Source organism: Protopterus annectens, chromosome 17.part0 (assembly GCF_019279795.1).
Source record: "Protopterus annectens isolate FY-2018-M chromosome 17.part0, PAN1.0, whole genome shotgun sequence".
Classification (NCBI taxonomy): domain Eukaryota; kingdom Metazoa; phylum Chordata; order Ceratodontiformes; family Protopteridae; genus Protopterus; species Protopterus annectens.
In genome coordinates, this window is record NC_056751.1 from 775,050,648 (window position 1) to 775,122,736 (window position 72,089).

Consider the following 72,089-nt stretch of genomic DNA (forward strand, 5'->3'; position numbering starts at 1 on the left):
CAGTCCAATGATCTGATCTAACCTGGGAAGGGAATACTATGGGAGTGGTGCAGCGGTCACCCATGTTGGTGACAACCAAGTCCAGAATGTTATCTTCCCTTGTTGGGGATGAGACAAGCTGGTCTAGTGTGTTAGAACTGGTGAAGTTGAGGAATCATTGAGACAGTGCATTAGTGCCAGTGTGTTAGAACTGGTGAAGTTGAGGAATCATTGAGACAGTGCATTAGTGCCAGTGTGTTAGAACTGGTGAAGTTGAGGAATCATTGAGACAGTGCATTAGTGCCAGTGTGTTAGAACTGGTGAAGTTGAGGAATCATTGAGACAGTGCATTAGTGCCAGTGTGTTAGAACTGGTGAAGTTGAGGAATCATTGAGACAGTGCATTAGTGCCAGTGTGTTAGAACTGGTGAAGTTGAGGAATCATTGAGACAGTGCATTAGTGCCAGTGTGTTAGAACTGGTGAAGTTGAGGAATCATTGAGACAGTGCATTAGTGCCAGTGTGTTAGAACTGGTGAAGTTGAGGAATCATTGAGACAGTGCATTAGTGCCAGTGTGTTAGAACTGGTGAAGTTGAGGAATCATTGAGACAGTGCATTAGTGCCAGTGTGTTAGAACTGGTGAAGTTGAGGAATCATTGAGACAGTGCATTAGTGCCAGTGTGTTAGAACTGGTGAAGTTGAGGAATCATTGAGACAGTGCATTAGTGCCAGTGTGTTAGAACTGGTGAAGTTGAGGAATCATTGAGACAGTGCATTAGTGCCAGTGTGTTAGAACTGGTGAAGTTGAGGAATCATTGAGACAGTGCATTAGTGCCAGTGTGTTAGAACTGGTGAAGTTGAGGAATCATTGAGACAGTGCATTAGTGCCAGTGTGTTAGAACTGGTGAAGTTGAGGAATCATTGAGACAGTGCATTAGTGCCAGTGTGTTAGAACTGGTGAAGTTGAGGAATCATTGAGACAGTGCATTAGTGCCAGTGTGTTAGAACTGGTGAAGTTGAGGAATCATTGAGACAGTGCATTAGTGCCAGTGTGTTAGAACTGGTGAAGTTGAGGAATCATTGAGACAGTGCATTAGTGCCAGTGTGTTAGAACTGGTGAAGTTGAGGAATCATTGAGACAGTGCATTAGTGCCAGTGTGTTAGAACTGGTGAAGTTGAGGAATCATTGAGACAGTGCATTAGTGCCAGTGTGTTAGAACTGGTGAAGTTGAGGAATCATTGAGACAGTGCATTAGTGCCAGTGTGTTAGAACTGGTGAAGTTGAGGAATCATTGAGACAGTGCATTAGTGCCAGTGTGTTAGAACTGGTGAAGTTGAGGAATCATTGAGACAGTGCATTAGTGCCAGTGTGTTAGAACTGGTGAAGTTGAGGAATCATTGAGACAGTGCATTAGTGCCAGTGTGTTAGAACTGGTGAAGTTGAGGAATCATTGAGACAGTGCATTAGTGCCAGTGTGTTAGAACTGGTGAAGTTGAGGAATCATTGAGACAGTGCATTAGTGCCAGTGTGTTAGAACTGGTGAAGTTGAGGAATCATTGAGACAGTGCATTAGTGCCAGTGTGTTAGAACTGGTGAAGTTGAGGAATCATTGAGACAGTGCATTAGTGCCAGTGTGTTAGAACTGGTGAAGTTGAGGAATCATTGAGACAGTGCATTAGTGCCAGTGTGTTAGAACTGGTGAAGTTGAGGAATCATTGAGACAGTGCATTAGTGCCAGTGTGTTAGAACTGGTGAAGTTGAGGAATCATTGAGACAGTGCATTAGTGCCAGTGTGTTAGAACTGGTGAAGTTGAGGAATCATTGAGACAGTGCATTAGTGCCAGTGTGTTAGAACTGGTGAAGTTGAGGAATCATTGAGACAGTGCATTAGTGCCAGTGTGTTAGAACTGGTGAAGTTGAGGAATCATTGAGACAGTGCATTAGTGCCAGTGTGTTAGAACTGGTGAAGTTGAGGAATCATTGAGACAGTGCATTAGTGCCAGTGTGTTAGAACTGGTGAAGTTGAGGAATCATTGAGACAGTGCATTAGTGCCAGTGTGTTAGAACTGGTGAAGTTGAGGAATCATTGAGACAGTGCATTAGTGCCAGTGTGTTAGAACTGGTGAAGTTGAGGAATCATTGAGACAGTGCATTAGTGCCAGTGTGTTAGAACTGGTGAAGTTGAGGAATCATTGAGACAGTGCATTAGTGCCAGTGTGTTAGAACTGGTGAAGTTGAGGAATCATTGAGACAGTGCATTAGTGCCAGTGTGTTAGAACTGGTGAAGTTGAGGAATCATTGAGACAGTGCATTAGTGCCAGTGTGTTAGAACTGGTGAAGTTGAGGAATCATTGAGACAGTGCATTAGTGCCAGTGTGTTAGAACTGGTGAAGTTGAGGAATCATTGAGACAGTGCATTAGTGCCAGTGTGTTAGAACTGGTGAAGTTGAGGAATCATTGAGACAGTGCATTAGTGCCAGTGTGTTAGAACTGGTGAAGTTGAGGAATCATTGAGACAGTGCATTAGTGCCAGTGTGTTAGAACTGGTGAAGTTGAGGAATCATTGAGACAGTGCATTAGTGCCAGTGTGTTAGAACTGGTGAAGTTGAGGAATCATTGAGACAGTGCATTAGTGCCAGTGTGTTAGAACTGGTGAAGTTGAGGAATCATTGAGACAGTGCATTAGTGCCAGTGTGTTAGAACTGGTGAAGTTGAGGAATCATTGAGACAGTGCATTAGTGCCAGTGTGTTAGAACTGGTGAAGTTGAGGAATCATTGAGACAGTGCATTAGTGCCAGTGTGTTAGAACTGGTGAAGTTGAGGAATCATTGAGACAGTGCATTAGTGCCAGTGTGTTAGAACTGGTGAAGTTGAGGAATCATTGAGACAGTGCATTAGTGCCAGTGTGTTAGAACTGGTGAAGTTGAGGAATCATTGAGACAGTGCATTAGTGCCAGTGTGTTAGAACTGGTGAAGTTGAGGAATCATTGAGACAGTGCATTAGTGCCAGTGTGTTAGAACTGGTGAAGTTGAGGAATCATTGAGACAGTGCATTAGTGCCAGTGTGTTAGAACTGGTGAAGTTGAGGAATCATTGAGACAGTGCATTAGTGCCAGTGTGTTAGAACTGGTGAAGTTGAGGAATCATTGAGACAGTGCATTAGTGCCAGTGTGTTAGAACTGGTGAAGTTGAGGAATCATTGAGACAGTGCATTAGTGCCAGTGTGTTAGAACTGGTGAAGTTGAGGAATCATTGAGACAGTGCATTAGTGCCAGTGTGTTAGAACTGGTGAAGTTGAGGAATCATTGAGACAGTGCATTAGTGCCAGTGTGTTAGAACTGGTGAAGTTGAGGAATCATTGAGACAGTGCATTAGTGCCAGTGTGTTAGAACTGGTGAAGTTGAGGAATCATTGAGACAGTGCATTAGTGCCAGTGTGTTAGAACTGGTGAAGTTGAGGAATCATTGAGACAGTGCATTAGTGCCAGTGTGTTAGAACTGGTGAAGTTGAGGAATCATTGAGACAGTGCATTAGTGCCAGTGTGTTAGAACTGGTGAAGTTGAGGAATCATTGAGACAGTGCATTAGTGCCAGTGTGTTAGAACTGGTGAAGTTGAGGAATCATTGAGACAGTGCATTAGTGCCAGTGTGTTAGAACTGGTGAAGTTGAGGAATCATTGAGACAGTGCATTAGTGCCAGTGTGTTAGAACTGGTGAAGTTGAGGAATCATTGAGACAGTGCATTAGTGCCAGTGTGTTAGAACTGGTGAAGTTGAGGAATCATTGAGACAGTGCATTAGTGCCAGTGTGTTAGAACTGGTGAAGTTGAGGAATCATTGAGACAGTGCATTAGTGCCAGTGTGTTAGAACTGGTGAAGTTGAGGAATCATTGAGACAGTGCATTAGTGCCAGTGTGTTAGAACTGGTGAAGTTGAGGAATCATTGAGACAGTGCATTAGTGCCAGTGTGTTAGAACTGGTGAAGTTGAGGAATCATTGAGACAGTGCATTAGTGCCAGTGTGTTAGAACTGGTGAAGTTGAGGAATCATTGAGACAGTGCATTAGTGCCAGTGTGTTAGAACTGGTGAAGTTGAGGAATCATTGAGACAGTGCATTAGTGCCAGTGTGTTAGAACTGGTGAAGTTGAGGAATCATTGAGACAGTGCATTAGTGCCAGTGTGTTAGAACTGGTGAAGTTGAGGAATCATTGAGACAGTGCATTAGTGCCAGTGTGTTAGAACTGGTGAAGTTGAGGAATCATTGAGACAGTGCATTAGTGCCAGTGTGTTAGAACTGGTGAAGTTGAGGAATCATTGAGACAGTGCATTAGTGCCAGTGTGTTAGAACTGGTGAAGTTGAGGAATCATTGAGACAGTGCATTAGTGCCAGTGTGTTAGAACTGGTGAAGTTGAGGAATCATTGAGACAGTGCATTAGTGCCAGTGTGTTAGAACTGGTGAAGTTGAGGAATCATTGAGACAGTGCATTAGTGCCAGTGTGTTAGAACTGGTGAAGTTGAGGAATCATTGAGACAGTGCATTAGTGCCAGTGTGTTAGAACTGGTGAAGTTGAGGAATCATTGAGACAGTGCATTAGTGCCAGTGTGTTAGAACTGGTGAAGTTGAGGAATCATTGAGACAGTGCATTAGTGCCAGTGTGTTAGAACTGGTGAAGTTGAGGAATCATTGAGACAGTGCATTAGTGCCAGTGTGTTAGAACTGGTGAAGTTGAGGAATCATTGAGACAGTGCATTAGTGCCAGTGTGTTAGAACTGGTGAAGTTGAGGAATCATTGAGACAGTGCATTAGTGCCAGTGTGTTAGAACTGGTGAAGTTGAGGAATCATTGAGACAGTGCATTAGTGCCAGTGTGTTAGAACTGGTGAAGTTGAGGAATCATTGAGACAGTGCATTAGTGCCAGTGTGTTAGAACTGGTGAAGTTGAGGAATCATTGAGACAGTGCATTAGTGCCAGTGTGTTAGAACTGGTGAAGTTGAGGAATCATTGAGACAGTGCATTAGTGCCAGTGTGTTAGAACTGGTGAAGTTGAGGAATCATTGAGACAGTGCATTAGTGCCAGTGTGTTAGAACTGGTGAAGTTGAGGAATCATTGAGACAGTGCATTAGTGCCAGTGTGTTAGAACTGGTGAAGTTGAGGAATCATTGAGACAGTGCATTAGTGCCAGTGTGTTAGAACTGGTGAAGTTGAGGAATCATTGAGACAGTGCATTAGTGCCAGTGTGTTAGAACTGGTGAAGTTGAGGAATCATTGAGACAGTGCATTAGTGCCAGTGTGTTAGAACTGGTGAAGTTGAGGAATCATTGAGACAGTGCATTAGTGCCAGTGTGTTAGAACTGGTGAAGTTGAGGAATCATTGAGACAGTGCATTAGTGCCAGTGTGTTAGAACTGGTGAAGTTGAGGAATCATTGAGACAGTGCATTAGTGCCAGTGTGTTAGAACTGGTGAAGTTGAGGAATCATTGAGACAGTGCATTAGTGCCAGTGTGTTAGAACTGGTGAAGTTGAGGAATCATTGAGACAGTGCATTAGTGCCAGTGTGTTAGAACTGGTGAAGTTGAGGAATCATTGAGACAGTGCATTAGTGCCAGTGTGTTAGAACTGGTGAAGTTGAGGAATCATTGAGACAGTGCATTAGTGCCAGTGTGTTAGAACTGGTGAAGTTGAGGAATCATTGAGACAGTGCATTAGTGCCAGTGTGTTAGAACTGGTGAAGTTGAGGAATCATTGAGACAGTGCATTAGTGCCAGTGTGTTAGAACTGGTGAAGTTGAGGAATCATTGAGACAGTGCATTAGTGCCAGTGTGTTAGAACTGGTGAAGTTGAGGAATCATTGAGACAGTGCATTAGTGCCAGTGTGTTAGAACTGGTGAAGTTGAGGAATCATTGTGACAGTGCATTAGTGCCAGTGTGTTAGAACTGGTGAAGTTGAGGAATCATTGAGACAGTGCATTAGTGCCAGTGTGTTAGAACTGGTGAAGTTGAGGAATCATTGTGACAGTGCATTAGTGCCAGTGTGTTAGAACTGGTGAAGTTGAGGAATCATTGAGACAGTGCATTAGTGCCAGTGTGTTAGAACTGGTGAAGTTGAGGAATCATTGAGACAGTGCATTAGTGCCAGTGTGTTAGAACTGGTGAAGTTGAGGAATCCTTGAGACAGTGCATTAGTGCCAGTGTGTTAGAACTGGTGAAGTTGAGGAATCCTTGAGACAGTGCATTAGTGCAAGAACAGTTCACTCAGTCTGTAGTGATGTAGTTGAAGTCACCAAGGATCAGAGTGTTAGGGCGTATCTTGATGGAGTCTAGTAAATTCAGGTAAGAGGAGTGGGTGTCCTGAGTCATGGGGGGTCTCTATAGCTAGCTATAACTTGGATGGGTGTCTTGCCAACTGTCAGTTGTACCTGGAGTAGTTCCTGTGCATCATGTTGGCAAACCAGTCTGGAGGTGTGCCTGTCCTTGATGAAGATAGAGACTCCACCACCCTTAGTCTTCCCAACCTCATTTTGTGGTCAGAATGTGTGGAATGTAGGTACAGCCTGGTAAGGCAGGGGTGTTCTCCACAGCCCTGAATCAAGTTTCTGTAACTGCACAGATATCAGCATCTTCCAGTATAATGCGGGCTTCCAGTGAGTCCATTTTCAGGTTTAGGATCCTAGCATTAAGCAGCATGACCTTCAATTTGCTTTTTGACAGATCTTTTATGTTGGAAGGTTTGTCTTTGGGACATTGCCTAAAAAAGGCACAATTGCAAGGCAAGAGCCTTGGCCAGGACCTGGAAACCCAGTGGTGATAGGTGAAGGCCATCTCTGCAAAGCATCAAAGCATGTTGACCATGTCAGCCCAGGCAGACAGATACTGGATCCCCTTGGAATGACACCAGAAACTAAGCCAGTTGTTAAAGTCAATTATTTTTTGTTGATATTGTGGTATCATTCTTGGTGAAGGTAGGATGCTGCTTATGGCTAGGGCCATACCTGCCTGTAACACATTCTCTGAGAGTTCAGCCATATCTCTCTTCATATAGTCCAGGGAGGTACGACTTAAGTCATTTGCAACAACATGTACAATGACAGAGTTGTACTTGTAACTGTTGTCCAGAGACTTAAGTGCGTACTTGATGTGGCAGATTCTGGCACTAGACAGACAACTGACCGTGACCTTCTCCTTGTTGAGTCTGGTGGGGGGACATCTGTGTGTCTCACAACTGAGTCACCAATGACTAGTGTGTTTGGTTTATTGTTATGTCTTGTGGGCTGTGATGGTTTATTGTTTTGCCTTATGGGCTGTGTTTGTGAGACACTGATGTGTTGTCTGCTGTGTGTGATGTGTTTGGAGTTGTGTGTGGAATGTTTGTGAATGTGTTTTGGTGGTCTCTACTAGTTAGATACATTTTTATTGAGGACCTCTGCATAGATAGGTGTGTGTTGTGCTTGGCTATGTGATGTGAGTTATGTTGTGTTTGTGCTGGCAATCTCTTCTTTGTCAGGATTACTGACTGTGGTGCAAGAGAACTTGGACTCCAGGTTACTGATATACATGCATTTCTCGCAGGTGGAAGAATTATTTGCTAGGAGAAGAGGGTTGTCAGTAAAACATGAGGCAGTTGCTACACTGTCTCAGTATGCCCTTGTTGATCAGACTGGCAGGAGAAAGTGATGGGAATTGTCCAGACATCGTGCTCCGAATGCTTGGGCAGACTTATGGAGAGAAGGTTTTGTTAAGAGTTTGTACTCAAGAGTGTAGACCACACGAACCTTCTTAAATGTAAAGTAGCTGTCCTGAAGCACAAGTGCTAAGACCAAAGCTTTAAATGCTACGATAACAGATACATTTAATTAGGGTGCTAACAAGCAGCATTAAATGCAGCAGAATAAAAGCACTTGAACACTTAAGTGCACACAGCAAAAGCAGATGAATAAAGTGTACATTTTTTAAGTGGAGAGGGAGGAAACAGAAGTATTCAAAGTCAAAGAAGCAAGGGGTTAGTCCTGCCCAAATAATCTCACTGCAGTATGTTGAGTGATCAAATGAGATTGGACTGGGAGCAGTGACCAAGATCGGATTTACAGCAGGGGTGGGCAAATCCAAAGCCACCAAGTTTAAGACTACAAGAACACTTGGGAGGGAGGGCAGGAAAAAAAACTGCAAAAAAAAAAAAACATTGCAAATGACAAAGGACAGAAACAATAGAGCAAATATATAAATAATAAAGCAAATATATAAATACAGCACAGTTCAAACTGAGTTGCAAAAAGTGTACTTATTAGTTTGGAATATCAGATGGGAAAAGATTCCAACTCTGCTCACATTCAGGAAAATTTAGCTCTCTGCTATATGAACTCTGCAGAAATTCACAGAAATGCAGTTTGTAATGGAAGTACAACACAGAAAATACACCTCAGGCAATGACTAACAGCTAAGACGGGCTGACTCAACAACCCCCACCTGAAACTAACTTCTGAGCTGCCCTGAGAAACAAAGTCAGTCTCCTGCTTTCTGGATATGTGCTTGAACAACCATATCCTGTTTTCGCTGTCCTTTTCTACAATTGAAGCAACTCTGACTTCTGCTCTTATGTCCTCATTTGCTTGTCCATCCCACAGTGTGCATCCTGCCACCCTTTTCAGGCACTTCATCTCCATCACCTCTAGTTTCCTCAATTGCACTGCCTTTACTGCCCAAGTTTCTGCGCCATACAGTACTGCTCACACCACTGTTTTGTACACTTTACTTTTCAGCTTCATTGGCATTCTTCTATCATATACTACAGCCCCACTGATTCTAGCTTTGATCTACTCATTCAGACTTCCCTTCTCGTCAATCGCCCCTCCTAGTTACTTGAAGCTGTTAAGCTGTTCCTCTGTTTTCCTTTTTATCTCAACTCTCAGTTTCTTCTTGATTGTACTATTTACTGCCATTAAAACTGTCTTATTTGTACTCAGTTTCATCCCATATGCCTTCAGTTGTGCATTCCATTCCCCTATCTTTTGCTAAAATCCTTGCTGAGAGTCTGCGTGTAATGCCACACCATCTGCATACAGCAGCCTTGTTGTTCTGTCCCCTCTGACCTATTTGCTATTGTAAATCAATCACCAGCATGAACAGTAGTTGACCGCGAGCTGAACCCTGATGTACACCCACTACCACTGGGAACCCCTCTATGAGACCAAACACTGTTCATACCCGAGTCACTGGGTCCTTGTACATAGCCTGCACTAATTCTACCAATGTTTCTGGGACTTCAAACCACCACAGGACTTCCCATATCAGCTATGTTGGGACCTTGTCATATGCTTTCTCTTAGTCTAGGAATGTCCAGTTGGACTGTTTTCTTTCACTAGCTTTTTCTCAACTATTTTAAGCCGACATAGTAGAACTGGCCATCAACAAACTCTATGATTAAAAGAAAAAGCTCCCGGTCATCATCACATCATCATTATAAAAGAGATTTAAAATTGGTAAGTGAGTCTCCCAAACTTACCATTAGTAAATGTAAGGCCAGCTGTTTACTTAGGATTGCAGCTAATTCAAAAGGCAACATTAAGGTCTTCTTCAGTCATTTTAAACAGCTTAAAGATAACCTATAATTTTGTACTAAACTTATCTTCAATGGTCCCTCCTTCTCCAACTCAACAGCATTGTTAATATTCTTTTAGGACAAATTCCCTTCCAGCTTTCCTCATCCTCCTCGCTATCCCTCCTTTCTTCCTTGTGCCTCTCCTCCTGAGTTCAATTCCAACAAAGTTCTTTTCACACTCTCAGAATTAAAAGCACTACTTCCCTAAAGTTATGATAATATTGGATTCCTGCTGACAGGTGTAAAGTTATACTTAGCAAAACCAACTCTCTTAGCTCTTCAATCAGAGTCTCTTCACTAGTTATGTCCTAAAGGAGTGAAGAATGCCAGTTGTACTGCCCCTGCATAAAGGTGATTCCTCCACTGACCCTAGGAATTACAGGTCTATAAGTCTTACTAGTATTTTTGAAAGTCTATGGAATTTATTATAGTTGAATTAATAAAAAATGATATAGGTGACCTTATATCCCTGGATACACACTAGTTCATGTTTGCAAAAGGCAGGTCATGCTTCCTGAACCTGGTTGAGTTCTTTGAAAGGATTACTGAGGCCATAGATAAGAGCACACAGCCTACACTGCTTATCTGGTTCTTGCTAAGGCCTTTGATGCTATTCCCCATGCTGGGATTATGGACCAACATCTTAGTAATTGACTTCCTGACAGAACCCATACAGTTAGGCTCATGAAGTATTTGTTGTAGACAGGAAAATGGCACCAACTGCTTGTCGTACAGATAACATTCTACTTAGGTTTGACACAGTCATTATGGATTTCAGCACGTGTTGATAACAGGCTTTCCTTTGACCACCGTATCTCTATGGTAGTTAAGAAATTTGTCCACCCACAGCTAAGTCTTCATGATATCTCTTCAAGGAAATAAGAAGTTATGGTCCAGCTTTATTCATCCCTTATTAGGCCCATCATGTTCCTCCAGCATGTACCATAACAAGCACCTCAACTAGTTTGGTAGACCTCAACAATTACTCAACAAAAAGAGCTCAGGTCTCAGTACACTTAGCTATTCGGATAGACTGAAAGCTCTGTCCCTCAGCTCAGTGCCATTCATACTGCTAAAGAATGACCTCTGTTTTGCTTGCTGTGCAATGAATGACCTAGCACTCTTCATGGTCTCTTTTGGTCATAAGCTTAGTAAGAACCCATGAACCTGTGTAAGTTATATTATATCTGACCCTAAAAGAACTATGAAAACATGATTGATAACATGGGGAATAGTGTGTATTGATGCAACAAATATATCTGCAAAGGAGACTCCTCTCAGAGCAGTTCTGACATCATACCTGACCAAAATGTGGTGGAGAGATACAGTGTGGACAAAGTATGAGGCATCCATAAAGATACCATATGATAATGTGAATGGTGTGTGTCTGCTGTCACTCTGAAATACAGATTTCAGTGCTGCTGTGTATACTTGTCAAGGCTTCTTACATTTTCTTACAATTATCACTTAATAAGTGCAGCAGTCACTTACATTTATAAGTACAACAGTCACCTACATTTATAACTACAACAGTCAACTACATTTATAACTACAACAGTCAACTATATTTGTAAGTACAACAGTCACCTTCTTTTATAAGTACAACAGTCACCTACATTTATAACTGCAACCATCACCTACATTTGTAAGTAAAACAGTCACCTATATTTATAAGTGCAATCATCACCTACATTTATATGTGCAACCTACACTAACACTTCTGCAGCAGTTACCTCCATTTATAAGTGCAACAGTTACCCACCTTTACAAGTGCAACCTTCACTTACATTTATAAGTGCATCAGTCACCCACATTTACACGTGCAACCATAACCTATATTTATAACAGTCACCTACTTTTATAAGTTCAACAGGGACTGTCAGTCTTTCCCAAGAGTATGTGCATGTGTGAAAATTAGACTTTTAAAAGTGAGTGTGTCAGATACCAAAAACCGGGACACAGTGTTCAGCAATGGTTAGTGTGGAGACTCATTTGGAGACCTGGAGTGAAATATATAGTCCAGTCGCAGGTTTTGGAACCTGATCTTGGTGTACTCTTAGGGGAACTTATGTATTTCTATGCTTGCTTTTAGTGACACTCCCTGACCAGAGACATTGGTGAGGATTAAGACTACTTAGTTACTCTCCTGGGGTAAAGAGGGCTCATCACAAGCAGTCGCCTACATTTATAAGTACAACAGTCACCCACATTTATAAGTGCAACCATCACCTACCTTTGTAAATGGAACAGTCACCTAAATTTTTAAGTGCAGCAATCCCATATGTACAACAGTGACCTACATTTATAAGTATAGCAGTGAACTACATTTATAAGTGCAAACATCACCTAAATTTATAAGTGCAGCCATCACCTACATTTGTAAGTAAAACAATCACCTATATTTATAAGTGCAATCATCACCTACATTTATATGTGCAACCTACACCAACACTTATAACTGCAGCAGTTACTGACATTTATAACATTTATAAGTGCATCAGTCACCCACATTTACAAGTGCAACCATAACCTATATTTATAACAATCACCTACATTTATAAGTGCAGCAGTCACCTACATTTATAAGTCCAACAGTTAACTGAAATACGTATTTGCTAAATACATATTCATCAAACTCTAAACATTGAAATTCATTTCAGTGAACCTCAGACTTTTTCCCCAGGGTTAGGAAGCACTTGGCCATCACCACAACTTTGCCCTTTTCCTCACTGTAGTATGATCTTGGAGTTGCTATATATAGTTAGGGGTGTGAGGGGGGCACAGTCCCTCACATTGGGTTGTGTGTGGGGTGAAGCTCCCCTACTTAGATGGGGTTGATTTAGTGCGGTGTGTGTTCCGGAGTGCTAGTAAGTGAGTGGTTCTTAACCCTGGGAAAAAGTCCAAGGTTCATTGAAATTAATTTAAATGTTTAGAGTTCAAATAATATGTATTTCAATTAAGTGATATAGACCCATACAGCAGCCACCTACATTTATAAGTGCAACAATCACCAATGTTGAAAAGGGCAACTATCACCTACATTTATAAGCACAGCAGCCAACTACATTTATAAGTGCAACCATCACATAGATTTGTAAGTGCAACAGTCACCTACATTTATGTGTAACTGTCACCTACATTTATGTCTGTCACCTACATTTCTAAATGCAACAGTCACCCACATTTATAAGTGCAGCCTTCACCTACATTTATAACTGCATCAGTCACTTACATTTATCAGTGCAACAGTCACCTACATTTAAGTACAACATTCAGCTACATTTATAAGTGCAACTGTCACCAGCATTTATAAGTACAACAGTCATCTACATTTAGAAGTGCAAAAGTCATCCACATTTATAAGTGCAGCAGTCACCTACATTTTTAAGTGTACCAGTCGCGTACATTTATAAGTGCAACAGACACCCACATTTACAAGTGCAACCTTCACCTACATTTATAAGTGCAGCAGTGTGATATTATATATTATCTGTGCTAGCATGACTGCCTGACGTTTTGTAAATAATTGTAAATTACCCCGTGTCACATATGCCAGCATGACTAGCTATAATTTTGTAAATACATTTATGTCTTTTGATTATTTCTTTTAAAACATTGTTATTGATTTTCATGAAATAAAATAATACAAGAAATATTATATATATAAATATGCGCAATATATGTCTTAAAAACATCATAACATGGAACGATAACTATTTGCAATGTCCATAACAGATATAATGTCATTGTTGTGATTAAATTTTATCTAGTAGTTTTTCAAGCTTCAACCAAGTTAATTTCTTATCTGTTATCTCAGTAGTTCTTTCTGAAACAGTTTGCAACTCCCTACTACATACAAGTTTAGCTAATAGTAAAAAAACAGATTTTTTTTACATTTCCAATTTGACGTAATGATTTTTCTTACATTTGCATGCAAGGACCAAAGAAGGTGCACCTGTATTTTGGGGATATGTGTTGGTATCGGTGCATTGAACAGTAATAATGAGTCAGATTCTTCACACTTGTCTGACCACAATGCTTTTATGAAATTTTTGAACTCTATCCGGAATGGAGTTACTATTTTACATGTAAGAAACATGTGTACCCAATCTGCACAAAGTATTTCCTCACATGTCCAACATTTATTAAGATTATTTTTTTATATCAAGTCCATGTTATGTGGGGTAATAAAGCTCCTATGGATGTATTTCCAAGTGAAGATTTTCCAAGAAAGGGATGACATTGTGCTACTAATTGATTTAAGTACTAATTCTTTATCACTATGTGAAAGAATGGATTTGTTTATTCTCTCTGTGAAATTTCATAAGGAGTCCTCTGGGATTTGCATATTGGTTCTTAAAGATTTATATATACTTGACAATGATAGAATATTATTAATGTGCAAAGTGTTTATTTCACAAAGAAGAGAAAGAATTTTAGGTAAAGTGCTGTGCTGGTGATATGACATATTTTGAATTCATTAACTATGTATTCTCTAAATATTTGTTTGTTCAACCAGTAGTGCTTTATGTTATACCTGGCCATAACAGAATATGGCTCGTGGATATTATTATTGCAGAGAGACTGCTGCCAGAAAACTAAGCCAGTTTCTTCCATTACTTTTATTTTAGATATGTTGAAAGAGTCCAGAGATGTCTTCATGTATGCTATGGGAAATATTAAAAATATTAAGCTTTTTGTCATACAATTTTTATTATCCTTTTAAAATGTTCTAATATATAATTAGTGAAAAGATATTTTTTTTTTTATTCTTATTGGTATTGTAGAAATGTTCTTTAACAACAAGGAAGATTTTTTTATTTTCTGAGAACATATTATTGTCAATATTTGTGTCAATGTCAGATAATAAGATACATTACTTACATGGAGATTTTTCCAATTAGAACTATATTTGGAGTGTAACCATTAGCTCATCACATTAAGTATGGTCGAATCCGTAAAAAGTTCTAAATTTGGGAATGCTATTCCTCCATCTTTCCAGCTTCTGTAGTGCCAAGCATGGCTGATTTCTAGCTGTTGAGGAAACCATATGAAATTTATTAACATAGAATTTAGTTGTTTCATTAACTTTTTGGATGGGGAGGCCATTAAAGTTTGGAAGTAGAACAACATTTTGGGTAGTATGATCATTTTTATTAATGACAGTCTTTCTTCTATTGTGAAATGCATTTTATTCCATCTATTTAAAAATTCCTTAACTGTGGATAATAGGTATTTGTAATTTGTTTTTAAAGTATTATTCCAGTTTGACTTTATGTATATTCTTAAGTACTTAATTGTGTCATTTGCTCAGTTAAAATTGTTGTGTTTTCTTAGCAAAGTGTTTATTTTTTATGTATTAATAACGTTTCTGTTTTGGTATGAGTAAAGCTTAGGCCTGAAACCTCTTCAAAAACCTGCAGGGATTTTGTTATATGATCTATAGAGGAATTTATATTTCTAAGTGTAAGCATGACATCGTCAGCAAAAAGTTGTATTTTAGAAATGTAGCTTGGACTAACACAAAATCCCTTTATATTAGAATTTGCTCTTATGAAGTTTTCTAGAGGTTCTATTGATAGGGCAAATAATAAGGGGGAGAGTGCGCAGCCTTGTTTAGTGCCTTTTAGGATGTTGAGCGGACCTGATAAAGTGCCAGTTTTGATGTATGATATTGAGTTAACATATAATCTGTTAATTATATCGATAAAGTCAGGGGAGAAGTTATATACTTCTAATACTTTAAATAAACAGGACCAATTTATAAAGTCAGAAGCCTTGTTTAAGTCTAGGCTAATAATTGATAGTTCTTTTTTTTTCCTGTTAGCATGATCTACTAAGGAAAGGAGCCTGATAACATTGTCTTGTACTCTTCTATTTAGGATGAAGCCTGTTTGATCAGCACCTTTTATGTTAGGCATCAGTTGATTTAATCTGTTAGCTAATATCGATGTAAAAAAATTATAGTCCACATTTAATAGTGAAATGGGACGATACGAAGTTATTACTTTGGGGTCTTTGTCCTGTTTTAGGATAGGGGAAATCATGGCATATTTCCAGGAAGGGAAGGAGCTTGTCTTTTTTCTGAATTTCTCAAAAGCTTGTAAAAGTATCTTTAATGTATCATCTGTGAGTACTTTATAAATTTCTCCTATTAATCCATCTAATCCTGGGGCTTTATTGTTCTTAAGGCTTTGAATCCTCTCTTTTAGTTCACTTAATGTTACTGGTTTGAGAAGCCTGGTGTTCTGTTCTATTGAGAGTTTGTTGCCTATGTTCTCATTTAAGAAGTTATCTTTTGGGACGTTGTTATTAGTATTTGGATTTGTGTTATTTATTATTTTGTGATGTTTTCTGAAAGTCTCAAGAATATCTTCTAACTCTGTTACAATTACAGTTTTATTTTTAGTTTCATCGACAATTTCCCTTATATGTTTAACATTTAAGTTTTTTGATTTCACAGTTAATCTATTCATGTTTTTTGGGTTTACAGAGTAAGACTGTAATTTGATTCTTTCTAAATTTATTGCCACTTTGTGATTAAGAATTTCCATGTAATCAAGGTTTAATTGTTTCAGTTCTGTATTTGTGTTTATGTCTTTATTATTTAGATTTCTTTTTAGTTCATCAATTTTTGATTGTATTCTCAATAGCGTACTATCCCATTCCTTTAATTTGTTTAGGTACCAGGTTTTGATTTTTCCAAAAATGTAAGATTTCAGCGTATCTCAAACAATAACCTTAGAAGTACTATCGTTGTCATTTATGTCTAGAAATATTTTGATTTCTTTCAGTAACCATTCCTTAAACCTGGTTATTTTAACAATGTATGCTGGTTATTCTTTGCCAGTATATACTAGATGACTAGATTTCATGTGGATTTTAAAGAAAATAGCGTTGTGGTCAAACACTGGGCAGGAGCTAATGAAAACTTCCTGAATGTTTGAGAATAAATAATCTGTAACCAGTACCTTATCGATGGTAGTTTGTGTACTGAATCTGTATGAGTAATGTGTGTATTTTAGGGATTTGGGTTCTATTTTTTCATAAATATCTCTTATATTTGAATTATTGATGAAGTTGTTCAATCTTTTAGCAGGTGCAGATATCTTAAACTTATCGCATTTAGTAGTGTCACTTCTGGAGAGAATACAGTTAAAATCACCTGCATATATTATTTCTCCCTTAGATTTGATTGCAAGTAAGTCAAGATATTTATTCGCTGTTGCTGCACCGACACTGGTTATCCAATAAGTATTGGCTAACGTGATTACTTTTTTTATTTATTTCTAGAATAATTAAGCAGAACATGTCATTTTTGTCTGAATACAAGTCGAGTATTTTAGGTACTGGTAATGTTTTCCTCCACAATATCATGGTGCCTCTTCTTTTGGTCCGAAATTGAGATTCTGCAAGTATAGAGTAGCCATTAAAAGTCATCCTATTCAAATCTTCTTCTATTATATGAGTTTCTTGCAAGAATGCAATATCTACTTTCTTAGTTTTCAAATATTTGGTTAAGCTTCCTCTCTTTATAGGATTGTTGAGTCCATTTACATTTAAGGACAAACATTTATATGAAAACATTCCTATAGATTGTGTTAGATAGTAAAGATTTTGTTATGAACATAACATGAACACTGAGTATAAGTGTAAAACATTTAAAACTATTTATAAGTCTAAACATGGAATATTTAATTGCTGGTTTAATGAGAAATTCCTCAAAACCACCTTCGTCCATCCTAAGAACAGTAATCTACGTCCATTCTGTGCTACTGCCATTACAATAACTGCATAGAATGTAATAAGAAGTGAGAAAAATAAAAGGTCACGCCTTAGAATTGTTACTGATTTGAGTAGTGAAATATCAAAGTGTATGAAATTAAAGTTAATACGTAATTTGTGATAATTATGTATATTAAAAGTACTTATCTTTGTACAACCAAATCAGAGAGTAATTTTAAAACAAAAGACCTAGTGTATTGTTACTGGAGTAGGAAAATAGTAATGCCTTTAGGTAGCTTATGTTTAGCTATGAGTCTAAAAGGTTTTCCAGATAGATTTAATAAAAACATGGAACTATCAACAATTTTAAGTAAAAGCTATTAAGATTTAAACTAGAGAGCACAATAGCTATCTAAAAACTAGTAAGTAACTCTCTCTGTAAATTAATAAGAACAGGTATTGCAAGTCCTGGCAATAACAAATGAAGAAGTTACTAATATCTGACTTCTGTACATATTATGCTAGGGACAACTATAAACATGTACATGTATAAATGGCACAGACAACACAGTAATATGAAGCAGTTGAACAGCAAATGCTATAGATACACAGACAAAGTAGGTTTGAATACCTCAGATATAATGCAAACATAATGTAACGGGTTGCAAAATTGCTGTCAGCAATAAAAAATGTCTCAATACATGTGCAAGGGTGATCACAACAAAATGGAAAGAGTTCACATATCTAGGTACATATTTTAAGAGTGGTTGTATGTTAGTCATATAGAGCTATACCTATGTATATCTAGATAGAACAATGCATATGAACTACAAGTGTATACCAAAGTTCATGATTCCTGACCTGTGCATATGTATCTTAGAATAAGCTATATTCAAAAAGGTTAGTTATTAAAGCTAGATAACAAAACAGGTATCTCAAAACTGGTAAGTAACTCTCTCTGTAAATTTATCTGAGCTGGTACTTTTTTCCAGATTGTAGTTAAATAAGAACCTTGGTCTTTTAAAAGCATATGTACTTATAGGTCTATCAGATCCAAGAAAAACTTTGACCCAACTAAATTTCAACTTGAACTCAAATCATGTAACTGGACACAACTAAATTTCCTTCCCCTTGATGAGGCAGTGTCATCATTTAACAATTCATTCCTTACTATACTTGACTCACATGCCCTAAACAATCAAATTAAATTAAAACTCAGCACCCACCTAACAACAACACAAAAACCAAAACAAAACTAGAGACAAAGCGTGGGATAAATGGCGCACTACTAAACTACCCCAGATGAAATCAACATTATCAAACAAACAAGGAAATGAGACTCACTTCTATAAACACTATACCGACTCACCCACTCTCTTTTAACTCAGCCAGTGTCCCATCCTTTTTATCAGATCCTTTTGAAAAAAAAAGAGCCAACCACCCTTTAACTGAGGCCTCCCTCAATTTGGAAAATATCCTATCTTATCCCACTCACAAGAGGGGTTCATCCACAGAACTATCTTGCCAAAATTATGGAAAAGTGCATGCACAACCAACTAATGCTCTATCTAACCCCAAAAAAACTACTCACAGACTCTCAACATGGAGATTCCCATCATCATACAACCACCACTGCCCTCTCTCTCTTTTTTAAAACATTAATCTCTTCATAAATGACATCCAAACAGTCATCCTGAAGCCACCTGCATTCAATATGCAGATGAACCATCTCCTGATCTTAAATCCAAACAAAACCAAGTTACTCTTCTTCTTACCCCCAATAGATCTCCGACTGAAAACTTCACTAATAAATCCAATAATGGGACCATCATCTCCCAGACACCATACAAAAGCTGTGGGGTAAACATTGACAATGAAAATCAAATTTGATATACATAACTTGGGACCCTATAGAATTTAAAGCCTTCTTACTACCCTGCCCAGGGCACGCACAGCCGTTCACCTCTCTCTCTCCCTACTATGCCCTCTGTCTCTCTCCTCTCCTCAAATGGGTCTTCTGGCTCTCTGGCCAAAATCTCATCCTGCTATAATCACATTGCCAGGTTAGATTTACAGGCTACACTACAGACACCACTGTACCTGAAACTTGGATGGATCAAACAACTAAATCTGTCAACCTAGGTGGTGGGCTGTTGCCAACCACACACCAAAAATAAAATAATAATAAAATAAATGTATCTTACTTTTATAAAACTGGGGATATAAATAAGTCAGTTAAAATGAGGAAAAGCACAATAATCATCATAAACAGAAAAGGAGAGAAAACAGACAAAAAAATTATTTCTTTATGCTAAATATTTTCATTAACTGAACACATAGAAGCCTTTATGCAAACCTATATGTGAACTTCAGTTAAAAGCCTGTTTAAATATCTGCATTGTTACAAGTAATTAAAACAATGAATATGCATTTTAACAAAGTCAATATATCGTTTACCATTAAAAGAAACATTTCTATAACAATGTGCAGCATTTAGTACTTACTTAAAGCAAATCCTTTCATTTCTTAATAGTCCTTTTGTTCTCAGCAATTCTGTGGCATTAACTTCCTTATTCTCCTCAGATATCATCTGAGCATGCTGAGAGGTCAAAGGTCATGCTGCTCATCTAGCCACGCTGTTATAGTGATGTAATCAGTTTACAAACAAGCAGGAAGTGTTCTAGGCTTGAGGAAGAGTTCTTTTGAAGCTTTTTGATTTTTTGGTGGCAAAATACAACATGAAGGTAATTTAAACAAGTAGATTGTACTCAAGAATGTTATATGGCTCTCATGCATAGCAAAAAAAAAAAAAAAAAAAACAGGCAGAGAGAGTTAAGTAAATCATACAATAAAATGCATAAAATACTTCTTTTTTAACAGCACATCTGTACATTGTAGAGCCCTCTTTCCCCTTCCACTTCCCTCAGCTTTAATATACTTTTTTAATATAAAATTAGCACTGTTTACATATTAAATAAAAACTTTCTGCTATCTATCTCATATTCATTTATAGAGCCAAACGTCTGTGTAGAATGTTTGTATGGTCACAGCAGATGTATTCTTTGTGTAGAAATCTTATTATAACTTTATATAATGGGTATAGTGTGTTAATTGTGATAAGTTTAAATGGAAGTAGTGTGAATCATTTGCGGACTGTGTCTGTGAGATTAATAGAACAGTGTGAATGGATAGGAAAGAGAGGAGAAAAAAAGAATCAGTAAGTGCTGGGTGGCAATATTATTTTACCATTGATGTAATGCATAGCCTGCATAATAAATGTTTGCTGTAAGGTGCTTATATTACTGCAGCTTATTTTTAAGTAAATATTTAAACACGTTTGCTTATATTGAAGTACTTAGCAACTGTATATATTAATATGTAAAATAAAAAGAAAAGAATGAAAAACAAAAGAAAGCAAGAAAAAAGGTGAGCAGTATTGAGAAATAGAAAAAGGTGATATAGAAGAAAGCAGGCTTGAGTATATATATATTTACTAAATACATAGAAAGGTTGTACCTTAGGATTCCATTTGTATCCTGTGTTTTCAGATGTATTGTTTGTTAATAAGTTTTGACAGTGATGTTTTTTATGCTATTTCCCCTTTAGCTTCTTACTAGATTTGTCAGCTGTAGTTATTTTACCATTAGCAGCTTGTCTTTTTAGACTCGGCAAAGAAAGGTCCATTTCTTCTACTTTCTCAAGTAAGTTGCTTTTCCTCACGAAAACTGATGCATCTTCAAGAGAATTGAATATTTTTTGACCATCCAAGAGGGTAATTTTGATTCTGGCTGGAAAGATTATCTGGGCTTTAATGTTGGCTTTTTTTAAGTCCTTAATAAGTGGGACACACGCTTTTCTCTTTGTCATCACAGTGGAAGTGTAATCATTGTCAAATGTTATATTTTTCCCATCAACTTGGACTGGATTTCCTGACCATGCAGCTCTTAGTATTAAGTCTTTGTCTTGTTTAGATAGGAATTTTGCAATGATGGATCTCACAGCTGTTTAATTTTTTGATGCAGATGTATATGACAGGGACATGTGGGCTTTCTTGATTCTGAAAGATAAAGCTTCAGGGAGGTTTAGTATTTTTGGAAGCCAATCATTTAGGAAGAGAATCATATTATTTCCTTCCATTTTGTCTGGAACTCCATAGATCCTAATGTTGTTTCTTCTGGATCTACACTCTAGGTCTTCCACCTATTTTAGTAACTGGGTATTTTGTTTTAGTAAAAAGTTTATCTGGTTGTCATTTTCCATTTGCCTGCCATCTATTTCACTTACTGATTTTTCTATAGCTGGTATTTGGTCAGAGTGAATAGTAACAATTTCCTTTAAATCATCAATTTGTTTTTTTTTTTGCTTTCTTTCTTCATGTTTTCCATAATCTTCTCTAAATTATTCATTTTTATAGAAAGATCTTGAATGCTGGTTATTATTGTTGGAAGTTCCTTTTTCATAGTGCTGTCTTATAGAGATGTCTTCGAGTGACTCATAGCTGTTTCCATCTGTAACTGGTGACATAACTTCTGACAGGTAATATGTTGGTAAATAATTGAAAAAAAATAAGATTTATTTTGATAAAGTTGTTCACAATATCAAGATAAGCAGTTGGTGAAAAATTCTTCAGTGTTTGTTGAGTTAAAATAGAAAAATCCTGTCAGAAAAAATCATTTCAGGCAGAGCATCAAGAAAGTGCAGCTAACTCCTTGGCATCTTGGCCACACCCCCTCATGTCTTTTGATTATGACTCTGATTTGTGCAAGATGTTTGAATGTCAAACAGTGTTTTTCTGGGTGACCAAATGTACATTTTCTAAAGAGAATTTTCAATGTACGTTATACCAGAGTCAGCTGACCTAGATGTGATGTCATTGTGTGCCAGAGATGGGAAAATAGAATCGTCACTGCAGCTGTTTATTTACTTTTCAAAGTCTGATATGAGAGAGTAGAATTCTCATAGCAGCTTTCTGTTACTTTTAAAAATCTAATATAAAAGCAGGTTCTGAGTCAGTTATTCAGTTTGTTTTTCTGTGGATGTTCAGCAGTAATAGGTAATTTGTTTCCAGAATAGTTATTCCAGTTGCTGAGGACAGACAACCACCTGAAGTGTGGACATAATTCCGAATCTTGCCTTGCAGAAGTAAGAGTATAATATTGCCTTACTGAGTTATTTAGATTACATAGGGACAGTTAATCTTCACACAGTCAGGGAACTACAGCTAATTAGATGTTTTCTAAAATCTGTGTGAGATCTATCCTACAGTATTAGTTTTATATTTCCTGTGTGTGAAACTCTGTTGTTTATTGGAAGCAGTTATTCAGTATTTACATGTTTTTAAATCCTTTTATTTATTATTAAATGTTTATTACCTCTCATTGTGGCTGGCTTTTTAGTTAACATTTTTAATAACTTGAGAGTGTTTATGCTTATTGTAATAACACCAGGGCCACTTAGAAAAGCCTTACTGCCTGGGATACATGCTACCATTTGTTGCAATATCTATTTTACACAGTATAATTGATCACCTCTTTTGAAGGGTATTGTGATATTTGACTGATGGCAGCTGTTACTTTACTGCTTGGGATACATGCTACTATTTGTTTCAATATCTATTTTACGCAATATAACTGAACATCCCTTTTGAAGGGTATTGTATTTGACTGGTTGCAGCCATTACTTTGTAATTTAGGCAAAGAAACATAGCAGATAAATCTGTCAGTCTTTCCCAAGAGTATGTGCATGTGTGAACATCAGACTTTTAAAAGTGAGTGTGTCAGTTACCAAAAACTGGGACATAGTGTTCTGCAATGGTTAGTGTGGAGACTCATTTGGAGACCTGGAGTGAAGTATATAGTCCAGTCCCAGGTTTTGGAACCTGCTCTTGGTGTACTCTTAGGGGAACTTGTGCATTTCTATTCTTGCTTTTAGTGACACTCCCTAACCAGAGACAGTGGTGAGGATTGGGACTCCTCAGTTACTGTCCTGGGGTAAAGAGGTCTATCATAAGCAGTCACCTACATTTATAAGTGTAATAGTCACCTACATGTATAAGTGCAATCATCACCTACCTTTGTAAATGGAACAGTCACCTTCATTTTTAAGGGCAGCAGTCCCATACATTTATAAGTACAACTGTGACCTACATTTATAAGTAGAACAGTGACCCACATTTATAAGTACAACAGTCACCCACATTTATAAGTGCAACCATCACCTACCTTTGTAAATGTAACATTCACCTAAATCTTTAAGTGCAGCAATCCCATACATTTATAAGTACAACAGTGACCTACATTTATAAGTACAACAGTGACATACATTTATAACTACAAGTACCTGAGCTGTTGGATATGCTCCACTTAAAGAAATCCCAATCCCTCAGAGCCACATGCTCCACGGATCTAAACCTTGTCATCACAATGAACAAAACATGCTGGAGAGATAGGTTCCTGATCCAGAGACTCCCTATACTCTGGAATAGACTGCCCATACATGTCAAGCAGATCGCCTCCTTGGCCCTCTTCAAAAGGAATCTTGACGATTGGATGGGAGATAGGAAATTCACCCCAGGGATAACGTCAGTCGCCCTGCTTGATAGGGGTCCAGGGCAGTAAATATTATGGGAAAAATATCTAGGGAATTGTTATGGCTAGCCTTGTATAGGCCCTAGGGCTGATAGCTTAGTACCAACCTATGAACCTATGAACCTATGAACAATGACCCACATTTCTAAGTACAACAGTGACCCCCATTTATAAGTACAACAGTGACCCGCATTTATAAGTGCAACAATGACCCACATTTATAAGTACAAAAGTGACATACAGTATGTGTACTACATCATCTAGGCCATCAATTGAGCACACTGAAGGGACATGCAGATGACCTCACAATGCCCTCAATTGCTACAGTAATATCTGCACATTATAAAGACTTCTCACCAGATGGTAATAATATCTGCAGTATTTAGTACTTTGTTTAAACACATGTAGCATTATCACGGTACTTGCAAGGTCAGAGAGACAGGCATGTGTAAGTCTAAAAACACTACATGGATAACCATTAGATATGACTGTTTACAAATACAGTAGAGTGACATCCCCGTAGTGTACATTACTAATGCATATATTAATGGGCCAGATTTGCAGTGTTTTCACACAAGATGCTTTATTGTCCAGTACACAGATATGGGTGACAGTGGTTATGCTGAAATGATAGCTACTAGTGAAACTATGGGGATGCATTTAGTTAAACAAACCAGTACTGAATCTATTGGTTTATCTATATATCTATATCTACTATATCTATCCATCTCTTTCTCTCTCTCTCTCTCTCTCTCTATATATATATATATATATATGTGTGTGTGTGTGTGTGTGTGTGTGTGTGTGTGTGTGTGTGTGTGTGTGTGTGTGTGTGTGTGTGTGTGTGTGTGTGTGTGTATGTGTGTGTGTGTTTGTGTGTGTGTGTTTGTCTGTATGTACATATACACATACATAAACCCAAAGAATATATACAAAACCAGAAAATCATTACTATCTGAAGCCAACATTACCTGCTGAGCTCACTAGTCCTTAACACTGTCTTATAACACAACAATGTAATAGTTTAATCATATCTACTCTGAAAAATCAATTTCTTACTTAACTTAGCCTTTGTGATACATAACATGCAATTAATTAAATCTCTGTCTTGCATCTTATGAACATCTTTGTAACTCTTGCTCTTTATCTGTTGTCCTGTATCAGTTTTATACATTCTGCTCTGGGTCTTTGGTAAAAACAATGGGAGATCCTGTTCACTTAGCCATTTAACAAACTAATAACTAAAATAAACATTGCAAGTGTAAGATATTTGGAGAAAAAGGATATCTCTGTAAATGAACATGCGTACAAAGGGGATATTACCACCACTGCTAGTTATATGCAGTAATGCAGGACAAGAATCTGAGAACATTTTTAGTGATATTGAAAAAGAAAACAGGAGTGCCATGTCTCAAATAGGCTGTAGGTAGCAGTGACTGTACAGCTTTTTACAAAATATATCATCTTCATGGAGCACGAATGTCAGGAAGGACCATATGCAGAGAAGAGAAAGAGGAAGGGCATGTACCACAGCAACCAATCCCAGCCATGGGAATAATTAACGATGATGGTGGTGACAATGGTGATGAGGATGATGATGATGATGATGACGACTGTAGTATCGCAGATGATGATGAGGATGACTGTAGTATCGCAGAGGAGTATTAATAATTTCAAATGTTACACAGAACCATGTACACACAGATACAAAACAGCAGAATTTAATTTAATTTATTTTATTCTGTACTTGTAATACTGTTGTACAGCAATCCATGCTCAGATATCCAATTTCCAGATGCCACATAGTGCAACTTTTTAGGATATGTGGTGGGTGATATCAAAATGCCACCATATCTGTTAGTGTTGCACAAAGGATTGTGGTTGCGTGGGATAACAAGTATGGCCATGTGACTCTAAAGATGAGTCTCTCAGTCTTCACTTGCATACTATATGGGTTTGTATAAATCACTTAAAGTGACCAATGCTCCCTGGCCACATCGAAAAGCAGGCACTTCGGCTTGTTTACTTAACAGCTGACAACATACAGATAAAATGATACATAGATGTTACAGCTGACAACATAAAATAAAATGATACACACATGTTACAGCTGACAATATACAATTAAAATGATACATATGTTACAACTGACAACATGCAAATAAAATGATGCACACGTTACAACTGACAATAAAGAAGTAAAATGATACATACATGTTACAGCTGACAAATACAAACAAAAGGATAAGTACATGTTACAGCTGACAATATACAAATAAAATGATACATATGTTACAACTGATATACAAATAAAATGATACATACATGCTACAGCTGACAACATACAAATAAAATGATGTCTATGTGTTACAGTTGATAAACAAATGAAACAAGATGTAATGAAATATAAGCTTCTATCACAGGCACAACAGGCGTTTGGATGGTCATAGCTACAGGATGATAGATGCACAGCATATTGTAGAAATAAAAATAATTTAACTCTTTAATTTTGTACAGCGGGCTTTTAAAGATGGAGATATCACAGCAGCAGTAGAATCAGATAATATACCCATAGTTCTTGTTTCTGATATAATCCTCCAAACTGCTTACCATACAGCTAGCATTATACAGTGCATTTGTGAATTGACCATTTTAAATACAATTGTGTGAAAATCATAACATTCAGAGTAATGGAAAAGTCAGTTATGCATATGCAGAAAAATGGGGTTACAGAATACGCAGAATATACAGATCCATGTATTAGGATGATGCAAGGCAGGGCATGAATTAAACATTCCTCATAACATCCACTGTGTCAGTGATGCCTACCTATGAGCACTGCACTGATACGATATGAGGCATATTGTATGCGTATACCATTTATTGTTCCATGTAATAACTCACTGAAAGGAAATACCAATATTTGTTTGCTTCATTTTATTTTATCTTTTGTAGTTTTTTGATGGCATTTATTGAGTGGACTTACTTCTACTGGGTCAACCATTGAATTTAGATACTCTCTCATGTGCTATTACTAGGTTAGGTGCCCTAGTGAGCCATTTTACGCCTAGCTAATTTCTCTTATTCTGCTCAGATTAACATATCCCATTTGTTACAGATTGGCCTTACCTACACCCCTGGTCGAAAATTACAAATTACTCCAATGAGAATAATTGGGATTATACCACAGGCAATTTCAGGGGACCTGTAGATCAGAGTGCATGTGCTGTATCTTTAAGAAGCATAACGAGGACTGAGTGTGCACATATAAGTACCAGGCACGTGCTATTTTCAGTGCCATTTTGAGAGTGCAGCCAGAGAGTGAGCATGTATGATTGCAGTAGTAAGTTTATATATAACTTACTTAAGTTAAAGTCAGTAAACGTCCATCATAATGTGTTTGTATATAATAAAGCTGCTTAAAGAGAACCCGCAAAGACTCTTCAATTGTGTCCAAAGTAGGAAAGTGATATGGTGTCAGAATTGGGATGCCACAGAATAATATTTGGAGCCATGAGGTGCAGAGATGACAGTGAAGGTAAACTAAAAGAAATGAGCGTGAAAAAGAGCCAGAAAAAAAGTCAGAGGTTATGAGAATTTGCACAAACTGTTTATTTTATAAAAAAGATAAAAATGGAGCATTACAAGGGCACGGATCACATTATTAAATAGGCTGGAGGCACAAAAAGTTTATTAACTACAGGGAAATGTTTAAAATTGAGATATTTGACAAAAAGAGTATGTTTAAAGCAAAACAAGTGTGTTTAAGAGAAAACGGGCATATTTAGAGTAAAACGAGCGCAAGAAACATACAATGAGCATGAAAAGAGATTAAATGAGCAAAATGAATATAATGGGAAAACAGGGCACATTAACTGTAAATATAGCAAGGTGAAGGGCATGTTTTGGCAAGGTGCTGTGTTTTGGCATAACTACAACTTTTTATTGTATCAAGGACATGACTAGAGTTATTCGAAGTATCTCAAAGTGTGTAAAAGTGCTTACAGTGTGTGCTTATTACTGTGCATGCATTAGTTTACATGTGTGCAAAGTGCAACTATTTCGTGAAGTACAGTCAAAATGTAATCATTTTGAAAAGTTTCTTGTGCTGGAAGTGTCTATTCACAAAGTGCCACCATTACAGAGTATTTCTTGCACTGTAAAGAATTGCTTAGCAAGATACTGTCATTTCGGGGAAATTTCAGTGTGTTGTGTTCTGTTTATTCGCAAAGTGCCATTACTTCGAAATGTTATTGATTCTGACCTCCACTTGCCCAGTTCATTCACATTGTGCGGTTATTTGAAATGTTTCTTAAAATGATGATAAATCACTTTTGCAGTACAGTAATTTCAAGAGTATTACAGTGTCCAAGAGACTTATTTCGCAAAGTTCAGTTATACAGAGGCTTATTGTGGTATTGGGCAAAGTTACAAATACTGGCATAAATTTCTGGCATATGTGTGTATATGTTCGTGCTTATTTGCAAAACCTTTCACTGGTACATGTTAATATGGCAGATGGATTTTGAAAGCCCTCACCACTTGTATTTGATCAGAAAATTGCAGAGAACTTTAGAATATTTGAGCAAGAGTACGATATTTTTATACAAGCAACTTATTCAGATAAAGATGCACGCACCAGGGCATTCATTTTGCTAAACCTAGCTGGGTCAGAGGCCATAGAAAGAGAGCATTCATTTGTGTATACACCAGCAGTGTATGAAGGTGAAGGTGCAGACTGCCGTATTGTTGTACAGGCTCAGTCAAGGGAAGACCCCGAGTGTTTGAAGTGCAAGATCAGGGAAATATGTAACTTTCAGAGGAGTATTACATTTGAGAGGCATTTGTTTTACATGAGAGATCAGAAACTATGGGAAACATTTGCAGCGTATATAACTGACCTGAGAAACAAATCCAAAATGTGTCGGTTTGGTGACTTACAAAATGAGTTAATAAAGGACAGACTTGTGCGGTATAATAGTGCTGCTGTGAGAAAGATTTTGTTTTATGACAGTGATTTAACATTGAATAAAGCCACTGAGATTTGTCAAATCCATGATGTGACAGAAGAATGCACAAGTATGCATGCGAGTGACAAGAGCATGGTTTCAGTAGGCTCCAGAGCAAATGTAGATAGCATGCAACACATGGCAAACAGAAGCAAGTCTAAGCACATGGCAGCCACAGTCCCTGCTGATTCAACAGGGAGACCATGTAGATTTCCAGCAAGTTCTAAGACTAGTTCAATTAGAGAAGCATGCTCTGTACAGAACAAGGATGAATCTGCAAAGCCCAAGTCCAGCTTTATTGTTAGCTGTCGTAATTGTGGTGCCAATCATGAGTCTAGAAGAGAGAAATGCTTAGCATTTGGTCAGCAATGTCACAAGTGTAAAAACTGGAACCATTTTCAAAAGTTTTACAAATCAAGTAAAGCCCGCACAGTTGTAAAGAAAGGTCACACAAAAAAGCAAGTTGATCAAGTAGAGCTGAAGCAGTCAGCTTTCTATGTAGATGGTGTATCAGTAACTGGTACGAGAGTTGAAGCAGTGAATGTATTGGCAAAGAGTGAAGTGTTTTGTACAGTCTAGATCTCTGGCAAATCCACAGGGCTTAAAGTAGACACTGGTTCAAAGTGTAATGTTATGTCAGAGGATACATTTGCTAAATTGAGAACTGATGAGCAACTCAATGTGGCCGGTATTGTGAAACTTGTTGCTTATGAAGGTGATGAGATTCAAATTGAAGGCTTAGTAGCACTTTCATGCTATTTGGTTAGGAGCTGTTACAGCTTGTTATTCTATGTAGTCTGAAGGCCAGTACAGTCTTTATTGGGTCTCAAAGACAGTTTGAGAATGAAGCTGCTTTCTATTACCGAAAAAGTACATCACATAAGTGCATATCCTAGTTCCAATTTTTCGGAAGCCATTTTCTAAGAAAATGCTGATGTTTTTGATGACAGGTTGAGCAAACTTCCAGTAGTGTATTCCATGAAGTTAGACCCAGAGGTCACTCCTGTAGTCAGACCAGCAAGAAGAGTTCTGATAGCTATGCAGGATAAAGTTAAGGCTCAGTTGGATAAAATGGTGCAGTAGGGTGTAATTTGTCCAGTTACAGAACCAGGTGGATGGGTGTCGTCTATGGTAGCAGCTCGCAAAAAAGGCTCAGATGAAATCAAAATATGTCACAAAGCATTGAAGATACTGCATCATTGAATGTGCACAGTCGAGGAGGTCACAGCTCTAATACTGAATGCCACTGTTTTTTCTGTCTTGGATGCAAAAAGTTCATTTTGGCAAGTAATGTTTGATCATAAATCCTCATTACTAACCACTTTTGGTACCCTGTAAAATACCAAACAGTCCACGGACTCCTTGTACCAGCAACCAGACAGAGTCGTTATCTGAACGCAAATTTATTTTACTTTACAAGCGTTTTTGCCACTAAATAACGTGGCTTCCTCAGAGAAAATCATTAACAATGAAAACTTTTGCACGCTCTTTTTATAAAATTCTAAAAGGAAGTGACATCACATAAATTAAAAACTCATTGTGTTCACTTTCATTAAGTTTGTATAGCATAACAATGCCAATTTTTGTATAAAACAGGTGCTATCATACCACAAAACAAATTCAGAACCCAGTAGTTAAAATTATATAGTCATATAATGTTAATGGTTCTAACTGATTCAACTATAAAGTAACCAACCAGTTCCATAGCTCTACTTTCTAAGCGATCTTTTTTATTATTTATTTTGTGTCTATCGCTATTAAAGAAACTGTTTGGTTGAATCAAGAACCATCAGCAAAAAATGTTGTATATTAAAATGTTAATAATATATAATCCTATGCTAAATGGGCATTGGCTTGCTAAAAAACAAATGCTCATTAGCATTCATTAAATAACCAAAATCAGTCAGCCTAATACACAGAATTATCCCTAGTTAGCATTGCATGAAAATTAAGTGCGCCATGGTATATAAACCACAGTATCCTACCTCAAGTAACTCCTCATTTTCAATACTGCAGAAATATTGCAGTTTTCATTGAGACCCGGGTAGCAAAAAGCATCCGTTCTCAATTGCCACTCCAACTCACATATTTCCAAAAGTAACGGTATAGGTCCCCCACGGATATTGGTTTTTACTTGGTCAATAGCCATGAATGAGAAGCAATGACCTGGGTAATTGTCTATGTGTTTTGCTAGAGCATTAACATCATTGCTTTTCTTAATAGCATACATATGCTCGTAGACACGATCACGTAGTCTACGATCGGTCTTCCCTATGTAAAAGGAAGGGCAACACTCACAAAAGGCCACATATACAATAGATCTACTCTCACAATTAAGTGGGAATTGAATAGTATACTTTTTATCCCTTGTTATGTAAGTCTGACCCGTTCTCACTTTATGGCACCAGTTGCAAAAACCACATGGGTACATGCCAGTTCGTCTATTAAAACCTTTACTGGAAAAATCCCTTTGTAAAAGTTCTTTAAGATTGTTATTCCTTTTGAAAACAAAATTGGGAGCAAGTCCCAATTTCTCTGTTAATCCTGGGCTACTCAAAATAAATTGCCAGTTCTTCCGTATTATTGAAATTATAGCCCTAGAATTAAGGCTATAAGTATTGACGTAACTTACTGAAAAGTCACGTCCATTACCATTACTAATATTGTCACGCGGTGAATCAATATTGCCAATAGATAGTAGTGGCACCCCAAGAGAACTAGGGTCCAATCTTAGTTGGCCTTGAGAGAGGATGGGTTTATAAAAACCACTCATCCTCTTTGCTACAACCTCAAAAGTAAGTTCATCAACCAGATATTTCGGGTAACCCCTATTAAGGAACATGTTGCCCAACAAGTCACACTCACTCTGAAAATCAACTAAATTACTGCACATTCTCCCTGCTCTGACCAACTGCCCCTTCACAATAGATCTCTTTTGTTTAAGGGGATGATGGCTTGAGAAATGCAGGTCTGGTGAAGAAAAAAGGAAATTCTTTTCCCAATACCCCATAAAAAAAGAAATTCTTCCTGCAGAAAAAGGGTGTGGCCATGGGCTCCCCTTGTGGAGCATCTGTGGCCAACTTTTTTATGGGGTATTGGGAAAAGAATTTCCTTTTTTCTTCACCAGACCTGATGCGCTTTGTACAATTCTATACGAGATACCTTGACGACATCTTTATCTTGTTTCGAGGTAGTAGCACTGAAGCTAGTCAATTTGTCCACTCACTAAATGGTACAACGGAATTTTTGAAATTCACGTTTAAGTTCTCGGCATCCGATATAGATTATCTGGATGTGAAATTAAGGAAGGATGTCAGTACGAACACTTATACATCAAGTGTATACAGAAAACCGACATACTGCAATTCTTTCCTGCATTTCTCGAGCCATCATCCCCTTAAACAAAAGAGATCTATTGTGAAGGGGCAGTTGGTCAGAGCAGGGAGAATGTGCAGTAATTTAGTTGATTTTCAGAGTGAGTGTGACTTGTTGGGCAACATGTTCCTTAATAGGGGTTACCCGAAATATCTGGTTGATGAACTTACTTTTGAGGTTGTAGCAAAGAGGATGAGTGGTTTTTATAAACCCATCCTCTCTCAAGGCCAACTAAGATCGGACCCTAGTTCTCTTGGGGTGCCACTACTATCTATTGGCAATATTGATTCACCGCGTGACAATATTAGTAATGGTAATGGACGTGACTTTTCAGTAAGTTACGTCAATACTTATAGCCTTAATTCTAGGGCTATAATTTCAATAATACAGAAGAACTGGCAATTTATTTTGAGTAGCCCAGGATTAACAGAGAAATTGGGACTTGCTCCCAATTTTGTTTTCAAAAGGAATAACAATCTTAAAGAACTTTTACAAAGGGATTTTTCCAGTAAATGTTTTAATAGACGAACTGGCATGTACCCATGTGGTTTTTGCAACTGGTGCCATAAAGTGAGAATGGGTCAGACTTACATAATAAGGGATAAAAAGTATACTATTCAATTCCCACTTAATTGTGAGAGTAGATCTATTGTATATGTGGCCTTTTGTGAGTGTTGCCCTTCCTTTTACATAGGGAAGACCGATCGTAGACTATGTGATCGTGTCTACGAGCATATGTATGCTATTAAGAAAAGCAATGATGTTAATGCTCTAGCAAAACACATAGACAATTACCCAGGTCATTGCTTCTCATTCATGGCTATTGACCAAGTAAAAACCAATATCCGTGGGGGACCTATACCGTTACTTTTGGAAATATGTGAGTTGGAGTGGCAATTGAGAACGGATGCTTTTTGCTACCCGGGTCTCAATGAAAACTGCAATATTTCTGCAGTATTGAAAATGAGGAGTTACTTGAGGTAGGATACTGTGGTTTATATACCATGGCGCACTTAATTTTCATGCAATGCTAACTAGGGATAATTCTGTGTATTAGGCTGACTGATTTTGGTTATTTAATGAATGCTAATGAGCATTTGTTTTTTAGCAAGCCAATGCCCATTTAGCATAGGATTATATATTATTAACATTCTAATATACAACATTTTTTGCTGATGGTTCTTGATTCAATCAAACAGTTTCTTTAATAGCGATAGACACAAAATAAATAATAAAAAAGATCGCTTAGAAAGTAGAGCTATGGAACTGGTTGGTTACTTTATAGTTGAATCAGTTAGAACCATTAACATTATATGACTATATAATTTTAACTACTGGGTTCTGAATTTGTTTTGTGGTATGATAGCACCTGTTTTATACAAAAATTGGCATTGTTATGCTATACAAACTTAATGAAAGTGAACACAATGAGTTTTTAATTTATGTGATGTCACTTCCTTTTAGAATTTTATAAAAAGAGCGTGCAAAAGTTTTCATTGTTAATGATTTTCTCTGAGGAAGCCACGTTATTTAGTGGCGAAAACGCTTGTAAAGTAAAATAAATTTGCGTTCAGATAACGACTCTGTCTGGTTGCTGGTACAAGGAGTCCGTGGACTGTTTGGTATTTTACAGTGGTTTGGTGTATATTTTTTGGTTTTTAACTTTTGGTACCCTGTTTGGCAGATGCTGAAACAGATTCCTAAGGATGCCATTTGGAATAAATTCTGCAAGAGAAGACTTCAGCGTGCAATGGCGCAATTTTTTTCAGGTTATCCTTGCACAATAATAGTAGATGATTTATTGGTTGGAGGCAATAGTGAAGCAGAGCATGACAGAAACCTAAAGAGAGTTCTTGACAGAGCACATGAAGTAAATTTGAAGCTCAGTCCTCTCAAGTGTAAGTTCATTGTACCAGAAGTTACATATGTAGGTCATTTATTTACCAGTACAGGCTTCAGACCAGAACCAACCAAGCAAGCAGCTGTTCTTGAGATGTCAACAACAGATAATGTTCAAGCTCTACAGCATTTACTAGGCATGGTCAACTATTTAGACAAGTTTATACCAGACATCAGTGAATTGACAGCACCTTTAAGAGAGCTGATGTGTAAAGATGTTACACGGTCATGGTTAGAACAACAACAGAAGGCATTTGAAGACCTTAAGCAGAAAATTGCCACCCCACCTATATTAAGATACTATGATATCAATAAACCAGTCACTCTATCCCATAATGCTTCAGAATTTGGTCTTGGCACAGTTATTCTTCAAGAGGGAAGACCAGTAGCCTATGCATCTAGAACACTTACCCAAAATGAAATGCAGTATGCTCAGATTGAGAAAGAACTTTTGGCAATAGTATTTGCATGTTCCAAGTTTCATGATTAAATTTATGGTCAAGCAATTCAGATTGAAACTGACCACCAACCTGTAGTTACTATTCTAAAGAAGCCTATGCATTCAGCTCCAGTGATATTACAAATCAGGATGGCCAAATTCCAAAAGTGCAACTTCAAAATGGTCTATACAAAAGACAAACTACTTTATCTGGCTGATATCTTATCCACTTCGCCTAGAAATACAGCGGACAAGCTTGAAACAGAGAATTCTGACTTTAATGTGATGTCAGTGTGTAATTTCCCTACCACTAGGCTTGATGGATTGAGAGATCACACAAAGATGGATCCAATTTTGCAAAAGCTCAATCGCTACATTAATGCTGGATTGCTATCATAGCAATCTAGTGTACCAGCTGAAGTGCAAACTTATTTTCCTTACAGAGATCAGATGTTGACGGAAGATCACATTATTTTTAAAGGTCCTAAAATTGCTGTTCCTGCTTCCTTCCAACAAGAATATATCCAGATTTTGCATTGTGGTCACACAGGTTCTGCATCCACTAAGAGAAGAGCAAGAGAACTAGTATTTTGTTCTTGCTTACTGAAACACTTTGATAAAGTACTTTCTTGTTGTTCAGTATGCAAACGTACTAGACCATATTTGCAAAGATACCCACTTCAGCTAAGCCAAGTTCCTGAACTACCTTGGACAACATTAGCCACTGATATCTTCGAGTGGAGCAATCAACACTACTTGGTATTGGTAGACTCTTATTTGAATTGGTTTGAGATTGACTTACTACCTAACCTAACATCCACTGCTGTTATCACTAAGTAGGAACATCATTTCTCAGTCCATGGTATTCCACACAAAGTTATTTCTGACAATAGCACTCAATTTACTAGTCAGTTGTTTCAGAAATTTAAAAGAGAAGGGGACTTTGTACATGTTGCTAGCAGCACTTAATATCCACAGTCAAATGGACTAGCTGGACATGCAGTACAGAGTGCAAAGCAATTGCTTGAGAGGTCGAAGCATGATAATATCGATGTCTTTTTGAATTTACTCAATGTCAGAAACATACCCCGCGATGATATACTTGGCTCACCTGCTCAAAGACTTCTATCCAGGCAAACCAGAATGGCACTACCTTTTAGTTCCAGTTTATTGAGGCCTAAAGCTAAGAACAATAGAACCACCAAGGCTCAGTTGTTCAAGAAACGTTCGACCCAGAAGTCCAGTTATGATAAATCGAGCAGATTTCTTCATGCGCTGAGGCAAGGAGAGACAGTGGTGAAAGGTGTTGACCAGATTTGTCAAGTTACAAGCATGTGTGCCAAGCCGAGATCCTACCTTGCAGAATCCGAGCGTGTGGAGTAAAGGAGAAATCGCAGGCATCTTCTTCCTGTACCATAATCATCATTGCAACATTGTTTCTGTGATACAGACTGTAAATCTCAGAGCAAACTAGATGTTGTTCCCATCCCAGAGTGTGTCTCAGCCTCTATTTATTTATTTATTTTATTTTATATTTGTTGACCGGATTTGTCCGACTGGGCTACAAATGCCCATTTTCAGCGGAGGCCCAAGGAGAAAAGCTCCAACAGAAAATAGAAATTTTACATATTAAATACATATAGAAATACATTCATCAGTACCACAGATTACTGCATTACAGTGCCACGCATTACATTCATCAGTACCACACATTACTGCATTACAGTGCCACACATTACATTCATCAGTACCACACATTATTACATTACAGTGTCATACATTAAACTGTGGAAAGTGAAATACATAGAAATACATTCATCAAAGGGATACATTCATAATTACATATTATATACATAACAGTGCAATAGTTACATAGCTGAAATATTTTACTAGTTATATTTGTACAGTGATGTACCAAGAGGAGAAGATAAAGTAGTAAGTTTGTTTACTGAAGGGAAGGAAGAGAGAAGAGAAGTAGAAGGTTATAGGGGGGTATTTATGGGGATAAATACATTGGCTAGTCCATTTCTCATGAAGGTATTTTTTAGCAGTTTTGAATTGATTGGGATGTTCAAGGGATCTTATATCTAGGGGTAGGCTATTCCAGGCCTTGGAAGGGTTAACGCTATAGACTAGGTGACCCATCTACTTCCATTACTGAGGATGCTCCAAATCCTTCTAAGGCTGAACATTCTGAAGAGACAGTTCCAGTTGCTAAACCTAAATCCCAGATTTATGTTGCATGATATGGTTGAATATTCAAGCCCAGTGTGAAATATGCAGCAACATGGACATTACTGTACATATGTAACTAACCTTGTATAATTGCATGACCAAGAACTACTTGTAATATCTGCATGCCAAATAGATTCATAATGTTGCAGGATCTATTTCTCAAAGAGGGAGGAGGTAGATCAGAGTGCATGTGCTGTGTCTTTAAGAAGCATGCCAAAGGCTGAGTGTGCACATATAAATACCAGGCATTTACTATTCCCAGTGCCATTTTGAGAGTGCAGCCAGAGAGTGAGCATGTATGATTGCAGTAGTTAGTTTGTATATAAATTACTTAAGTTAAAGTCAGTGAATGTCTATCATGGTGTGTTTGCAAATAATAAAGCTGCTTGAATAGAAACAACAAAGACTATTCTATTTTATCCAAAGTAGGACAGCTACAGGACCCATGAATGGGATAAAGCATTTAGGAGCTGCCTCTGTCCATTAGTAATACAGGGGGCAGTCCTGGGGTAAATGTTCTGTTTTCCAGCTATAGATTTAAGTTGCACTTGAATATGGACAGGGCTGAACTTTGTTTTTGTGGCTGGGGAGTCTGTTCCATAGCAGTGGTATCCCTTATGAAATATACCTGTCCCTCCAAATCATTCTGTTGACGTTTCAGAAGAAGTTTAGATCTCAAAACTAATGCCATTTGACTTGCTGATGTGCAGTAAATCAATCAGTAATGGGTCAGAGGATGTGTTATATGCCAGATGCAGGTCACCTCTTAGAAGCCTGTAGGATTCTGAGTGACAGGGCTTTGATTTGGTCCATATAGGACATGTTGTTTAGGCTTTGTATCATTTTAGTAAGGTATCTCTGTAGGTATTCCAGCTATTGCATGGGTCTGGAGAGATACATGCCAAAGGGGGCATTATATTCAATGACTGATGTATTGAGAGCTGAGTAAAGGGGGCAATGACATCTCTAGATCTAGACACAATCCCTTTTATTATAAGATGTGCAATGTAGAAGGACTTTCTTGCAACAATAGACAGATGTTGGTCAAACGTTATGTCACTGTCCACATAAGTTCTTAAATCCTGAACAACTAGGTCAAATCTTAGGGGTGTATTGTCAACGTGATCGTTTCCTGGGGCAGATGTCTTCCCAAAAGATACACTAATACAATTTTTTGGCATGTAGTTTCAGTCAATGATTTTGGTACAAGTTATTTATTTGGGACAAACCATCATACAGGATGGCTAAGTTATTTGGGGATTCAATGACTACTCCTAGCTTGCAGTCATCTGTAAACTTGGTCAGCCAGAGCCTTTTGGTATGGGTTTTTACTTCAGAAAGTAGATACCAAACAGGAGAGCTTCCAGCACAGCAACCTGGGGGGTCCAATGGTGATTGGTCTCTTTTGGAGGTAACTTCCCCTATTTTGATTATCTGCATTCTATCTGTGAGCCAGCTGGCAATCCAGTGGGTGACATATGGGTTTATTCTCAATTTATTTAGCTTTTCTGCTATCTTCTACTATCTTTCCCACTCCATCTCCCCTAGAGATGACACATGGTAGGATGCAGAAAGGGACAACCATTTGCTGGATCAATAACTAAAGTGCCATTGTTATGGCTAGGCTTGTATAAGCCCTAGGGCTAATAGCCTAGTACCAACCTATGAACCTATAAGCGTGACTTCTTTAGTGTTTAACGTCTAATTGTGAAGACAAAATTGTTAAGTAGTCAGAAAGGTGCCACATTCAAAATAATTCAACAAATGAAAAAAGTGTTTTGCAGGGGAGCTGCCACTGTAACTCCCTAATGATGGCGTTGTGGCTATTACACTACTGCTTATGTATACCAACTCTCAGATTGCTATATGTTGAGGAGAGGAGGCATTCTCTGGGTATGACAATCCTATAATCATTTCAAAATAGTTTAGAAAGGATATTAAGAAAGTAAACTGAACTGTTTATTAACCTAATCCATATTTTATTAACAATTTAAAAAATCCTCAAACAACCACAAACCAATTAAATGAAACATTCTAAGCTCTTAATCCCTGCTGTATATAAATTAGTATATAAGCAGAGCCTCAATGATAAGAACACTGGCAATCACATACCTCCCTTCTAAAAAATCAACTTTATATGCAGTTAGGGAAGTCAAAATGAAACAACTGAAAACACACACAAAAACCCTTCATTTACATGGAAGATAAACCCCCTAAACAAATTTACTTCCAAGATGAAACAACTATCATGTAAGGGCAACGAGTCCTAGAAACAAAATTCTTTCTCCATTAATAATCTTTCATATACATTGGGATCCAAAGTGAAACTGGTCTTCACTATTGACCACGTGTGTTCAGCCTTATGCCCCATGCACACAAATAACTACACTTACTCTACGGTTGATCTGTTATTGTAGTCTCCGAAACTCACGCTCATTACTTCAGTCCTTCTTTTCCAGACCCACAAGTTCTAATAAGTGAATACTTTAACAGTCACTATCTAATTTAAAAATACATAGACTATAAACAGACTTTATTTATTTTAAGATATATACACTCAAACATAGGGCTTGGCATGGCCTAATACTTCCTAATTGTAGTTATAGATCCCACCAACTGCTTATTCTTTCTTCTCTGTAAATGCACGTGTAAATATAAATAGCTGAATTATAAGCAAAAAGTACTTAAATCTTTAACACCACTGCACAGTTATGCACATTGTTTTGACTCTACTCAAAAATTGTAAAACATGTCATGAATTGCTATGGATCCCCCAGGTGTCCTCTGAAAAGGGGGTTTGCCAGGTTGACATTCCTGGCAAAGAAATGCAAATAATATGAAACGAAATAAAATAAAATAGAATAAATGAATGACTATGCAAATAAATAAATTAATTAAATTACAACACCCCAGAATAATACAATAATGATTTTACACTAGGCTTGTGATCTTTACTGTGTTGCACTTGAGCCTGGCACATCCTTTGCTTATACAATCTATAAGCACTCCATCACAAGTAGGGGGCTGTCACATAGCTTTCAGCTTTTGAGTACATGAGCTACATTTGTCCTAAATGCTTAGGATGACATCATGTGGGACGTGTGCAATAAATGTTCTTAAAGGACTTGCCCTAACTCTGTGGTGGTGCATTCCTCAGCTTGAATTTGAATAATAGCTCTGTCACCTGCTGAAGCTGGTGGGGGACATAAGGGAGAAGTGCTGTAGCTTTGCTGGTTCATTTGTCTTTGGGTTAGTGGCGGGACAGATATCCATGCTCTTATTCCCAGAATCCCTGGTGGAAACTGATCATCTCACAGGGCTATGCTGTTGAAGACAGATCAAAGTATCTAATAGTAAGAACACTGCAGCAAATTGGGGAGAGTACAGCAAGTCTAACTGGTTTTATTTTTATATTTCTACATTTTTCTTCCAGCAGATACTTCTTGTCATCAGTCAGCCCAGTGAAGCGTCCCAGTATCCTCTCCCATCTGGGTTTCTAGGTTACTTCCAAACCTTAGGCCGCTCCTGGAAGGGTGAACGAATGAGACTGAAATGGTGAGAGTGAAATAGTGAGAGTGAAATGGTGAGAGTGAAATAGTGAGAGTGAAATGGTGAGAGTGAAATGGTGAGAGTGAAATAGTGAGAGTGAAATGGTGAGAGTGAAATAGTGAGAGTGAAATGGTGAGAGTGAAATGGTGAGAGTGAAATAGTGAGAGTGAAATGGTGACAGTGAAATGGTGAGAGTGAAATGGTGAGAGTGAAATGGTGAGAGTGAAATGGTGAGAGTGAAATAGTGAGAGTGAAATGGTGAGAGTGAAATAGTGAGAGTGAAATGGTGAGAGTGAAATGGTGAGAGTGAAATGGTACATCATTTCCTGTACTGGGAAACAACACAGGTTGGTTCAGGTAGGAGCTTCATCCTTGGAGATGTAGATAATTTTGCTTGCTTCACCTCCTCTGGTGTCATGGCAGCCTAGACAAGCAGAGCTCCTGTAATACTAATGTCTTACACAGGTGTGCTTCCATGTGTGTATGTCTTTATGCAGGTATCAACCTCAGGTGAGACAGCCATTATGTCTCTTGTTGACTACTTGCTTCTTATCATCTCCATGAACTACATGCTGCCTTGTTAACAACCAGTTTCCACAGAGGGTCAGTACTTTGGTAAACTAGGCTGTCTCCTTCCCCCAGGAGCTGCCACTGGTTGCTTATTCCTATCCCCCTACCAATACAACTTCCTGAAGACCCACACCTGTACTCAAACACAAGTCACCAGAGACATAATAATGGCTTTATCACTGTGTTTAACTCAGCTGTCTCACCTGTTTTATTAATTTCAATTTGGAAGGAACTTCTGTTTTGTAGTAAAGATGCTTTATTCAATAAGGATAAGAAGAAACTGACAGTCTGATATAAAAAGTCACTCACATTGATGGAAGCAAGATCTCCTTCTTTCAAGTTCCCATCCACTGCAAAACTCAGTCATACCTAGCAACTGCGAATCTATACAACCTTTGCCTGCTTCTAGTCATATTTTTGTTTATAAATAAAGGATAATAAAATGACAAGATACATATAAAATGTAATATGTCAGTTAGGAAAGACATATAAAAGCATGAATTATGTACAGGACATTTTAACAAATACAGCCTTGTAGCACTGCAAACATAAAGTCTGCCTATGCAATCTGGGCACTAATATGTATTTCAAGAACTTACATTTTCAAAATGCTGTATCACACTCTATGTTATTTTCTGCAGTGATCATATTGCCTATATCTTCGTGAACTCCACTTGATTTGTGCTACTCCCACTATAATAAAGTTTTACCTGAAAGCATTTTAAGAATCAGTAGAACCTCCTGGTTAAGAGATAACTAAATAAAATAAACGTTTCCCGATCATTGTTCCTTCCACAATAACAACATTAGTAATTGATGCCAGCTTGCACTAAGACGTGTCTCATGAACCACATTGCTTGGAATTTACCTTCTAATTGTACTCATAAACATTTGCAAATATAGAAAAACAGTTTTTGGTCCATTTTGTTAACTCTGCTTTTGCTGAAATCATTAATATGGTGTTTTAAAGTCTGTCCCCAGCTAGAATCCTTTCTATTATCCTGTGAAAAAAGGAACCTATCCTGTTTGTGGGCCTACCATGGATTTCTCTTGGAGGGTGTCCATTATTATGCCTACTTATAACAAAGGGCATGTGCTACATAAATGTCAGAAGGAGAGCCCTGAGTTCGAACCTGGGAAGTGTCTGATTTTATTGCTGTAGGGTTCAGGTGAGACAAATAGTTTTGTATCTGTATTTTATGAAAATAACTTTAGTAAGTAAAAACATATTCTACATTACTTTACAGAAGCATTAATTCATTCTCCAGTGCCTGCTTTATCTTGTTCAGGCTGGTGGAGAATTTAGACCCTGTCCTGGCAAGTAGTAGGTGTGAATCAGAGAATCAGTTATTAATGGGATGCTGGTCCATTGCAACACACACACACACACACACACACACACACACACACACACACACACACACACACACACAAACATGCAAATTTATTCTCAAATTTTGTGCATTACTATAAACAATTTAGAGGATCACCAGTTCCCCGACGACATGTCTTTATGATACAGGAGTAACTTGGTACGTCTGGTGAAAACTCAAGCATTTTTTTTGAATGGGCTGCCATGTGGGTGTTTCACTAGTTTACATTTTTGTTACATTAACCTTACATTTGCCTAGCAGAAGTTCAATTTAGGTCGGGGGGTATTTTTTTGGGGCGGGTTAGTTTTCATGTCTGCAATATATGCACTTACTTCTGCATAACTAGGGCTGAGGTAATGCTTCCTGGTAACAGTTCGGATAGGTTAGAAAGTTAATGACGTTCATAGACAGTACTTAAATGTGATGATGTCATAATATGGACCTAAATAAAATATGTACTTCCTGAGACATGATAAAGGGATTTATTATACCTTGATATGTAGTTATTTCATGATATATATGTGTTTAGGACAGTGTATTTCAGGGTTACGTCTTTAGGATAATGTAACTTAAAAAATCTATATAAGAAATTCTGGCCAGACAAAACAGTATATGTGTAAATATATGTATGTTTAATGTTTTCATGTACATGTGCATGTTGGGACAACTGCTTTCTTGCTCTTTGTAATGCAAGTACTAAGACTTTTAAACTTATTTATCAGGTGACTGCGATATGAATAAAATATTAGTGCCTATGTGCATTTCAAGTATAGGTATTTTTGTCAATATGAGAAAAAAACTGTTGAATCAATCAGCAGTTTTGATGAATGCAATCTGTAATTACCAAATGTAACATTCTGGAAATGACGGCACGTTAAACTGGCATTGTTTAACCATGAATTATGCTGACTGACTGCAAAGCATTGTGCATATACATATGTGATTTTTTTTGTTTTTTTATAGGTGTTATACTTTTTTTTATTAAGATTTTACTTCAATAATTAATTGCATGTACATTCATAGCAATAATCTCATGTCACTCAGACTTTCCTAATTGCATGTGCTTTGCAAATGTGACTAGAAATAACAAAACAATCTGGTTTTACTATAGAAAGGCTTTTACACTAGTTCTGACTGTTCTGAAAGCTTCTTAATGATCTCCCTTTGAACATGGCAGTACCCAGTCAGAGAACAAAAATAGAAACTCTACCATTGCAAGATTATAAGTAAATGCAACTTTTTCAGCACATCTCAAAGCATTAAGAGTAGGCTTTATGAACATAACAGCAGTTTAGAGCTATTATTGTTCTACTAAAATCAATTTAAAGACCTAGTCCAATATCAAACAACAGAATGAAAGTAACATCGGATCTGACGGAGATGACACACTAGAGTTATTCTAGTTATTATCTTTTACATGTTTTCCCACATATGGATCCCTTTATTCCTTACTACATGGATCAAGCTGAGCCTGTGTATTTATTCTAGATAACAGGATATAAAGATGGAAGAGCAGAGCACTTTAACACCATTCCATTTTCTGAGACATTAAAGCTGCAGAAGCCACACTCAAGAGTTTCTTGTTTTATATTTCCAAGTTTAACGTCTTTCCTTTAGCTGGCAAGCAGATGGAATTGAAGTGGTGTGGCTTAAGGTTGTTTTAATCTATTTCCCACAATAATGTTACGTTTTAGATAATTTCTTTATTTATTTATTGACATTTGATAACAAGGAATGTCCGACTGGGTAGGATCCCATTTTAGCAGAAACCCAGGGAAAAAAGCTTCAAAGTATTACAAAACATTTTTAAAATAATAATTTTACAATCTTTAAAAATAATACAAAAACAAAAACAGTTGATAATTATACCAAATTAGACATAATATGGCAACATTGGTTAAGAATAGATACAAGTTAAATGACGATTTAACAGAGGAATTTTAACCAGTTTGCAGAGAAATGAAAAGTAAGCTAGCATAATGTTGTTGTTTGTCTTTCGGCTTTTCCCGGTTAGGGGGTCGCCACAGTGGAACTCCAGTCTGCTAATGATTGGCAGCAGATTTTCACGAACGCCGAGGTGCCAGCTTGACGTCCAACCTTCAACGAAGGCATGCCCATTTATGTCTTTTGAACACCCACCCAACCATGGAGAGGACATGCAGACTCCACACAGAAGGCAATCCCCGCACTCCAGCTGAGAATCAAACGGGAGAACCTCTTGCTGTGAGGCAACAATGCTACCGCTGCACCACCACGGAAGCTAGCATAATAAAAACAGGAAATACAATATGAACTGAGAGAAAAGTAGGACTGTTGTACATTTAGGGTCTACATTATAACAACAAAAAAATCAGAATCTCAACCGCTCACATTAGCGAAAATTCAAATACTTGAAATCGCTGTTGTGGGGGGGGGCTGCACCCCCCCAAATATATATTTCAACTCCGAGATCGCACTACAGTGAGGAAAGGGCAAGTATTCCGATCTTCACTCTAGTGCAATCATAAAATACCAACATCGCGTATTTGCATTTTCGCTTATGTGAGCGGTCGAGATTCTGATTTTTCATCATTATAATATAGACCCGTACATGTAGAGAGAAAGCTGGTGGACAGAAATTGATAGAAGTAAGGAAGTAAGTGAAGAAGAGAGAGAAGGAGATGTAAAGTGTGAATAGATATTTGTTATAATTAAGGAAGCAATTGGTACTAAACAGAATGCTGCCACTTAGAGTAACATTAATAGGAGAAAACCTGAATATTTACAGTTACAGGATTATAGAAAATTAATCTGGGCAGTACTGCGGTGGTTTGAAGTCCCAGAAACATTGCTAGAATTAGTGCAGGCTATGTACAAGGACTCGACTCAAGTACGAACAGTGGTGGGCCTCACAGAGGGGTTCCCAATGGGAGTGGGTGTACACCAGTGTTCAGCTCTGAGCCCACTGCTGTTCATACTGGTGATGGGCTACATTAGCAAACAGGTTGGAGGGGACAGATCAACAAAGCTGGTGTATGCAGACTATGAAGCAGTACAGGCAGACTCTGAGATAGAACTTGAGCAAAGGACAGGAGAATGGAATGCAAATCTGAAGGCACATGGGATGAAACTAAGCACAGATAAGATGCTGGTAAAGGCAGGAAATTGGGGAAATCAGAAAAAGCTGAGAATAGCAAAAAAAGGGAAGATAGTGGAGCAGGTAAACAGCTTCAAGTATCTGGGAGGAGTAGTTGAGGAGAAGGGTAGTGTGAATGAAGAGGTCAAAGCTGGAATCAGAGGGGCTGCAGCCAACTGGCATAGAGTATCAGGTGTAGTCTATGACAGAAGAATGTCAAAGAAGCTGAAAACTAAGGTGTACAAGACAGTGGTGGGACCATTACTACTGTATGGTACAGAAACCTGGGCAGTAAAGGCATAACAGTTGAAGAAGCTAGAGATGATGGAAATGAAGTGCCTGAGAAAGGTGATAGGATGCACACTGCGGGACAGGTGAAGAAATGAGGACATATGAACAGAGCCAAAGTAGCTCCAATTGCAGAAAAGATCAAAGAGAACAGATTACGGTGGTTTGGTCACATGTGTAGTAAAGCAGAAGACAATCTGGTGGGGAAGATTTGGGACAGACAGGAAGAAGGTAAGAGGAAGCGAGGGCATCCAGGAAAGAGGTGGATGGATTGTGTGAAAGAAGATCTGCGACAGTCAGGCAGGAGTGTTGAAGAAGGTAGGAGTGTGGCACTGAATCGAAAGAGGTGGCGACCGTTAACATGATACCCCGACCCCATGGAGAAAAATGGGAAAAAGAGGGCTGATGATGATGATGATTATAGAAGGTAAGGCAGGAGGCAGCCTGGCTTAGTTTTTAATCAAAAGGGACTAAGGTTACACATTCCAGGGACCTAAATATGGCCTGCAACTTAAACAATCAGCAGTTACATTGGAAGCATGGATTAGGGAGGAACCTCACAAAGCAGAGAAAAGTCAATGAATTAAAATGAAAGAAAAAAATAATTAGATCAATTTTAATGTTCAAAGACTGGAATTTAGCCACAGGAAAAAAGAGAGCATGGTATCAGTAGCTCACTTTTTGAGGGCTATCATTCAGTGAATTGGTGTCTAGAATAATCAAATATGTTCACAAATATCTGTAATATACTGATGCAAAATCCGTACGCAAACATGATGCTTTATGGCAATACTATATCTGATGCAAAATCTGTATGCTGACATGATGCTTTATGGCAATAATATCTCTGACACAAAATTTGTATGCATACATAATGCTTTATGGCAAACATTTAATATTAGTACAAAAAGAAAAATAAAATATTTTTGCCATAAAATATGTTAAGACAAATGGGAAAATGTCATAAATTGTTGTTGTCTAGACTGATGTAACTCTGTTGTCTAGAGGTCAGATATATTTTACTAATAGTAAGTATGTGCATTAATTGTGTTCTGTAGCTCACACAGCTGAGAAAACTATCGAGAAGCATCCTGCTGACATGTTGTCGTCTTTTCTAGATAGCCTCATTTTATTAAACTACAAAATGAAGTGTTTCCATTATGTGCATTGAAGAATTCTTATATAATTACGACAGATGTTCAAAGTATACATATAAAAACAATTGTTGAGGAGAAACGATGCACAATATGGCACTTGAGGATGTACATAAAGAAGAAACAGTGAGAAAGATGGCAATGTCTCTAAAAGAATGCTTTTATTTTTGACTAAATTATAGTTCTGAAAATGTCAAGATAAAATGTGTGGGCTAAGTAAATGTCTTAATTCCTAAGTAAAATGAAACAAATATGTAAGGAGTCTGTTATTTCCAAAAAAAAAAAATATATATATATATATATATGTGTGTGTGTGTGTATATATATATATATATATATATATATATATATATATATATATATATATATATATATACACACACACACAAGCTGGCACAATTTGTCCACCCTGAGAGCATTGTAATTTTTGTAGCTTAGACTGTCATGAAACAATGCCATGTAATGCTCATGGGTAAACTTGACATTTTGTATTCTAGAATAAATCCCTGTTATCCTTAAAACACCTAGCTATGTGCAAAGTATGTCAGTTTGCTTAAAATTTAAAGGACAGATTGTAGATTACTAGTCTTACTTCCCACATAATGTCAATATCTCCACATACACTGCATGGCTCTGAAGTTGGAGTAACTTTGTAATGCCTGATGATGTTTCAGAAAAAAATTTGCATATATGCCGAAGCAGTATCTGCAACACAGTTACTGGATAACTCCAATACTCTGTAACATAATATTTACATAGATCTGTATAGTAAAATCCATATTTGATTTAGAGGATGATTTTGTTGAAATGGTTTCTATATTTGTCAGTGGTGATGATTCAGGAAGTTGGGAAGAGAATTGCAAAGAAGCAAGACTGAATGGTTCATACTGTGCATTCGGCATTAGCAAGGTATGACATTTATTTTATATATTTTATTACATAATTAGCAGTGCGTTATTTGTAATTTTTATTTATTTTATTTATTTATTTTACATTTCTTTACCAGGAGACTCCGAGTGGGCATGAATCCTATTTAAAGCAGAGGCCCGGGAGAAAAGCTCTACAAAGTTTAGTACAGGAAATGCAATACACAAGTTATTAAAGTACAGTACAAAAGAAAGGAAGGCACTGTTGCATGCTAATACAGTAAAATGAGCATAGAATAGGTATACAATGTAAAACATTATGTGACAAATATACAATACAGTTGTAGGATGTTTCATTCAGTTATATGGTTATAGTCGTACAATGGTTAATGAAATAAACACAAGCTGTTTATGTACGGAACATAGAAAGGAGATGTTGTAAGCCTGCACAGTAATTTCAACATAGATTCTTGTATAATATGCAAATATGTTCCATTCAGGGAAGCTACCCAGGGTCTGAACAATTCCATACCCAAGACCTGTTTAAATGGGTTCAATTTACAATTTATTATGGTTCTACTACATTTCCCTGAATGTGATGATGATGAAGATTATTTAAATGAACACAAGTCCATTCTAGATAGTTCCACATGACACTTTGTTGAATCCTACCACACCATATATGTATATATGTATATATGTATATGTATATCTATCTATCTATATATATATATATATATATATATATATATAGATAGATAGATAGATAGATATTTATCCCAGTGTTTGTTGGATGATGGTAACTTGGAACTTGGTATAAAATAGTACATATCATTCACAGTTTTAAAATGGAAGGCAAATATCAAAGGAATAACCTTTAATGTAACAGGCAACAAATATGGCAAGGGCAGTCAAGGCTAAAGGTCAAAGAGAGTTATCAGAAGGGATCAAGAAAGGAAGAGCACTTCCTAGGTGCATAGTAACTGGAAAAAAAGGAACGGAGGAAGGAAGGAACCAAGATGTCCTGGCGGAATAAAGATAAGAGTGATATCACAAGTCAGAGGTACTGAATGAATCGTTTGTTTCAGTCTCCAGAAAGGGAAGCAACGCATGGGTGCCAAGGTGGAAGGAAGGCAGGGCAGAATGGGGAGAATCGTAGACAGATACCAGGACAGAAGGGAGCAGGTTCAGAGAGTCCTGGTTGTTGTTAGAGAGGATGAAGCACATGGACCAGATGGGTTGTGTCCAGGTACGCCCAAAAATCTGGCCAGTATGTTGACAGAACCTGACTGAGATTTTCAGTAGATTACTGGCTAATACAGATGTGCCAGATGACAGGAAGATGGCAGTTGTGGTAGCCTTGTACAAAGTGTGGGGAGGAGGGGAAGAAAAATACTGAGATCTGTTCGTCTAACATCAATACCAAGAAAGTCACGGAAACAATAATGAAGGAAAGACGCAGCATTTCTAACGGGCAACCGTTTACAGGGTTCATGAACTTAAAGCGCTATCAGTTTGACCAGATCCACCTTTATCATCTGGTTGCAAGTAAACTTGACAGGGAAATACTAGTAGATATAGTCAGCCTGGACTTCAGCAAGGCCTTTGAATTGGTCTCACATAGGAGGCTGATAAGGAAAATTGGAGGGGTTAAGGGAAGAACTAATTCTGAGGCACTCAAGAACTGCATGGTTTAGTGGCAGGAAAATGAGAGTTGTGAGAGAGTCCATGACAGGGATTATGGAATTGAGTAATGGGATATCGTAGGGGTTTGTCCTGGATCCAATACTCTTCAGTGTGTTTGTGTCAGACATGTGTAAGGAATGGAGAACATGATTAGTCTCTTTACTCATCAATCAAAAATAGATGCAACAGTGGAAGATGTAGGTTACAGAGCTGAGGGAATGACTTGGAATGTCTGAACAAATGAGCAAAAAGGTGGCAATTGATATTCAAATTAACAAATGAGATTATAGCCCTGGTGGGATGTATCAACTGGGAAGAGTGGACATGATCAAAGACAGTAAGAAGAGGAATTTTGGGTGTTGATCTTACCTGCCTTAGATCACCAGGAGCAACATGAGAGGGCCTTGGCAACAGCCAATAGAATGCTAGGGTATACCCTGAATGGGGCAGATTCTGAATTGGTAATATTTCCACTCTGTAGAGCCTTGCTTAGACTTTACCTTTAGTACTTCCTTCTTTTGTTGTGATTATACAGACAAAAGGGTATTGAGTTACTACAGGAAATTCAAAGGAAAGCTACCAAAATATTTCTAACGAATATGAGAATACATCCAGAAGGGAGAAAAGCCTGATGTGGGCATGATATTGGTGCACAAAATTATGTGAGGAAGATGTCAAGGGGTCATTCAGAACAGAAAATGAAGAGGGGAAAGGTGGGGACAAGCAACAGATTGTGTGGATTAACTATTTCCTGGATCACTGAAAGTACTTCTTTACAGAGAGAGTTGTGAGCTCATGGAATATGCAGCCTGACTGAGTAGTGAAAAGGCAAACAATGGAGGCATTTAAGACAATATGGGACAAGTGAAAAAGGGCAAACAGGAAGTTAGTGATTGGGGGGGAGGTAGAAGATTAGGGTACTTAAAAGGGCAGACTAGAAATAGAATGTTGTCTCTTTCTGCAATCAAGCAAATGTAATACAATGTAACTAATTAGCAGTGTCATTGGACACTGCAAAACCCTGCAACGCATCACAACAAATGCACTGCATTTAATCACAGTCTAATAAATAACTGAATTAAAAGAGCAGAAAAAAATATGGTTGCATTGCAAAATAAACCAATTAATAAATGTTGTCAAGGTTTTGTTACAGGGATCTGCCTTCATGTCACATTCTTTGAAAAGCTACACCACAGCAATTTTTTTTTAAAAGTCTTAATTCATGAATTTTTGAGCGCAGACAAAATCCAAATGAAGCTGCACTGGGCTACCATCCTAAAATGGGAACTAAAACAAAGTGAAAACTTGTTGGGTAATACACATTGTACTGTATCTGTATTTTCTATACAAAAGTCCATTTTGCACAATAAATATCCAGGAAAAAGGAAACACTTAGGATTTAATTTTCCACTGATGCCTAGTAACAATGCAAACAAGATACACTAATAACAATCTCTAGAATAGGGGATGACTGCAGACAAAACGGAGAGACATGATGCATTAGAACAGAAGATGACAGCAGACAAAGTGGAGAGACATGATGCATTAGAACAGGAGATTCGGGCAGACAAAGCAGAGAGACATGATGCATTAGAACAGGAGATGACGGCAGACAAAGCAGAGAGACATGATGCATTAGAACAGGAGATAATGGCAGACAAAGTGGAGAGACATGATGCATTAGAACAGGAGATAATGGCAGACAATGCAGAGAGACATGATGCATTAGAACAGGAGATAATGGCAGACAAAGTGGAGAGACATGATGCATTAGAACAGGAGATAACGGCAGACAATGCAGAGAGACATGATGCATTAGAACAGGAGATAATGGCAGACAAAGTGGAGAGACATGATGCATTAGAACAGGAGATAACAGCAGACAATGCAGAGACATGATGCATTAGAACAGGAGATAATGGAAGACAAAGTGGAGAGACATGATGCATTAGAACAGGAGATAACAGCAGACAATGCAGAGAGACATGATGCATTAGAACAGGAGATAATGACAGACAATGCAGAGAGACATGATGCATTAGAACAGGAGATAATGGCAGACAAAGTGGAGAGACATGATGCATTAGAACAGGAGATAATGGCAGACAAAGTGGAGAGACATGATGCATTAGAACAGGAGATGACAGCAGACAAAGCAGGGAGACATGATGCATTAGAACAGGAGATAATGGCAGACAAAGTGGAGAGACATGATGCATTAGAACAGGAGATAACGGCAGACAATGCAGAGAGACATGATGCATTAGAACAGGAGATAATGGCAGACAAAGTGGAGAGACATGATGCATTAGAACAGGAGATAATGGCAGAAAATGCAGAGAGACATGATGCATTAGAACAGGAGATAATGGCAGACAAAGTGGAGAGACATGATGCATTAGAACAGGCGATAACGTCAGGCAATGCAGAGAGACATGATGCATTAGAACAGGAGATAATGGCAGACAAAGTGGAGAGACATGATGCATTAGAACAGGAGATGACGGCAGACAAAGCAGGGAGACATGATGCATTAGCATCCAGGAGTAGAAACACATCTGTGAAGTAACAGGACCAAGTACACAAAAGATATATTGATTTAGAACAATAAGCTCTAGTTATATCTGAGCAAATGCATGGCTATTTATTTATGTCAGTAGACTTGAAGTCTGAACTGAAATTGTCTGTTATTAGTATATGTTTCATTCACCAGTGACTATGTTATGTAGAACAAAATGAAGGCAAAAAAATCATATTCAACAAAACTGGACAGTGGTACAGTGAGGATATAAGAATTTACCCTTTTCCCCAATGTAATTCAGTCTTGGAGGTGGTGTATATATAGTATGCAGGGGGTGTGCAAAAACATAGAAAAAAGGTAGATTGTTGCTGTTTTCCAAAGCTTCAAGTTTTTGGAAAATCAGTCATATGATCCCAATCATATGAATTTCGATATATATATATATATATATATATATATATATATATATATATATATATATATATATATATATTGATCTACTTCAGTAGATCAAACTTTTACAAGTTCGAACCACATATTGCCAAGACCATATGCTCGAACTCTTAAAAGTTCAAACACCAAAGGCAAAACACATAAAAAAACACTAAACTAAACATCTATAGCAGGGGGGCTTCGCCCCTCCCACACCCCACTTACTTAAATATACCAACTCCGAGATCACACTGCATTGCACAAATGGGAAATCTTCCCTTTCCATTCTGTACAGAGATCTCCATTCAGTCTGATCGACCTTTTACAAATTTGAACATATGGTCTTGGCCATATGTGGTTCGAACTAGTAAATGTTCGATCAACTGAAGGGGACCCATATATATATATATATATATTTATATATATGTGTGTGTGTGTGTGTGTGTGTGTGTGTGTATGTGTGTAGAATAACAGGTGTGTTGCACCTTTAAGAAGCATTTCCAAGATCTGTGTGCGCATATAAATACCAAGCACGTGTTAGCTTCAGTTCCATTTTGAAGGTGCAGCCAGAATGTTAACATGCACGTGTATGACAGCTAGTTTGTTTATAAGTTAAAGTTACCTAACCTCATTTATGATGTGTTTGCATACAATGAAGCTGCTTGAACAAGAACCCATGATGCTTGCTTGTTTTATCCTGACCTGGCGAGTGACATGGTGTCAGAACCGGGATGGCAAAGACTATTCTTCAGAGCAACGAGGTGCAGAGGTAATGGTGAAGGCATACTAAAAGAACTGAGAGCAAACAAAGAGCCAGAAACAAGTCAAAGGTAAAGAGAACACACGCAAATGATTTATTTATTAAAAGAGGTTAAACAGAGTTTTACAAGAGCACAAAATGTATTGTTAAGAAAACAAATAGCAAAGAAACATTTATTAAGCAAATGAGAAATGTAAAAGAGCTCATTAATCAGATGAAATGTTTGAAACCAAGTTATTTGATAAAAAAAGCATTAGAAAAGTATATAAAGGGTTCAGAATTACCTCAAAATTGTAAAATGAGCATATTTAAAGTAAAATGAGCATGTTTAGAGATAAAACAAGCCAAGAAAGTTTAATGGGCATGAAAAGAGGTTAAATGAGCAAAGCAAATATAACAAAAGGGCATAAAAGGCACATTCAGAGATTCAATGAGTGAAACGACTATAATAGAAGGGGCAGAAAAGTGCACATTAGGCAAATTACTGTGTTTGCTACAGATTTCTACTTCATATTGTTTGAAGCCTTGAATAGCATAACTAGAGTTGTTCGAAGTATCTCAAAGTGTATAAAAGTGCTTGCATTGCGTTTATTACTGTGCATTTATCCTGAAGAGTTTGCTGCGTGCAAAGTGCAACTATTTCGTGAAGTGCAGATAAGTGCAGCCATTTCAAAAAGTTTCTTGTGCTTGGGTGTGTCTGTCCACAGAGTGCCACCATTACAGAGTGTCCCTCGCACTATACAGAGTTGTTTGGCAATGTGCAGCCATTTTAGGGAAGTTCCAGTGTACTGTGTACTGTTTATTCCCAAAATGCAGTTATTTTGAGGTGTTTCTTACTCTGAGCTTCTCCTGCCCAATAGATTTGCAAATTGAATTACTTCAAAACTGTTTAGTCGCAAAGTGCCATTACTTCGAAACAGTTTATTCACAAAGTGCCATTACTTTGAAAGTTCATTCATAAAGTGACATTGCTTCGAGATAGTGTATTCACAAAGTACAGTTACTTTGAAGTGTTTCTTATCCTCAGCTTCTATTGCTCAGTTTATTTGCATTGTGCAGTTATTTGAAATGTTTCTTAAAATGATTATAAATTGCTTTGGCAGTAAAATGTTGATAAATGGCTTTGGCATTAAAGTGATTACAACACAAAGGCTCGTACAGTAAAATGATGATAAATGACTTTAGCATTATTACCTTTACAAGATAAACGGATCATATAATAAAATAATTTCAAGACGTGGCTTTACAGTGAAGAGATTTCAAAGTGTTGCAGTGACCAGGAAACTTATTTCATGACATTTAGTTATACAGAGGCTCAGTGTGTTGTTACAAGTGCTGGCATAAATTTCAAGCACATGTAGTTCAGTCATACAGAGGCTCATTACTATGTTACAAGTACTGGCATAAATTTCAAGCACATGTAGTTCAGTCATACAAAGGCTCGTTACTATGTTACAAGTACAAGTACTGGCATAAATTTCAGGCACATGTAGTTCAGTAATACAGAGGCTCGTTACTATGTTACAAGTGCTGGCATAAATTTCAGGCACATGTAATTCAGTAATACAGAGGCTCATTGTGTTATTACGAGTATTGGCATACATTTCAAACACATGTGTACGTGTATGTACAAGTGTGTGTGTTCGTGCATATTTGCAAGAGTTTTCACTGAGATATGTCAATATGGCAGATGGATTTCGCAAGCCAGAACCACTTGTGTTTGATCAGAATATTGTAGAGAATTGAAGAATATTTGAGCAAGAATATGATATATTTATACAAGCAGCTTATTCTGATAAAGATGCACATACCAGGGCATTCAGCTTGCTGAATCTAGCAGGGTCAGAAGCCATTGAAAGGGAGCATTCATTTGTCTATCCACTAGCAGTGTATAAAGGTGAAGGAGAAACTCATTGTGTTGTGCAGGCTGAATCAAGAGAGGACTCCTGAATATTTATAGCCCAAATTCAGAGAAATGTGTAACCCCCAGACTAATGTTACTCTAGAGAGGCATTTGTTTTACATGAGAGATCAAAAGCAAGGGGAAACTTTCACAGTTTGTATTACCGACCTGAGAAACAAAGCTAAAATGTGTATGTTTGGTGATTTAAAGGATGAATTGATAAAGGACAGACACATGTGCATACCTCTCAACGTCTAAACATCAAAAATCTGGACAAGGCCCATGAAAAATAGGTACAAATCTGTACGCTGATTAACATCTAATTTGCATACATAATTATGTAACCCCACCAACTCCAATGGGATTGTGGGATATCAACTTTCAAATGCAAACTGAAGAACAGACAACCAAAATATGGCACTAGAGTCCCCCTGCAGCCATTCCAATGTCCCATTACCTGGCTATTTCACCTAATTTACCATAAATACTAATGTATGCATACTGCTTTACTTCTACAATGATTATTTGGATTTTATTTTTACATTTTACAGCACAACAATGCAGAAACACTAATAGACATCTGGTTAACAAAGCAATACTGTCTCACAATGAAAATAGGCTTGGCATTAAAACTTTTCTGCCCTTGAAACTCACATTCATTGAAACAGCATTGAAAGTCACACCACATCCAAAGAAAATGTATCTGGCCAGTGGTGGATAAAGATTGCCTTGAGCTGTTTTCAAATCATTGGACCCTTGCACACAAAACAAGAAACATACATATGTTCTTTTCTTTGATACACCTTCCTGACTTTATTAAATTATATTCCTTGTATAATACAACACACCTTTTAGGCAGAGCACATTTTAAATGTATTGTTTGAACATTTTTCCAGTAGGCTGTTGTACTGTAGGCAATGAAACAAAATGCATGAACCAATAATGACAAAACTGCCCAATTCAGAACATTTCCACCATAAAAGTCAACTTCCACACCCACACTATAAATAGAATGACAGTAGTGTAAGTCATAGGCATCTTGCACAGCGTCTCACACTTATTTTCAATTTCATTTATTTTGGGCGGGCAAAAGGTTAAAAACCAGGGACACATTTTAAACATTGCTTTTAGAATTTTGTAAAGTTGCTAGAATAAAATGTTGTGTTATCACCATGTATTTAACTTGGCAAGTTTTGAACCCATGACCCTATACACTACAGTCAGAACAATATACCACTATGCCAAATCAGCAGTTTGTGGAAAAATAGTAAGACTGAAACTTAATGGCTATCATTTAGTGAATTCATTTCTCACTTCTCACCATAGTGCTCAGCCTCTTAGCACAAAAAACCTGGACAAATGAAGCCAATAATGGGGGAATACAAATTCAGTTCTCACTTCTCACCATAGCTCTCAGATCTTAGCACAAAAAACCTGGACAAAGCTCACGTGTGGTGGTGGCTAGGGACTTACCAGGGACACATTTTAAACATTGATTGTATTATTTTGTAAAGGTGCTAGAATAAAATGTTGTGTTACTACCATGCATTTCACTGGCAAGCTTTGAGCCCAGGACCCTATGCACTACAGTCAGAACAACATATCACTATGCCATATCAGCAGCTTCTTGAAAAAGAGAAAGGCTGAAACTTAATGGCTACCATTTAGAGAATTAATTTCTCACTTGTCACCACAGCTCTCAACCTCATAGCACAAAGGCTCTTTTTACCCTGTATCTAAGGTACAGGGTTTCAGCCCGAGTGCACACACACACACACACACACACACACACACACACACACACACACACACACACACACACACACACACACACACACACACACACTCACACTTAGGGCCAATTTGGAGGATCCAATCCACCTATAGCATGTCTTTGGGATGGGGGAGGAAACCGGAGCACCCAGAGGAAACCCACGTGACCACAGGGAGGACATGTAGACTCCGCACAGCAGGCACCCCAGCCGAGGATCTGTGTGCATGTTGTGCCAAATTCTGTATATACAGGTGTTTTCTGGATACCTCACTTTTTCCAAAAACATACTAGTAATTAGGTATACTAAATTATATGTAGATATATATATATATATATTTATACACACATTTTTCTCTCTCTCTCTCTCCCTGTATATATGCATAGATACTGCATTTACACTTGTCCTTGAAACCCAAATTTTGGTTGAGATGGGTCAAAGATTGAATAAATAAATTAAAAGAAAATACTGTCTTCTTGGTATCACCATAATTGTTTTCTGCAAAGCATATATATATTTTATAGCTAGGAAAATGCCTTAAATGTTCAAACATTAATTTATTTCATTGGTATTTCTAAATGAGAAAACATTCCATTTGCATGAATGATGCTTAGAGAATAAAATAATTACAATAAGTACCATGCAAGCAGATTGGAAGAAATAAAATGCAATTATTTTCAAAATTAAGAGAATATGGGTTATTTGTCATTCAGAAAAGCAAATATATCTTCAGAAACACACGCGTGCGCGCGCGCGCGCACACACACACGCACGCACGCACGCACGCACGCACACACACACACACACACACACACACACACACACACACACACACACACACCTTACTTTGTCTCTGTTTGCAGCCAGGCGATAATATATCTGCATTGCAGCAGCTGCCGTGCTTTCAATAATTCACGATCAGCCTTAAATCCACAAATGAGCAGCCAAGAGCTAATAAATAATCCATAAACAAGCACATCTAATGATCAGCCAGGTGTGTGCATCAACAAACAAGCTGTTCCCACTTGGAAAGTATTTGATTTTGAGAAGGAAATATGTGCGCATATATGCGCAAGCTCAATTCCGACAGGCTGGTAGCCCTGACGGAGCTGACATCATCGTGAATGATGACATCAGCTGACAAAGCGTGAAAACTTAAAAAATAATAAAAACACAGTGAGAAAAAAATCGGAAATGAAGGGATGTCACTCAGGAATCGTGGCACCCAGTTTTGGACTCAAAAACTTGGAAAAAAACGAGTAATTCAGGACAGTTTGGAGGTATGCTCGTTTGTGGTATTTATAATGCTGCTGTGAGAAAGATTTTGCTTCATGATAGTGATCTAACACTGAGTAAAGCCAGTGAGATTTGTCAGATTCATGAAGTTGCAGAAAGGCACACAAATATGCTTGCTAGTGATAAGAGCATGGCCTCAGTAGGCTCCAGAGCTCATGTAGACAGCATGCAACATGCAACAGGCAAAAGCATGTCTAAGCATGTGGCAGCAGCAGCCCCTGTGGGACTTCTAGGTAAAACATGTAGCGTTCTAGCACATCCCAAGAACAGTTCAGTTAAGGGAGCATGTTCAGTGTAGAACTAAGGGTATCTAGTGAAAAACAGACATTGTTCAAGACTGCATAAGAGTGAATCAGCAAAACCCAAATCAATCTTTATTGTTAACTGTTGCAGTTTTGGTGCTACATGAGTCCAGAAAAGAAAAGTGTATGGCATTTGGTCATAAATGTCATAAGTGTAAGAAATGGAACCATTTTCAAAGATTTTGTAAATTGAGTAAACCTCACAAGGTTACAAAGAAGGGTCACTTCGAAAAGCAAGTTAATCAAATAGACCTGCAACCGTCTGCTTTCTATGTAGACGGTGTGCCAGTAATTGGTGAAAAGACTGATGCAGTAGATTTACTGGCAAGAAATGAAGTGTTTTCTACTCTCCAGATCAATGGTAGATCCACCAAGCTTAAAGTAGACACTGGTTCAAACTATAATGTCATGTCTGCAGATACTTTTGCAAGGGTCAGAGCTAGTGAACAACTAGATGTGACTACTTGTACAAAACTTGAAGCTTATGCAGGTGAAGAAGTTCAAACTGAATGCTCAGTGGTGCTTTCCTGTTATGTGGCTAACAGCTGTTATAACCTATTGTTTTATGTGGTTCAAAGACCTGTGCAGTCAGTATTGGGTCTCAGAGACAGTTTGAAAATGAATCTGCTTTTTCTTTTACCAAAGTTCATCAGATAAGCACATGTCCTAGTTCCAGCTTCATCAATAACATTTTTTCAGAGTATGCTGATGTTTATGATGACAGATTGTGCAAACTTCCAGTTGTGTGTTCCATGAAATGAGACCCAGAAATCAATCCAGTGTTCAGACCAGCAAGATGAGTTTCCATAGTATGCAGCATAAAGTCAAAGTTCAGTTGGACAAAATGGTGCAACAAGGTGTAATCTGTCCAGTTACAGAACCTACCAAATGGGTGTCGTCCATGGTTGCAGCTCATAAAAATGGCTCAGATTAAATCAGAATATGTACTGACCCAAAAGATTTGAATAAAGCATTGATGAGTCTGTATTATTGCATGTGTGCAGTCAAAGAGGTTGCAGCCCTGATACTGAATGCCACTGTTTTTTCTATCTTAGATGCAAAGAGTTCATTTTGGCAAGTGATGCCTGATCACAAATCATCATTACTGACTACATTCAGTACCCCAGTTTGAAAGATATAGATTCCTCAGGATGCCATTTGGAATAAATTCTGCAAGTGAAGTCTTTCAGCGTGCAATGGAGTGAATTTTTTTCAGGTTATCCTTGTACCATAATAGATGATTTATTGGTCGGAGGCAATGGTGAAGCAGAGCATGACAGAAACCTTAAGAGAGTTCTAGACAGAGCATGTGAAGGAACTTAAAACTCAATCCTCTGAAGTGCAAATTCAGACCACCAGAAGTTACATACGTAGGTCATTTATTTACTAGCACTGGCTTGAGACCAGACCCATCCAAGCAATCAGCCATTCTTGAAATGCCAGTACCAGATAATGTGCAAGCTCTACAATGTTTCCTTGGTATGGTCAATTACTTAGACAAGTTTATACCAGACTTCAGTGAGCTGAGAGCACCTTTGAGAAAGCTCACATATAAAAATGTTATATGGTCATGACTAGACCAGCACCAGAGAGCATTTGAAGTTCTTAAGCAGAAAATTGCTACCCCCCCTAACATTGAGGTACTATGATGTGAACAAGCCAGTAACTCTTTCCTGTGACGCTTCAAAATTTGGTTTAGATGCAGTTATTCTCCAAGAAGGCAGGAATAAAGCCTACACATCTAGAACTCTTACCCAGACTGAGATGCATTATGCTCCAACTGAGAAAGAACTTTTGACAATAGTGTTTGCATGTTTCAAGTTTCATGACTATATCTATGGTCGAGAAATCCAGATTGAAACTGACCATCATCCTTTAGTTACTATTTTTAGGAAGCCTATGCATCCAGCTCCAGTGAGATTACAAAGAATGACGCTCAAATTGCAAAAGTACAACTTCAAAATAGTCTATACAAAAGGCAAACTTCTTCATCTGGCTGATACCTTACCCAGAGTGCCTAGAAATACAACAGAATAACTTCATGCAGAGAATTTTGACTTTGATGCCATGGAGGTTCATAATTTTTCTACGAGTAGACTTGAAGAGCTAAGAGATCATACAATGACTGATCTAGTTTTGCAAAGGCTCAATTACTATATCAATGTTGGATGGCCATCAAAGCTTTCCTGTGTATCACCAGAAGTGCTAGCTTACTTTCCTTACAGAGATGAGTTGTTGATGGAAGATGATATTATTTTCAAAGGTGATAAAATTGTTGTTCCTGCTTCACTACAAAAAGAATAGATTCAGATTTTGCATCGTGGTCACCCGGGTTCCAAATCTACTAAGAGTAGGGTGAGAGGACTAGTATTTTGGACTTTTCTAACAAAAGATATTGATAGAGTACTTTCTTCCTGTTCAGTATGTAATAATAATAAAGCATATTTGCAAAGAGAGACACTTCAGCTAAGTCAAATTTCTGATCTACCTTGGTCAATTGTCCCTATTTTTGGGTCTTTGTCCCCCCATTTTGTCAAAGTTTGTCTAGATTTTTGCAGTAAGATGTTGAGAGATGGGTCAAGTTAATTATTTGTTTTTTACATTAAGTGATGTATCTTTTCTCAGTGGCTAAGACTTTAAGTTTCAGCTTGGTTTGTCTCTGCTCATGGAATTTCAACTCATTTAAAGGTATTATTTATCTGTTCCGTCTTCTCTTTCCTCAAGAGACTTGACGTTAGTGGAAGCTTTAGGACCCATTGGTTATGTCTTGCATCATGGGTGAAGGAACTCTGAGGAATTTACTGGAGAGAGGGAACAGGAGGGTGGTACCACTAGGCAAGAAGGCAAACCCAAAAGAAAAGCACCTGACAATGAAAAGTCAAGGCACAAACCTCATAAAGGCACATAAGAGCTTCCTTTGGTACACATATCCAGAGTGACTGCCATTTTACAACATCCTGCCATTATGCAGATGCATTGAGGTGACTGCATTCAGCCAGAAGGAAGGGAAGAAGGTAATGTGCAGGGTCAGTCTACTGAAGATTATCTGGCAGATTTCTAGATACTTTACCAGAGTAAGGCAGTTCAGAGATCTTTAGTCTGTTTTTTTAGAAAAAGGTATGAATAACTTGCAACATGTAGACACTTTCTTTGGAGTTCCTGAGTTTCCAAGTACAGCTTATGTCTTCTGAATTTCCTTCCCTCAGTTACCGTTACCTAACCACCATGTTAATACAAGGGATATGGGAACACTCTATCCTCCTGGCATCGGCAAAGGCCAGCTTTTTATGCTAGCATTAGAACATAATATGTCAGGGGCTAAATGCCCAAAAAAAGGAGGGTGAGTACATATTCATTTATCACTTATCTTTCCCACAAGGTTTGTCCAATGACAACATTAAGAAAGAGGAGGTCAAGGGTTAGTATGAATCACTGGACGACCCTATCCAGAACACTAGAAAGCTCCATGATCCTTTGGTGGTGAAGGTAGATGTCAAGGCCTCCTTTTGCTTGCTCGCAATTCATGAGGATTGGTCATTCTTAATCATGTATTTTGAAGGCCTGTTTTACTTTGACATAGCCATGCCCATGGGCTGTGTGGTTTTATGTGTCACTTTTGAGAAATTTAACACAGCCATGCATCGGATCTAACAACAGAGAGGTTCACACGAGGCACAGTCCACTACTAGGATAATTCTTTGGATATTGGTAATGGGGCTATGGATGGTAAACTGGGTTTGGAGCATCTTATACAGCTGTGCCATGAGCTTTGTGTGCCCCTGTCTGAGGATAAATTAGACTGCCCAGTCAAAACATTACCTTTTTTAGGACTAGAGATTGCTGTAAAGTCATTAATTTTTAAATACCAGCAAAACTGGACTGACTAAAGAATATTATTGATGTGCTTTTGTGGCTGAGGTTTTGAAACTTTTGGGCCTCCTTAAGTTTGCATGAAGGGCAGTGGCTCTGTGGAGGGAATTTATAAAGATGTTGGCTAATCTACTAAAGTGTGGACAGTAGAAACTCTTCAAGGTAAGAGTCATGAGGTGGATGAAACAGGATTTCTGCATTTTTTTGTCTCTTTCTTTCAGCATGCAGTAAAATGTTGTTATGGCAGGAGACTTGGGTTTCTTCCCAGGCACGTCACTTTTTAACTAATACAACAGGAGGCCTAGGGATGTGGACTTATTTTAACAGTTATCAGTATTTGGCTCTCTGGCCATCTTCCCGGACAGCAGGTCTTAAAAAGGATTTTACCTCCCTTGAGATCATACCCATTTGAGTGGTGACAATAGTGTCAGAAAATCTATTTCATAAGAGGAATGTAATTTATAAACAAGGCAATGGGGGGAGTTATTTTGTAAAAGACCTTCAAACTCTAGAAAGTTCCATCCCTGATGATATTGTTAGTATTACACAGCCTGCAGGTCATGCTATCATTTACTAGCGTACATATCCCAGGAAACATAACAGTTTAACTCATAGTCTCTCTCTCTCTCTCTCTCTCTCTCTCTCTTTCTCTCCTCCCTTCAGGTTTCTAAACTTTGCAATTTGGCTCCAAAATCACAGGAGAATCTTAGCATCATACTGCTTTGCCTTTGTTTCACTGATGAAGAATGGTGAAGCTGCTGGTCTGTAATTCTTGGGTTCACAAAACCAAGAAATCATATTAGGTGGCTAATGAATTCTTTTGGACATTATGCAATGGTTCACCACAGCATGAATGGACTTTGTCCCCCCATACTGGTTAGTCATCGCAGGGCTCCCAGATGTATGTTAAATGAAGCTTCCATGACTACATGGATCCATTTGGTAGCTTCGTCTTACCTAATAAGGTTATAGGTTCACCTGACTTTTCAAAGTCTTCAATCTATGCTTAATTATTAAGAGGCTGGGAGAAGGTCAAAGAGGTAAAGAGAGATTCCAGATGACTCACTGGCAGAAATTTACTGGTCACTACAGGGTAAGGAGTATATTCTGTACTAGGAGATTTGCCACATATATGTAATTTATGCCAATGTGTTTTGCTGATTTATTCAGAGCTTTTTGAGTCAATGAGCTGTTGCTGTCACTAATTTAAGGGCCATATCTGTCACACAGAATTTAGTTTTGGTCTGGATTACTAGGTCCAAGACAAATCTGCATGGACAGGGCCATCATGCTATTTTAGATAAACCATCTTGTCATTTCCTTTGCTTATTTCAGTGGGTAATGACACTGAATAGGTTATAACATAGTGTTGCCATTGAAGTGGTGTTTAAGTTTCTATCGGGTCAGATGGTCACCCTGAAAGATTTAGGCTACATCTTGTGAAGGGCTCTCAGGGTGCAATGGCTTACTACTTTAGGATATTCTTACATTCATAGGTTCATAGGAGGTTACTAGGCTAATGGCCCTAGAGCCTTTACAAGCCTAGCTGTGTAGTAACCCAAGTAACCCAAGTACCCTTCTTGACCATAGTTAGATGGTTGTTGTTAGCAGAGTAATTCTGTGATCAGCATCTACTGCTCCTGTCCACAAGGGACCGAGGTGCCACCCCTGGGGTAAATTTATGGTCACCCATCCAGTTGTCAAGGTTGCACTTGGATAAGGTCATTGAGGAGCTTTGCTTCATGCAGGGTCAGAGACTGCTCTGTAGGACAGGCACAAGTCGCCTCTCAGCAGCCTGTATGATACAGAGTACAGTGACAGGGCTTTCAGTCTTTCCATGTATATCATATTTTGGAGGCCCAGGATTCTCTTGGTTAGAAATCTCTCCAGTTGCTGCAGGTGTCTGGTGAGGTACCTATAGAAGGGAGCATTGTACTCAATTAGTGGTCTGATATGGGTCGAGTACAGTGGAGCTATAACGTCCCTGGTCTTGGATACAATTCTCTTATTTATGAAGTGAGCAATGTAGAATGCTTTTCTTACTAGTATGGATACATGGTGATTGAAGTTTAGATTGCTATCAACCTGCAATCCCAGGTCTCACACCACAGAGTTTGAGCTTAGAGAGGTACTATCTATATCACCATTAGCAGGGGCTACTTCTTTGCTAAAGGGGATAATGAGGCATTTTTTGTCTTAAGTTTTAGTTCATGAGTTTGGCAAAAATCATTTGTCTGTGTCAGCCTTTTTTGTAGTATGGTAACATTACTGGGGAACTCTATGACTGCACCCAGTTTACAGCCATCTGCAAACTTGGTAAGCCACAGGCCATCTACCTTTGCCTGGACTTGAAAGATAGATTCCAAACAGTAGAGGGTCTAGCACAGATCCTTGTGTTATCCCACTGGTAACAGGTCTACTGGTGGTGGGGGATTCCCAGCTTTGACAGTGTGCAGTTCTGTCGGTGAGCCAGTTTGCTACCAATCTAGTAATTTATGGGCTAATCCCCAGCTGGGAGTTTCTCTATGATACCTGAATGGGGGATTGTGTCAAAGGCCTTTGCTAGATCAAGATAGGTGGTATGTACTGTTTTGCCCTCATCCAGGGCATTGATAACATTCTCAAAGAACTCCACTAGGTTTAATAAGCAAGATCTACCCTTGACCAAATCAAATTAGGTTGGGTCAAGAGTTTGAAGGTCATCTATGTCCTTCTGGATAAGGTCCCTGATTAGTCTTTCCATGGCCTTCCAGATAAGGCTAGTTAGGCTTATGGGTCGATAGTTCCCAGGGTCAGTTGATGGACCCCTTTCTGCAAGAGGATTACTGTTGCTGTTTTCCACTCTGCCGGGACAAAGCCAGTTCTCTGGCTATGATTAAAGAAAGTGCTGAGTGGTTCCTCTAGCTCTTGTTTTAGATTGTTTAGTACGCAGCATGGGATATTATCTGATCCCATAGAGGCAGTGTTTTTGTCCTTGGAGAGTGCTTGTATGATCTGTTCTTTGGAGACGCTCTGTAGAGGACTGGTGTCAGAAATGCTTTGGGGTATGTCTGGTGTAGAGTGGGGGGTAAATTATTGCCAAATCTGTCAACTAGCAGGTTGGCAATTATCTCAGGTTCAGTGTGAGTGGTACTGTCCACTATAAATTGAGCACATAGCTGGGCATTCCCTTTTAGGTTGCGGATTTATCTAAAGAATGCCTTATGACTGTCTTTAGTTAGGGATGTTAATTTAGTCTTCTAACTATCCTTAGAGGACTTAACAAGGTATCTGATTTACTGGTTCCAGCTGTGGAGAGTATTCTTCCTCTGTTGAAGAAGTTCCCTCTTGTTCTTAGAAATTAGTTTCTTTCTTTTGTTTTATAGCTTATTTATAGCTACAGTCCACCAGGGTGGCTTGTTTTTTAGGAAGACCTGGTTTCCAAGTCAATGCATGTGTTTAAGTGGCTGTATAGGGCATTGTGTATTCCTCTGCATAGGCTTCATTGTTGGCTATGTTGGCAGGGGCTTTGAAACTTTTTATGCCATTGCTTAGTCGGCAATAGCTTGCTTTGGAGAAATATTTCATTTTTTTTTACTCCTGTGGGGGTGTTAAGGCCTGATCTTTACTTCAAATGAGACAGATTTATGGTTTGACCTTACAAGGGAGGACAGCACACAGAGAGTAGTGCAGTGACCTTCCCATGTTGGCAATCACTAGGTCCAGGACATTTGAACCCTTTGTGGGGATGTGGACCAACTGTTCCAGGGCATTTGAATTAACAAAGTTCAAACCTCATAGCGATCATGTTTGTGCTCATGTAAGTTAACCAATCGATGGAAAGATAGTTGAAATCTCCCATGACCAAGGTTGTATACTGTATACTCAGTGACTCTAGCAAGTCCCGGTAGGTGGTGTGCTTCTTGTGGTTCATGGTAGAGGACCTGTAGTTAGCGATGATATGAAGGGGTGTTTTACCTATAGTTAATTGGACCTGGAGTAGCTCAAGAGAGTCATACTGTTTCACCAGTCTCAAGGTGTATTTGTATTTAATGAAGATGGATACATCTCCAGCTCTGGTTCTTTCACACTAATTTTGGGGACTGAATGTGTAAAAGGCATTGGTGCCTTGTATAGCAGGGGTGCTCTTAGTGGCCTTGAACCAAGTATCAGTGACTGCACAAATGTCAGCATCTTCTAAGTTGAGGAGTGCTTAGTGTAGTTTACTGTTTAGGTTCTTAGCATTAAGCAGCATGCCCTTGAGTTAGTCTTTAGTGGATTTCTTTATGTCAGAAGTGTTGTTTGTACATTGCCTAGAAAGGCACCATGGGGGATTCATGTGTCTTTGCCAGTATCTGAAAACCTTGAGGAGAAAGGTGAAAGTCATCTCTGGCAAAGCAGCATGGACTGCCGACCATGTCTTCCCAGGCTGAAAGATACTGTATCCCTCTTGAGTGAGACTAGAAGCTAAGCCAATTATTGAAATCAATAATTTTTTGCCCATATTGTAGCATCATCCTATGTGAAGGCAGAATGCTGCTTAGGGCTAGGGACATACCTGCCTGGGATACATAACATGAATGTTCGGTCATGTCTGACTTCATATAGTCCAGACAGGTACGTCTCAAGTCATTCACATCAACACGTACGATGACAGAGTCATGATACTTGTTACAGAGCGACCTGAGTGCATGCATGATGCATGATTTGATGGATCCTGGCACCAGACAGGTAGCTGACCATGAACTTCTCCTTGTCCAACCTGGTGAGGGAGACATCTGTGTGTCTCACTACTGAATCGCCTATGATCAGAACATTAAGTTTTGAGGTGTTTTACCTTACAGGCTTAATTGTTGAGGCACTGATATGTATGTTGTTATGTGTAGTGGAGGAGTCTGTTTGTGTATCAGTATGTGTATGTTGTTTGCGCTTGGGAGGTCTCTGTTCTTTAGGTAGGCTGTTAGTGAGTACCTCCACATATGTGGGTTTATGCGTCTTGACCTTATATTGTGTGAGAGGTGAGCTGTGTGTGCTGACAACTGTATGTGTTGTGTATTTTTATGTGATAGGACTGATTTTAATTTCATGGTATAGTTACATCTCTCACATGCCATGTTTGTTTGTTTAAGAGCAAGAGGTTGTCAGTATACATGAGGCAATTACCACATTGCCTCAGGATGCCCATGTCAATCAGGTTGGCTAGAGAAATGGTGGAAAACTGTCCATTCATTATAGCAGGTATACAGTATTTTGTAGTGACTAGAGGGTTAGATGTACCAGGATTTTCTTGTGAGACTAATAAAGGTGGGTATTCTGTGGAGGGCTAAGGGTGGAAGACTGGATCAATGCCTTATAATGTGCAACCGCATTGTGCACAGAGAGGTAGTGGAGCTAAGGAGTGTTTTCTAGCAGATATCAAGGGACATTTCTGTTTGTAAGTGTTTGCATCTATAGAGAGCAGCACTAAACCCTGCAGAGCGGTGAGCAGATATGCACAAATGCAAGACTTAAACACAACCAAAGTTAAACAGTTTTAACACAAATTAACCAATAGGAAATTCCAAAACTGAGCCTTTTTCCAGCAGTCCCCAACTCAGATGGGTCCTGGGCAAAACCCATCTGCCACAACGATGCAGGAGGGCCTTCTTAATGTAGAATAGCTGGTTTTAGTGCTCAAGTAATACCAAACAAATCTGAATCTAGCCTATGATATGAAATACAGAAGTATTAGAAATTCAAAGTGGAGGAAAAAAAACAGTCACAGCAGTAAAAACAGCAAAAATAAAGCTACAATTAAGCAAGATGCAGTTCAAAAAAGTGCAACGCAAGGTTAAAAGATACTTATTTTTTGTTGAACACAGTGGATGCCTTGGATTTAGTTCAGATTCACTTCAGATCTCTGGCTAAAAATGTCTTCTCACACATTTCAGATTTGACGGGATCTCATTTAGTGAGTGAGGGTCAGTCTGTTGAAGTCATCAACATGATGGGCCAATGGTCCTCTGTAGCATTTTTATCCTATTTTTATATACATTTTATTACTGATTAGCTGTTTATTGCTGGAGAGATAGGTTGCTGACCCAGAGACTCCCCAGACTCTGGAACAGACTGCTCATACATGTCAAGCAGAGTGCCTCTTTGGCCCTCTTCAAAAGGAACCTTGATGATTTGATGGGAGATAGGAAATTCACCCTGGGAATTACGTCAGTCACCCTGCTAGACAGGGGTCCAGGGAAGTAAATACTGTGGGAAGAAATAGTCAGAGAATTGCTATGGCTAGGCTTCTATAGGCCCTAGGGCAAATAGCCTAGTACCAACCTATGAACCTATTTAAAGTTTTTCTTTTCATTGCAAGCTATTCTCAGATTGTAGTTCTGAGTCATTCTTTCATTGTCCAAATGGCTAAGAGAACAGTTGTATGGTGACTGGACTAAATTTGGGGCTTGATCCAGTTTCATGTTAAGTGACTTAGAAGAGTCTGTCAGGCATGATTTGGGTACATCTAGTTCCAACTCTTAATGATATTATCCAGCTGGTAGGCCAGCCAAATTTGTTGTTAATTCAGTTAGGAGGAAATTATCTTGGATTGGTATCAAAGCATTGCATACTTTCAAAGACTTTCAAAGAGTTGATGGCAGTTAACAACAGCTTCCTAACATGTTGGTGGTGTGGTTAGTCATAATTCCAAGATTAGTCTGACAAGCCTCTGTCTATGGATTTGTTGTTCTCAGGCAATGAGGCATCAAAGATTGAGACTCAATTTGTTTTATTCAGATGGGTTGCACCTTTGTGACTTTGATTTTAATTTGTTCAATGTCCATTTGTCATCCTGCATTTAAGAGGCTCTAAGAATATCTGTCAGAATTTTAAACATAGGATCAAGATGCTGGATCTGTGAGTTCAGCCTTTGCATGCTGAACCTCGTCTGTTTAGAGCATATCCTCCTGCCTGTTTTTTAGGCTGTTTGGAACTCCAAACCAGCTAATTGGAAGGGAGTGAAGTTGTGCTTTTTAGCCCTGGTTGTCATACCATTGAAGTCTGGAGATGAACCCGGTGAATGCAACAGCTCTCTACATGTCTGTGAGCCATTTAGTGATGGACTGTGATGCTGGCAGTTCACAGCCGTTTACCGAGATCAACAGGCTGTTACCCTTTTTCAGACAGTCACTCACTTGTTGTGTTTGTGGTGAGCAGGTATTCAGACTTCTTGGCACTTTTATTTAATTAATTTGGTTTCTTTGAAAAGCAGTTGATGTAGGTCGTGAAAACACAGTGTTCGTATTTGTTGTATAGAAGTACTTTTTCCACCCCCCACCCATGGCCTATTCAGTGCTGTCGGATGTAAAAAACCTATTAAAATACACACTTTAGGGTTGCACACTACATTACCTTAACAAGTAAATTTGATTGTGTTGTTGTTACACTTATTGCAGTATTTTGTGGATTTTTTCTTCTTTATCAACATATCACGATTTGTATAAACACACAACATTTTAATTTATAAAGTTACCAGAATAACAGATTTTGCTTTAGTATGTATTTTTGAAAGAAAGTCTGAAATGCAAATGTCCATAATTTTTTTGGTGACAAAATTTCTCAGTGATTTGCCAGCGTAAACATACATTTTATGAAGAACAGAGCAAAAGTATAAGGTGGAAATATGAGGGGTATGGATTCAGGTTGTAGTTAAGCCAATTGTCTTTCATATCTATATTCTGAAGAAGTCTACTGAATAATAACAGTCTTGTAATTAGTATGGAAATTGACTAATTGATCATTTGGCTTGACATTTTGCCCCATTACACTGATTCTGCTTTGCAATTGAAGCAGCACTTCCAGCAGTCTCCCACTACTTCCAAATTTAGTGAAGGAAGGCAGGCAGAATGTGAGAGGTCATTCAGCAAGCAAGGGGCAGAAGAATCTGAAGAGGATGCAAACAACAGGACTGTTAGAACTGGGAGCAACGGTATGGAACAAGATTCAAAGACTTCGATAGTGATAATTTCTTCAGTGACTCTATCTGTACATCAAGGATTCATAATAGCTTCGTCAAAATGGTTACCTGTTGGATGAACCAAATTTGAATTCAATGGCTGAAGATACTAAGACGACAAGCTGAAAAGACTGGTCTGAGTTTGGGACTAGAATATTAATGGCATTTCATTTTCTTTGTCTGTGAATTGTTGTTGTCTATTGACCAAATTTGGATAAGCAGTATTTATTGGTATTGTTCATGTAAGATATTTACAACTTTTGAGTGGCATGAAACAACTGTACTAATATCTGAATCCTGAATTTCCTGACTATTGACATCCATCTAAAGTGAACACTTACTTTCCCAGTGCTGCACTGGTCCCCTGAGCAGAACCTGTACTAACACTCAAAAGAACCAAAGTTTTGTTCTGTCACATGTATATCATTCCCTGGTGTATCCTGCCTTGAGATTTCCTGAATTTCCTGACTGTTGACATCCATTAGCTGCTGTTAACTGATCTGTCCACTAGATGACAGCATTAACCTACTTTTAAATACTTTATTGTAAAGTAAATCAAGATACTGGATATTTGTCAGTCCTACTTGCTCTATTGCCCTGCCCTACCTTCTGTAGCCTCCCTTCTCCCCCTCAATCTCTCTTAGCAGAACTGCACCTTACTCCTGAGCCTTGCTGCTCTGTGCTTACTACTCACCTCACTGATTATTCCTCGCTGACTTGCTCTTCCATTTCCTTGTTTCTGACCCACTCCGTTTTCCCTGTGGGCTCTCTCCACTCCCCTACCCTACCCCCAAATCCAACCTCCCCCAGTGGTCCTACATTTATTCTCCTCCTAACATCCCTCCCTCTCTCCCCAGACCAATCTTCAACACTTTCCCTCCACCCCACCTGCCTCTCATTACCTCACCCCTTCCCTCCTAAGTCCCTTAACCTCCTCTCTATTACATCCAACAGGCCCCACCTATCATGCACTTTCCTCCTCCTAAAACCTTTATTTCCACATCCATCCTCATCCTTCATCTACTTCCTCTATTCCATGCCACCACCTATACTCACTTCCACCTCTGCCTCCCCAATTCCCCCACACAACACACTTCCACAACATCTCAGCCTCTTTAGTTCCCTCCCACCCTTCCCTCCTCTTCAAAGTAAAACTTCTCCCAATCACTACGAAACACTACAAACCCAGACCATTTCATTACCAGACACTTCTAACTAAGTACAAACCAAAACAACGTATTCCTTATCTCACTTACCTCTGCTTAGCCGGTGATATTCACCCTAATCCAGGACCAAACATCTCTCCTACTGACCACACTAGTTCCCACAATAATTCCACCAATAAATACCTCAAATTCCTCACCATCAACGTCCAAAGCCTAAAAAATAAAACAACCCACTTTCATGCCTGGCTCACTCACAACTCACCTGCCATTTTAGCCATTTCTGAAACTTGGCTAAAACCTCACATAAGTGACTCTGAATTCCTTCCCCCTGGATTTCAATCACTTTGATCTGACCGCCTAAGTACTCGAGGTGGCTGTGTCACACTAGTCTACTCCAACCAGCTGTCCTTTACTCCATATGCTAATGCCATCCCTTCTGTCAATGATGCTGAACTTGTCGCAGGCCTTATAAAGATTAGCACCTGCTTGATTTCCCTCTCTATATTCCTCCAGGTAACAACACCAACACCCTGGAAGACATCTTGTCCTGGGCCTCCTCAAATATTAAACTGGAAACTTACATATTGGGTGATGTAAATATAGACTGGAACAAAATCAACAATCCTAACCCCACCATGTCAATCAATCTATTT